This window comes from Panthera tigris, chromosome F3 (genome assembly GCF_018350195.1).
Source record: "Panthera tigris isolate Pti1 chromosome F3, P.tigris_Pti1_mat1.1, whole genome shotgun sequence".
Classification (NCBI taxonomy): Eukaryota; Metazoa; Chordata; class Mammalia; order Carnivora; family Felidae; genus Panthera; species Panthera tigris.
In genome coordinates this window covers 31,979,581-32,051,669 of record NC_056678.1, presented here as the reverse complement: position 1 = coordinate 32,051,669, position 72,089 = coordinate 31,979,581, and the positions used below count along the sequence as shown (strand labels likewise).

Sequence of the window (72,089 nt, the reverse complement as noted above, 5' to 3'; positions counted from 1 at the left end):
AGGCATTTTTCAAACTGCTGCTTCTATGCTGTATCTCCATGGACTATTTTTCGTATTGTCTCTTTAAGGGTGGGGAGTCAGTTTCCTTTTGACTTTCCTGGCTCTCCCAGAGCTGAGCCTGTTGATTCTAAAATCCAGGTTTTAAGTTCTACTGGTTGTAAAAACTCACGAAGTTTGGCCCCTCTGGTTTTCAAAGCCAAATGTTATGGGGATTCATTTTCCTGTGTGGGCTCCTCAGTGTAAGGGTATGTTTCTTTCCTCTTTCCATGCCCACAGTCTCCCTCCCTCCCAGGGATAGTGCTGCAGGTCCATTTAGCTTCCAATCTCCACTCTTCCTACCCTCTCCAATATGGCCTCTTCTCTATATTTAGTTGTGGCATTTGTTCTGCCTTGTCTTCAGGTCATTTTCTGGGTTATTCACTGGTATATTATCTAGTTGTTATCTGTGGAACAAGATGAGCTTAGGGTCCTCCTACTCTGCCATCTTCTTTTTCATTGTTTTTGATTCTAATAAATATTAAGATGTTTAAAGGCCAAGAAGAAGAGGCCAAATGGAAAGGGAGATACTAAAAATACAGAAAAAGTGAAATAGAATAACCTAATGATTAAGATTCCAAGGCTGTGCACATACTGTTCCGCTCTTAACACAGACTCCCTTCCATTTACTCCATCTGGTCATCTACCACTTGTTGTTCAGATCTCAATTCAGAAATCAAGTCCTACAAAAAATCTTACAGAATCCCCACTCTGTGTTTCCAAAGTGACTGAGGCTTATCCTACCGTATTTAATGGCCTTGTCGGCTTGTTAGACTCCCTCACTAAAGACCAAGTCTAGTTAATCCTTGTAACCCCCAACCTTAGTCAGGGGACTTGGTGCACCCAGTAGTAGGTTCTCAAAGTTTGCTGAATACATACTTTAGAGAGAGAGAGAGAGAGAGAGAGAGAGATTTGGCCTTGCAGCCATAAAAACAGGATGGAAACTTGTTTTTCTTGAAGGGAAACACTTCAAACCATCATTTTAGTGGTTTCAACTAAGGTAGGTATACTCATAACTCTGTTATTATATCTGAAGGCTGAAAGAGAAAATATAAAAGGAACTAACTACTCTACAGTTTAAAATAACTAGTAGAGGGGTACCTGGGTGGCCCAGCTGATTGAGTGTTTGACTCTTGGTTTCAGCTCAGGTCATGATCCCAGGGTTGTGGGATCAAGCCCTGCTCCAGGCTCTGCACTGAGTGGAGACTGCTTGGGTTTCTCTCCCTCTCTCTCTCTCTCTCTCTCTCCCTCTGCCCCTGCCCCTTTCCCCTGCCTTTTCTCTCTCTCTCTCAAATAAAAAATAAGTAGGGGTGCCTGGGTAGCTCAGTTCGTTGAATGTCTGACTCTTGATTTTGGCTCAGGTCATGATCTCACAGTTTGTGGGATCAAGCCCTGTGTCAGGCTCTGCACTCACAACTTGGAGCCTACTTGGGATTCTCTCTCTTCCTCACTCTCTGCCCTGCTCACATGTGTGCACATGCTATAAATAAATAAATAAATAAATAAATAAATAAATAAATAAAATGTTTAAAGTAACTAGTTGATTCCAATAGGGGGCGAGTTGTGGAAGGCAACCCATTTCAAATCAAATGTAATCAGAAAATATGTTCTTCTTTATGGCTTTAGATTTACTGTCCCCGAGAATTAATATTTGTTTTTGGACAATATATTATTATTATTATTATTTTATTTGAAAGAGAGAGAGTGTGTGTATGCACGAGTGAGTGAAAGTGGCAGAGGGAGAGAATTTTAAGTAGGTTCCACATTCAGTGCAAAGCCCAGTGTAGGGCTCAATCCCACGACCATGGGATCATGACCTGAGCCGAAATCAAGAGTTGGACATTGAACTGACTGAGCCATCCAGGTGCCCCGAGGGCAATATATTATGAATACAACATTTATTATTTCACAGTTCATGTGGGTCAGGAATCACAAAATGGCTTGGCTGAGTCCTCTGAGCCAGGGTCTCTCACAAGGCTGCAATCAAAATGTTGGATGGGGCTATACATATCTTCCTTGACTTACAATGGGATCACATCCATATAAATCCATCATAAATTGAAAATGCCATTAAGTTGAACATGCATTTAATACAACCAACTTACCAAACATCATAGCTTAGCCTACCTTCATGCTCAGAACACTTACATTATACTACAGCTGGGCAACATCATCTAGCAGGAAGCCTATTTTATAATAGAGTGTTGAATATATCATGTAATTTATTGACTACTGTACTGAAAGTGAAAACCAGCCTGGTTGTTTGGGTACAGAATGGTTGTCCACCCTCATAATTGCCTGACTGACTGGGAGCTACAGCTCACTGCCTCTGCCCAGTGTCATGAAAAAGATCGTACTGTATATTGCCAGCCCCAGAAAAGATTAAAATTCAAAATTTGAAGTATAGTTTCTACTGAGTGTGTGTGTATTGCTTCCATACCATTGTAAAGTGAAAAAATTATAAGTAAGTTGAGGGCTGCCTGCAGTCACCTCAAAGATCAGCTGAAGGAAGAATGTGTTTCCAAGCTCACCCATCTGGTCATTGGCAGGATTTGGCTTCTCCTGGGCTATTGCACTGAAGGCCTCAGTTCTTTGCAGACTGTTGGCCAGAGGCCTCTCTCAGTTCCTTGCCATGTAGGCTTTTCTATAGGGTATCTCACAACATGGCAGCTGGCTTCATCAGAATGAACAAGAGAGAAGAACCTGAGAGAATGTGTGAGCAAGATGGAAGTCACAGTCCTTTCTAACCTAATCTTGGAAGTGACATCTCATCACTTTTGCTGTATTCTATTTGTTAGAACCAAGTCACTGGATCCCACTGACACTCAAGAGGAGGGGATTGTACAAGGGAGTGAATATCAGGATCACAGATCACCAGGAGCCATTTTAGATGGTGACTACCACCACAGTGTATTCATGTTTGTCTCTTCGTGTACAGCAGGAGAGCAACAGTTGTGCAATTTACACTGATAGCTACATCAAAGAAAGGGCCCAACTCACCAGTTCCAACCTATTTTGGACCCATTAGGAGAGCCGGTGTGTCAAATCTCCCCACAGCTGTGCACCAAAGCAAAAAGAAAAAGGGGGGAAAAAAAAGTATCTGTGTGATTTGACATCCCTCACCAGGCTCTGAAACTACAGGGCATCATTTCAGACTAAATGATGCAAATTTACAGAATAGTACAAATAGTACAAATGAGGCAAAAAGTATGAATCCAGGGAGCCACCACCATTCTTGGTTTACCAAAAGGTTGATAAAACTTTCACAGGGAAGAATTAAAAAATGAGGCTGATAAGAAGAAAGGTACTATCTTACCCTAATTCACCAGGAAATAGAGCCTGAAACAACGGCTTAAGTACACATTCTTTATTGAGGAGTGTGAACCAGGAGGCAGGATCAAGGGATGTGGGGGAACAGGGAAGACAAAAAAACACTGCAAAGATGCATTATCAAGTTGGACACTACTGTGGGTGATTTACTGTAGGATCCACTGGGGCTTCCAAGGAGTTGCCTGAGATACATCTCCAGGCTGTTAATTAGAGATAAAACGGGGGTAGTATTTATCAGTTGGATCCCATACCCCACTGCTCAAAGATCCCCCCTCCAAAGCCATGAGTTGCATGGCTCAGTACTCCTGAGTTGCATAAGCATGAGAACCACAATCAGTTTCTACACTGTTCTTCACTATGGAATCATCAGACAAAGCCCAGGGGGAGAGTGAGAAGCAAGCTCCATGGGCCTGATGTGAGATATTGCCAGGTTGCACCTAGAGGAAGCTGAAAGGATATGCAAAGATAAGTGAGGCCAAGACACTCTGAAATGGTTCACAAGAAGTTTCACAAGAGGTATCTGATACAGAAACAAATCTGAAAGCTGCATAGTCAGTGTAGGTGACTCTAGTTATGGGAATCCCTTTCTGAAAAACCTAAGTTGTTCAACATCTTAGTTTGGACTTCTTAAAAAGCAAACTCTTGGGTGCAAGGCTTTGGGTGTAGAAAGTTTATTTGTGAGGTGATTCTAAGAAGCACAGAAGAAGACTTGGGAAAAGTGAGACAGAAAATGGAGAAAAGCCAGCAAGTGTGCTTTATTGAGTGGCGTTAATGAGTGGGTTAGCAATGAGTGGTTTTCCATTGTTAATGAGTAGACAACTAGGACTCAATCCCACAGAGAATTTTCTGAGGAACCAGGTGGGACAGCACAGAATCATCCCTGTGGTGGTGAGGTAGTTGGGGCATTTATTCACCCACCCCAATCCCTATTGGTTGAAGATTGCCCCCAAAGGTGTAACTCCCCCTCCACACTTGTGTGTTGCATACCTGCTGTAGCAGAACAACCTCCCATGGGACTGAAGAGACCCTTCAGGCAAAGGAAAAAGACATGGAGGCTTGAGGTAAGAAACTGTGTGTGTGGAAACCATACTCACAGTGAACTTAAGCCCAGGGGGATATGAGGCAGGATACTGACAGTGTTTGCTACAGATAGTTTTCCTTTGGATTCAGGGAGAAGCCCATTCAGTGCAGAGTTTTGGCCTTTTTTCTTCCACATTGCAAATCCACTTTTAAAATTGGCTCAACGCATCAGTAAAGAGACTCATGTGTATTTGCAGTCTAACTGATGATCCTGGATAAACTGGAGTGGTAGTCTTCCTCAGTCTCATGTCTTCCCTGAAGGATACCCTGTCCTAGATTTCCTCTCAGTGACCAGCAGTACAGAAAACAGTGACACACAGCTGACTAGGTACCTCGAAAAGAAACTGAGTAGGCAGCTTAAGGGCAATGTGAGTCCGAACTTCCCCATGATCTCTACACTGACCTTTGGAAGGGGAGGGAAGGTAGAGGCTTGGACTATAATTTGGTGGCTGAGTGTTAATAGCTTATGGTTGGGGGAGAGGGTTGAAGTCAGAAAAAAAGGTCATCTATTAAAGTGGAGAAGTGAGTAGTACAGATGGAGAAATGAAAACAATGGAGAATATCTGAAATAGCCCTTGTTGAGAATGAGAAAAGGAGTGGACTTTAAACAACAGGATTGTTGGGAGGTATGGCAAGTCATATTGAACTCATGCCAGTCAGTCACCAGACTGGCATTTTGCCCACTGGCTTAATTCTCTTGAGCCAGGCTCAAACCCAGGTACAGATTTATAAAAGTGGGTGTCACCTCAGTGTTTTCTCTTGTACTGGGTTACACCATTCAATATAATCTGCCCAACTGGTTATAGATTTTTGCATCTAGTTCACCTGTTAAGTGGAAAAGCATGGGGCTTTAAGTTCCAGGATTATGTTTTTGATCATTCTCTCTCTCTCTCTCTCTCTCTCTCTCTCTCTCTCTCTCTCTCTCTCTTTCATATGGTTATGAATCCCTAAAAGCAACTGACTATAAATTACTCATCTATGTGTTCCAAATATCTCAAAATTATGATGGGTAAATGTTTATGAAATCCTGATGGAATGAATTTTAAAGACTCTGGGTTTATCAGCTAGTGTCTACAACATCTCTGTTCTTTCAAACTAAGAAACTGTGAAAAAAAAAATAGAAAAAAACTAAGAACCAGGAAAGCCTTTTCTGGTTTATTAATAAAACAGGAAGAAAAAAGGGGCACCTGGGTGGCTCAGTCAGTTGACTGACTTCGGCTCAGGTCATGATCTCACTATTGTGAGTTCGAGCCCTGCATCGGGCTCTGTGCTGACAGCTGAGAGCCTGGAGCCTGCTTGGGATTCTGTGTCTCCCTCTCCCTCTGCCCCTCCCCTGCTCGCTATCTCTCTCTCTCTCTCTCAAAAATAAATAAACATTTTTTAAAAAGGAAGAAAAAGAGAAGACTGAGTTAGTCTGAAAACCCAACAACTTAAGACCTTTCTTAAAACACAGCTTTCATTTTATAAGAGAAATTGTTAAAGATGTAAAACATTTGGTTGGTAAAAACAATGTATGCATATTTATATTCCATTCTATTTCACAAGGATTTTATTTTATTTTTTTTTATTTTTATTTTTTTCCAACGTTTTTTATTTATTTTTGGGACAGAGAGAGACAGAGCATGAACGGGGGAGGGGCAGAGAGAGAGGGAGACACAGAATCGGAAACAGGCTCCAGGCTCCGAGCCGTCAGCCCAGAGCCTGATGCGGGGCTCGAACTCACGGACCGCGAGATCGTGACCTGGCTGAAGTCGGACGCTTAACCGACTGCGCCACCCAGGCGCCCCTCACAAGGATTTTAAATAGCTTTATGTGTGTTTGTAAAAAAAATATACAATCATATAAGACAAATTTTGTGTAAAATAGTATTATTCACAGTGAGGTATTAAACCCCAAAGAGTATTCAGTGGTGGATTGGGAGTTCACAAAACCACAAGATTTTAAATATGATACATCTTTCAGAAACAAGAGTGTTACAATGATTTTTCTTCCTGAAGGAGGGTGGGGAAGGAGTAACCTAAGAGGTAGATTGGGGTCGATTACTATTCTAGGAAAGCAAAGCATAAAAAGGCTGTGATGGTTAATTTTATGTGTCAACTTGACTGGTCCATAGGGTGCCCAGATATTTGGTCAAATATTTTGAGTGTTCCTTTGAAGGTGTTTCTGGGCGAGATTAACATTTAAATCCTTAGACTGAATTAAGCAGGTTGCTCTCTCTAATGTGGGTGAGCCTTGTCCAGTCAGTTGAAAACATAATAAAACAAAAAGGCTGACCCTCCCCTGAGTAAGAGAAGCCTATGTCAGCTAACCACCAACCAATCCAGACACATGAGCAAACGCTGCCAAGAATTAGCCATGACACCCAGCTGAGTCTAGCATAGATCAGCTGACCCTAACCAATATACACCATTGAGTGAAAATAAATGCTTAGTGTTGCATGCCCCTGAGATTTTCTTGTTGTTATAATGCAGAAACAGCTGACTGATACACATTTATGTCTGTCTCTATTGGGTTGACAATATAATCTGTATTGCACTGGGTTATAAAAGGTTTGAAAAGCCACTGGTCTAGTAAAGCACCCCATTTCTCCTTCATTCCTTGCTATTTAATAAGGCTTAAACGAAGTTCCTATCTAGAAGTGGCTTCTTGCAGTAACAGAGAATGAAGGTAAACACAGAGAAAATAGAGCTGAGAGATGAGAAATGAGATGTGTACTTGAGTGTGTGTGTGTGTGTGTGCGTGTGTAGGTGTGAGAGAGAGACACAGAGAGAGAGAGACTTAATAGCAATAAGGGTCCATTGCAAGCCCTGAGAGCCACAAATTTGGCCCATGCTAAATAGAATCACATTATTCTGATAACCAAAAGTAATGAAATCAGATCAAGATGTAGCTAAGAGACCCTGTAACCAGAAGGAAAGGGGGACTAAACATAGTACAGTTGGTAAGTTACTTTTAACAAATCCTGTATATATCCAGTAAATCCAGGTTTCTTCAGGGAACCTGTTTCTTTGTATTGTTACCTCTAGGAATATTGTATTCTAAGTAAAGGAACATTGTATAGATTTGGGGTGCCATTTCCTTGGTCTCTTTCTGAATAAGCTCTTTGATTTTATTTCTAATCTAAACATTTAATAATAATAATTAACATCTGAATATTTGCTATGTGCCAGTTACTGGTGTGTGTGTGTGTGTGTGTGTGTGTGTGTGATTAAGGTCTAAGTGCCAAATTTATAGATCATTCTATACATTACATTTAGATTACTATCTCCAGTCTATAAGAATATACATTAGGAGCCCCCTAATTTCATGAGCAGCATTTTTCTAAAACATTTTCAAGTCACTTTCTAGGGTTATTTCCACAAATGAATTTAATGTTAGTTTGTTTCCATTTCAGAGGTTGCCCTATCTAATCTTATCCCCAAATCTTAATTTTTTGTTAATGCTTATTTTATTTTTAAGAGAGACAGAGACAGAGACAGAGCATGACCTGGGAAGGGCAGAGAGAGAGAGGGAGACACAGAATCCAAAGCAGGCTCCAGGTTCTGAGCTGTCAGCACAGAACCTAAAGCAGGGCCCAGACTTACGAACTATGAGATCATGACCTGAGCCATAGTCAGATGCTTAACCAACTGAGCCACTCAGGTGCCCCTAATCTTATCCCCAAATCTTCAAATTAGCTCAGAATTTGGATCCTAGACTGATTTTAGTGAATATGTTCTTTAAACGCCTTTTTCAATTGAAAACAAATTTTGATTTGTGAATTCTATTTTTTGTAATATGTAAAACTTAGGGAAAGAAGTGTGTAAGGAAAGGATAATATGGATTAGGGGCAGAGTTAAGATATAAACTTTAAACTTGTCAGCGTCTAGTCTTTTCATTTTTTTTAAATTTAGCCAAATAAGTCTTTACCAAATCATATTTGTATGATCTAGAAATTTAGCAAAACTGCTTAAATCACCTTCCCACTTTTAAAAGTCAGGATATGTGTTCAAATATAATTGTCCCAGACACATAAATGTCTATATTATTTTAAAAGGCAGGGAGATTTCATAGTCTCCTTTCATAAACAATTCCAGAATTAAAAAAAAAAAAAAATCTTCAGGAAAATGTACTTTACTTCTAACTGCAGGATTCATTCACAAACAAATATTGAGAATCTACTATGCACAGGACTGTACCCAATGTTGAGAATATAAATTAAGACACTATTTTTAAAAATTTTTTTAAATGTTTATTTATTTTTAAGAGAGCATGAGCTGGGGAGGGACAGAGAAGGAGACACAGAATCCCAAGTAGGCTCCAGGCCCGGAGCTGTCAGCACAGAGCCCGATGAGAGGCTTGAACCCAGGAGGCACAGGATCATGACTCTGAGCGGAAGTTGGCCTCTTAAGCCACCCAGGCCCCCTGACACTATTTCTGTTCTTAAAGAGAAATTCTTTTTTTTTTATTATTTTTTTTTATTTTTATTTATTTTTTATTTTTTTATTTTTTAATATATGAAATTTACTGTCAAATTGGTTTCCATACAACACCCAGTGCTCATCCCAAAAGGTGCCCTCCTCAATACCCATCACCCACCCTGCCCTCCCTCCCACCCCCCATCAACCCTCAGTTTGTTCTCAGTTTTTAACAGTCTCTTATGCTTTGGAAAGAGAAATTCTTTTTATCATAGGTGCAAATGCCCACAGCTAAGTCATATGCTAAGTAGGAAAGTTAGAATTCAAAAAGTTCACAAAAGGTTCACATAAGCTAAAACAACCAGGTGAAATTAAATGACAATACATTTATATTCATTTGCTCAGGAGGGGAAGGAGGGAAAAGGGGAAATGAACCTCCTGGAGTCTAAGAGAGACAAGCTAAACAATAATAGAGATGACTCCAGATTTAGTAACCATGTGCAGTTATTGCCAATAAAGCTTATTTCAGGATGGATTAATTTTAATGTGTCTTTTGTTGTTTTTTAGCGAGAGCGGCCCGCGCTCTCAAGCGGGGGAGGGGCAGAAGGAAAGGGAGAGAATCTCAAGCAGGCTCCACCCCCAGCACAGAGCCAACCAGGAGCTTGATCTCACAACCATGAAATCTTGAAGTGAGCAGAAATAAAATGTCGGATGCTTCACCGACTGAGCCACCTAGCACCCCTGAGATTAATTAATCTTAAAAAGGTGCAAAGGGGCCAACGTATTTCCAATTGATTTTGCACCAATTCGACCTCACATGGGGGGGGGGGGGACGGGGAGGGGAGTGTCTTACTTTAAGTATAAACGAGAGCATTTTAATAAGATAATAAAAAAGCTGTTGGATCTGAAAACAGTATCATTGAAGATTTCTCAAAGAGAATAATGCTGTTTAGTCTGAAAAAGAAGCTGAAGTGGGACATGATTGTTCTTTTCAAATATTTAAGAGACTAGTGTGACAGAGCTTGCTAGTTGGCTTTTAGTACCCATTTCCTCCTTTATCCTCAGCACTAGAACCTTGAGTTTTAGTGGAGCACTTTGACATTTCCTAGCCTCCTTTGAAATTAGTGGGCCACGTGACTTAAGTTCTGAACACCGATATATCAGCATAAATTGTATGCGGTCCTTCTAGAAAATCTCCTTAAAGCTAAGGGGTATGCCCTTCTGCCTTTCTTCCTCCTTCCTGGAGTCTAACAGCCATCTTGGATCACAAGGGAAAAAGTGATACTCTAGGAAAGGTGGAGGGCTGAGATAAAAGGAGCCTGGATCGCTGACACCTTCATTGAAGTTGTCATTTCAGCCCAGGACTGCCTACTTCTGGATATCTTTTATATGAAAAGTAAATTTTCATTTTGTTTAAGACAGTTGTTTGGGGGTTTTCTAGATATAGTTAAACCTTGGGTAAAAAAAAAAAAAAGAAGAAAAGAGAGAAATAAGAGGTTTTCTAAGATTCAAACATCTTAAAAAATGAAATAATCTACTTTGTGTTGCAGTTTACTGTCTCTGTATCTGTTTAAATGGAGTTTGTAGGAGCAGCTTCAGAAATGGTAAGTATTCCCGGCAGTGAAGAAAAAAAAAAAGGGCATTGCCAGACCTCTAAATGTCCTGTCAGCTCTTTAAGATTATATGATCCCACCCCCATCCCACCTTAGGAATCTATGGCTCTCAAAAAACAAAACAAAAACATAAAGCTCCTTCCTGTGGTAAATATGTAAATGTTTGGGCTCTCCCCACCATTGGGCCAATGCTGCACAGCATCATCTCACTCCGTTTTGGCGTTAAACCTATTCTGAGACAGGCAGTTCTAAAGTAATAGTGAAAGAGTACAAAAACCAATAAACTTTCCGGCAAAGTTGGTGTCATAAAGAAAATCATTATAAGCCTTGATAGTATGAATAAAATAGGACATCTGTTGATGTCCTTCCTGTGTGCCTAGTTTAGTTGGTGAATTAAGGTGTAGTCCACAATTACCGCCCTGCTTAATTTTTTTTTCTTTTTGTAAAATGAAGACAACATGTCTATCCTCTTTCCATCTTTCCTCTTCCTTTCTACTTTTCAGCTTCTATTAGGTGGAACTTTACTTTTACATTATTTTAAAAATTATACTTATCTTTGTTTTGTCTATTGATTCTTTAAACATTTATTTCCTCAGAACAGTAATACATATACATGGCAAAAGAGACCAACTGTGAATGGAATATACAAATAATAAAATCCCCCTTCCATCTCAGACTGTGACACCCCTTCCCCAACAGTAAAGTTTCTTTATATATACTTTCAGAAATATTCTCAGCATATAAAGGCAGATATATTTACTTGTGTGTTTATTAGAAAGGAGATACATACTGCTATGGTCTGGATATTAGTTTTGTTCAATTCAGCAAACATTTATTAAGCATCTACTATGTACAGAGACCTAGATAACCTTTATTCTCTCTTTTCCTTAGCATAAAGTTCCAGCTGTGTATATCCCTCTGATAATAGGGAAGAAATAGCATTTGGTACTTCAACTTAAAAAAAATTTTTTAATGTTTATTCATTTTTGAGAGACAGACAGAGACAGAATGTGAGAAGGGGAGGGGCAGAGAGGGAGGGAGACACAGAATCCCAGGCAGGCTCCAGGCTCTGAGCTGTCAGCCAGAGCTCAATGTAGGGCTCGAACCCTGAGATCATGACCTGAGATAAAGTTGGACGCTCAACTAACTGAGCCACCCAGGCATCCCTGGTACTTCAACTTTTGAAATATTACATATATACATACTCTTGCCTATAACTCTATAGCTACTTGGCTTTAAGATGCTAAGTGTATTTCTGTGTTTTTCTTTTCCATAGGAGTACTTTTCTGGAGTAGGACCATATTACTTGTTCCCATTTCCTTAAAGGACCTCTTTACTTCTCAAACCACTGCAGTTTGGTTCTTCTGCTCATGATCCCAGTAAAACTGCTCTCCAAAACCATTCATGTTCTCTTACTTGTTGAAGCATTGTACACACTGTTGCCTTATCTTAACTGACTTCTCTGCTGTCCTGGTGATCCTGTTTCTATTCAGATCTCTCTATACTTTTGCTTTCAGGAAGTTATACTCTCCGAGTTCTCTTATTTCTGTATTTATGCTTAGTCTCTTTTATGGATTTCTTTTCCTCTTTATAGCCCTTCAACATTGGTGCTCATTTGCTTTCATTCTCAGCTCTTTATACTTCTCGTTTTACATCCTCTTCTTGTGAGATCTAGTTAGGTCTCATGACCTCAGTTAGCTACAATCAATTGGTAATAAAACACTTTCTGCACTCCTGATCTTAATTATATATCTAACTGCATGCTGGATATCTCCCCATTGAGAACCCAACATATCTGGAAATGAATTTATTTTCCTTGTCTGTCAAATTGATACACCTTCAGTATCCATCAACTCTGTTGACACAATCCACCCAGACACTGAAGCCAAAATCCTGGCATCAGCTTAGACTCCTCTATCCCCTTTTTATTTCCATATTCAACCAATCCCCAAATTTTGCTAATTTTACTTCCTAAATATTTTCATCAGTCCCCACTTCTATTCATGCTATCACTGCCATAATTTGAAACCTCATAATTTCCTAATTCAACAGCCTAATTGATTTCTTTGCCACATTTAATTTTCACCTAGAATACCAACTGAAGTAAATCACTCTCTTGCTTAGATCCCTCTGATACTTTTCCATGGTCTATAAATTGCTTAACCCTTTGAATACTTTCAAGGGTTTTATGTGGTTCAGTCCTTGCCTCTCTAGGCTCATTCTGAGTTCACTCCATGCTCCAGGAATACAAAATTATTTGTAGTTTCCTGACATAATTCAAGATCCTTTACATTTCCTACACTAAGATTTTTTTAAAGCAATCTCCACACCCAAATGTGGGGCTCAAACTCACAACCCTGAGATTTAGTCATATGCTCTACCAACTGAGCCAGCTAGGCAATCCCCATACTATTTTCTGGAATCCTCAACATTTTCATGTTTTTTTATGTCCTGCTTAGGAAATAATTTGACTACCCAAAGTTATGAAGACAATAACCCATGGTATTTTCTAAAAGCACTATTGTTTCAGGGCGCCTGGGTGGCTCAGTCGGTTGAGCGTCCGACTTCGGCTCAGGTCACGATCTCACGGTCCGTGAGTTCGAGCCCCGCGTCGGGCTCTCTGCTGACAGCTCAGAGCCTGGAGCCTGTTTCAGATTCTGTGTCTCCCTCTCTCTCTGCCCCTCCCCCATTCATCCTGTGTCTCTCTCCGTCTCAAAAATAAATAAACGTTTAAAAAAAAATTTTTTTTTAAAGCACTATTGTTTCACCTTTTATTTTAGGTCCACAATCTATTGAGTTTTGTTTTTTTATTTTAGTATGAGTAGGCATCAAGGTATTTTGTTTTCCACATAGTCAATTGACCTGGCAGCATTGATTAAAGCATCCATTGTTTTCTCCACATTAGTAGGGTCACCTTTGCATAAAATGTTCACGAGTTCTATTTAGTTCCATCCATCTACTTTCTAACACCTGGTAGCATAAATCCTCCAACTTTGTTCTTCCTCCAGATTGTCTTGGCTGTTCTAGATCTTCTGAATTTTCATGTAAGTTTCAACTTGTCAAATGACATACACACAATCTGCTGGGATTCTAATAAGGATCAGACTAAATTTATTGATCAGTTGGAGTGACTGACATTTTTATATTGAGTCTTGCAATCCATGAGCATACTGTATCTAACCAGTTACTTGGGCCTCCTCCAATTTCTCTCAATACTATAATTTTCAGTACATTAAAACCCTGGATTGAGAATAACTTGTTCTGTGAGTGTTCCACAAGGCAAGCAAACATTTCTAATAAATTTTAACTTGATAAACAAGCGACGTCTTGCAATACGAGTAGTAAGAGACACCAAATGTCACATGTTCACAACTGAGCCAATGGTTCTTTTCTCCCTCCCTCTCTCTGCGAGATTGTGGGTGATCATCTCCCATGCTTGGTCACATGAGACGTGGTGTTTGGCAGAAATCAGTGATTTTTCAGAAAGTTGTCACAACTGCCACTAGTGAATTTTTTGTCACTTCAAAGCACCTGTGGATAGTCCTTTGCTTTTCTATATAAGAGTAAGCTAGGAATGCTTTTTTCTAGGTCAGGCTGCCTGCAGATATAGACCCTTTTCTCTGCTGCTTGTCAGTTACATTAAATACAGTAGATGACAAGAGTTTATTAATACTATACTGTAGTCAATATCCGTGCGAGTGTTTACAATGCCCACTCCCCTGCAGAAAAAGGTTCAAAAGAAAGGTGGTAAGAAAGGGATGATTACAGTGGAAGTTAAGAAGGAAATCATTGAGAAATATGAATGAGGTATGCGAATGGCTGAAACTGTAAGATTTTATAAGAAGTCTATGTCTGCATCTCATCTGCAGAGGAGGAGAAAAAGGCAGAAGAATCCCTCACTTCAAATGAGATTAGGGAGATGTGTAAAATGTGTGAAACGGTGCAAAATTTTGTAGAAAAGCACCACCCGAATAAGGCTGTAGCAGTTAGTGATGAATCTGTTTAACGACAATGTGATGTCACATTTCCACGAAATCCTCCAAAGGAGTCAAAAGCAAGTGTCATTGGATAGGTTCTTCATTTTAGCTGCACAAAACAAAGAAGATTCCATTGAGCCAAAAGACAGCAGTGATCCATTAGTGACAGGGAAAGTCGTCCTACACGGTAACCTTCCTCTCTCTTCTCCCTCACACCAGCCATGAAGATTTTCAAAGGTAAGTACAGGTTAATTTTATTTTCCTTTACATTTTGCATTTTCTTTATTTTGTATTAGAGTATTATAATCATTTTAATATGAACATTTTTAGGTTGTGGATTTAATCATCTGAGTTTCCACTATTTCTTATGGGGAAATTCGCTGTTATATACAAGTGCTTTGGATTACAAGCATGTTTCTGGAATGAATTATGCTCGCAAACTAAGGTTTTACTGTATATAGTTCTTATATATTTTTCATTAGGATTTATTCCTTGGTGTCATGGGTTAAATGGTGCCCCCAAAATATCAGGTCCTAATCTGTGGAACCTGTAAATGCTACCTTATTTAGAAGAAGGGTCTCTGCAGATGTGATCAAGTTAAGGCTCCTGATACAAGGAGATGATCCTGGATTATCCAGATGGGTCCTAATGCTATCAGTGTCTTTATGTAATAGAAGAAGAGGAAAATTCACGACACACACAGAAGAGAAAGCAATGTGAAGATAGAGGCAGAGATTGGAGTGATGTGGCTTCAAACCAAGGAATGCCAGCAGAACTCAGAAACTGGAAACGGCAGGGAACAGATTCTCCCTAAAGCCTCTATAGGGAGTGCAGCCTTGCTGACACCTTGATTTCAGACTTCTGGTCTCCAGAAATATGACAGGAGTTTTTTTTAAGCCACTGAGTTTGTGGTAATTTGTTACAGCTGTCATAGGAAGCTAATACACTAGGTATTTGATATCTTTGATGCATTTGTATGTTAACCACTTTTTTAAGATTTCATTTTCTAATTGCTTAGTGCTAGTATTTAAAAATATAATTGATTTATGGGGTCCCTGGGTGGCTCAGTCAGTTAAGCATCTGACTTCGGCTCAGGTCATGATCTCAGGGTTTGAGTTCAAGCCCTGAGTTCAAGCCCTGTGTTGGGCTCTGTGCCAACAGCTCAGGGCCTGCAGCCTACTTCGCATTCTGTCCCTTCCTTTCTCTCTCAAAAATAAATTTAAAAAAACATTAAAAAAATATATATATATAGTTGATTTATATACTGACTGTATCCAGCAATTCACTAAATTTATTATTAATACTAAAGGTTTATAGATTATAACTTTACTTACAGACTATCAAGATTTCTCCAAATAACAGATTTATATATTTCTTTCCTATCTTTATACATTTTTCCCTTGCCTTTTTGCAATTGCTGGATGTCCAGTACAATAGTTAAGTATTTCCTCTTATATCTTTTGTTTTCTTAATGTCTGTTTTTGAGAGAGAGAGAGAGAGAGAGAGACAGAGACAGAGAGAAAAGACAGAGTGCAAGCAGGTGGGGGCAGAGAAAGAGGGACAGAGAATCCCAAGCAGGCTCCAAGCTGTCAGTGCAGAGCCCAACTCAGGGACTGGTCTCAGGAACTGTGAGATCATGACCTGAGCCAAAATTAAGAGTTGGATGCTCAACCAACTGAACCACCCAGCCACCCCTCCTCTTACAATTTTTGGTTTTGGAAGTATGAGAAAGTATCATCTATTCGAAGTTTAAACTACAATGAAAATAGTAAAAAGAAAAAAAAAAAATTTTTAAATAAAAAAGCAGCCAAACAAAATAACTAACATTATTCTAGTTAACGAATCGAGAGGCCTTTTCTTAAACCCTTCTCATGATTCTGCATCATTGGGCCTTATTTATTAATGCTTTCTTAAAGCTTTTTTCTTCCTTGATGATACAGACATCCCCAAGATTTTCTTCTTAGGTTTTTCCTTTTTTTAAAATACTGTTCTTGTTAACTGTTGGGAAATCATTTTAAGGCTTAATATTATTCTTCAGAACCAGGCCAGCTTCAGGTGCTTTCCTTTTCTTCAAGGGCAGAATAGAAAGAAAAGCCCCCATCCCTGAGGTTCTTTTCCTAAGAGTGGAATGCCCTTGTTCTGCCCTCTTTGCTTTACTCAAATAAAGTGTAGAATCTTCTTTAAGGGTTTTACTAATAATTAGAAATAAGTTACAAAAGTCCCCAAATCTTCACCATGTTTTTTCTTTTTAAATTTTTTTTAATGTTTATTCATTTTTGAGAGAGAGAGAGAGAAAGAGCATGAGCAGGGAAGGGGCAGAGAGAGGGAGACACAGAATCTGAAACAGGCTCCAGGCTCTGAGCTGTCAGCACAGAGGCCAACGTGGGGCTCGAACTCATGGACTATGAGATCATGACCTGAGCTGAAGTCAGACACTCAACCAACTGAGCCACCCAAGTGCCCCTCTTCACCATGTTTTAATCCTTGACTGTATGCAGAAATTCCTTTCAGTGCAAAAGAGGTTGGAAGGTGTTGCAAAATTGGGGAGTTAGAAAACATGCTGGCCAAAAGGCCTCAGAGCAGTATTTATCTTTAGTGAATTCACTTAGTTCAGGGTCCAGCCTTTGCATTACTGGACCATACATGCTGAATCATGTTCATTAGAAGCTTGTGTATAAAAATAAAAATACCAATGTATTAATTTACAGTGAAAAATGTAATTGTCATAGGAAATGGCTATTTATTTCATTCGGCCAAGCCGTTCTTTCATTGTAGAAAAACCACATGGAAATTAAAATAATATTCAGACCTGCACTTATTGAGAAAAGTAAAAGAATAATAGGTTTAGTTGTATGACTTAATGGAATCACATAAAACTTTGATAGAGCAAACTACCTCCACTATCAGAACAAGATAGGTTTTGTACCTGCTCAGGAGACTTTCCCTTTAGACAGGGATCTTGCCAAATTATTTACTTCCCAGGCTTTTTTTTGTTTGTTTGTTTCTTGGCTAAATTCCTGATTGAGGCATTCCTGCTTTAGGTATGTTACTGCTTTCAGTGAAGTCTTGGGCTGGCCAGAGAGGCTTATTTCTGCTTTGATCCACTCCGCATTGACCTATAACAGAATTCATACAAGACAATCTTTAAGGGTTTGGAGAAGACCTTATCTATGGATCCCAAATACTGCTTTGCATAGGTTTGCATGCTAGATGTTCACAGGAAGTCCTCAATTCTTACTGCTGAGCAAAAACAGTAAGTAAATGATAAGAGAAGCAAATCATAAATCGCTCCCAATGCCAGACAGCGTGGCACATAGCAGACATCCTCAAATCTAGTAAACGAAATATGCAGTTCCCTATTCCTTCTGGCTAAGCCAATTCAGAAAAGCATTACAGAGCACGTCGCCTGCCAGGCTGGAAACCCTGCCAGAATGCAGCTCTTGCCTCACCTCTACTGGAGGACTCCGCCCTCCCTTAGAGCTCTGCTCCAAGCCCTGACCACGGGTCAGCACGGACTGAGTAAGCACCAACTGGACAAGGCCTCGGTCCTAATTTTATTTCACCACTGACAGCACCCACTTCTAACTGAAAAAACAGCAAGACGAAAAATGGGTAAAAATAAAAAGGTGAGAAGAGAAAACGGGGGAAAGGTTAGAAAAAAAAAAAAACACCCCAAAACACCTTTTAGCAAAATACAGCTGCACTGGTCAGCAGTGGAAACTCATCTCGGCACCCTCGGTCTCTCTAGGGAGTCAGGCCCCAGTTCCGGGATTCAGAAACAATAACTGCAGCGTCCAGATAACCATGACCGCGTCTGCTACTCAGGCCCACTGGGCCTGGAACTCGCAGGGCGCCCCGCTACACAGTCCGACTCCAGGGCGGGCAAGGGCGCGACACCAGCTCGACGGCGGCGGAGAAGCCGCGAAACCGAGCAGCCGCACCGCCACAGTCTCTCAAGGGGCCCAGGCTCCCGCCGAGACCCGCCCGGCCGTCCGGACCCCCAACCCCCTCGGAGAGAGGGGGGCCGCTCCTTTGACTCGGGCGCCTCGGGTCGCGGGCGCCCTTCCTCAGACTGGACGCGTTCCTTCCGCCCTAAGAGGGCAAAGAGTCCCACGCCCTCGCGTTTGAATGCGCCCGCGCGCCAGAGCGCCCCCTAGGAAGGAAGCCCGAGAGGCGGCCGCGCCTCTGCGGCGATTTTATTAGCGCACGGTTGGGGTTGCCCGGGCTGTCGACGAGCCGGGCTTCCCCGCCCCTCCCCCTCTTCCCCTCCGCCCCTCCCCGCCCCGCGGCCGGAACCTCCCTGCGGGGCGGAGTGATACCGGCGGCGGCGTAGAGCGCGGCGCGGCCGACAGGGGCGCCCGGGACTGCGCGGGGCGGGCGGAGGGAGGAGGGGAGAGAGGCGGGGCCGGGGCGGGTTGTTGTGAGGCGACTGCGCTACTGCCGGACCGGGGCGGTTATGGCGGCTCCGTATTAACACCCTCCTCCTCCGCCTCCGCCTCCGCCGCCGCCGCCGCCGTCTCCTCCTTCTCCTCCTCCTCCTCCTCTCCCTCCCGCCCTCACTCGTAAGCCATCTCCCCCTTCACCCTGACGCCTACCCCTTCCCCTCACCTTTCCCCCTCCCCTCTTCTACCATGCCCGGCATGATGGAGAAAGGGCCCGAGTTACTGGGGAAGAACCGATCGGCCAACGGCAGCGCCAAGAGCCCGGCGGGCGGCGGAGGCGGCGGCGGCGGCGCCTCGTCCACCAACGGCGGGCTGCACTACTCGGAGCCCGAGAGCGGCTGCAGCAGCGACGACGAGCACGGTGGTAGCCTCGAACTCCTCCCCGCCAGCCCGCCTGCCCCTCTCCCTCCTCCCCTCCCCCAGCCCCCTCCCCTCGCCGCGCTCCCGCCCTCCCTCCCCTCGGAGCCCGGGCGCTGCGGTAGCCTCGAACTCCCGGTGCAGTGCAGCAGCACCCCCCACGACCCCCGTCCCTCCGCCCTCGACCAATCCTCCGCCCTCGCCACCACCCCCCCGCTCCCCGCCCCCATCCGCTGCCATCTCCCGGAGTGCCCGGAGTTAATATCTTCCCATCCACCCGCCTCTTCTTTCCTCCCTCCAGCAATTTTTATATTTTATTAAGTGTCTCTTCGTTTTTCTTCTTTTCTTTCTTTTCTTTTTCTTTTTCTCTCTCTCTTTTTTTTTCTTTTTGGCATTGCTTTGCAGATGTTGGGATGAGAGTCGGAGCTGAATACCAAGCTCGGATCCCTGAATTTGATCCAGGTAGATATATTTGTTTTAAGCAAAATCCTTTCTCCCCTTTTCTGGGAATGGCTTAGGGTGGAAGGGCGGGCGAGGTAGGGGTCCGGGTGTGCGGTTGGGAGGGGATGCGGGGCTGGGATGGGCAGGCATCTGGCGGGGAGGCTGTCAGGCTTGGCAGGGCTGTGACACAGGGCGTGTGGGCAGATGTGTGCATTGCAAGGTTAACATGGTTCCTTTGGAGGCCACTTGCCCGCTGGTGGCATCGCCTTTCTGCCCCCATGAGCCTGGGGCGAGGTCGGAGAGAGCAGAGGGAGGCGGCCCTCGGCGGATTCGGGGGTCCGGGGCTGGGAAAGGAGCGGCTCCTGGGCCGAGGGCTGGAAGAGAGGGTGTGCGGGCTGCGTGTGGAAGAGCCATGCAAATGTCAATTGCCACACCGCCGGCCCCGGGGAGCGGAGGGCCGCGCTCCGCAAGGGCGGCGGATGCCGGGGGCTGCTGTCATCGGCCGAAGCCGAGGGCGAGCCCTGCCCGACCCGCGCTCACACGGGATTTTCTTTTCTTTCTTTTTTTTTCTTTTTGGCTAGGTGGTGTAGCTTTGGTCGAGACAGCTCTGCGGAGTGTAGGAGCCGCGGAGAGAAAGGGATGGGGGAAGGGGGTGGGGAGAAGCCAGAGGCACACCTCGCCCTCGAGCCAGCCCTGGGAAGTCAGACCACAGGACAGTGGCTGCAGCTGCCAAGGAGACATTTTCTCCCGAGCAGCCAGGTTCCAGCGTCCTCTGCCAACCCAGCTTGCGGGCTCCCTGTCTACTTTTCTCCAAACAGGCTCTCTGGCGGTCACGGGATTTCAGTCTGGACGGGGATTGGGCGAGAGTTCCGCATATGGAGGCGCCCTTGCTGGAGCCTCCCGGAGTGGAGCGGGTTTCCTTCCCCCCACCCCAGACCCTCTTCAGTGCAGGCTTTGGGCAGACTTTGAAGGAGCTCTCTCATTTTTTTGTTTTTCTTTTTTGTTTTTCTTTTTTTTTTTTCTTCCCTTCTCCCTTACAGTTGATCAGTTTTTTGCCCATTGCCCGCTTATAATAACATTGTGTCGAACTCTCGAGTTCTGTATTAGATATTAATTAATATGGCTTACTTGTATTTTGGGGAGGGGGTATAGCTTGTTTGCTTCATTATAGGGTGTAGATGGGTATTATCGTTCTTCCCCTGCCCATTACGGCAATGCGAACTATTTACCAACCATTTGAAGAGTTTTAGATAGCAGCTCCTCCTGTCCCAGGGGAGAGGATAAAATAATGAGTGTTAAAAGGATTGTCAAAGCAGTCTGTTTTTCAGTAGGTAAAAACAATGATACAAGAGCTCTCACTAGATCTGGGTTGCCTTCTAAATGACATAGCTGTTAATAGATTTTATTCAGAAGCTATCAAATGTGTGTGCTGGTGGGCTTAAATAATTTTAAATGTTTTGTGAAATTAATTTTGTTTATTGATGCAACTAGTAGGTGGATGACACTTTCACATTACTATGCTGCCTCAGGTATTGACATTTGGAAAAAGCATGCTTTGGCTTAAGATACATTGATTTCAGTTCCCAGCTGTTTAATTTTTGTGCTCTGAGCAAGCCAGTGGCCTTCCCTGTTCCTTAGTTTCCTAGCTGTAAAATGGAAATAAAAAAACTTCATGGAATTCTTATAAGGAATACATGACTGGGCATGTGGGAGTTATTCAGTAAAGGTTAAATTTCATAATTAGGAAGAATGATTCTGCATACACTTATACCTTTCTGATTTGGGGCTTTCGTTGGTACTCTGCTTTTTGGGGAAATGATAAACTTACTTACAGATTAGAACTCAACAGTCAGAACTGTTCATAAGTTAATAAACATTTATCTTTTTGCTCCATTAGGTAGGTTTATATTTCATAGACAGCTGTACACAGGTAGATTAGGTGGTCTTGTGTGTAAAACCCAGGCTTCTCGCTGGAACCCATTTATACATGCCATGGCATAGACCACTGTAAAGGTTTTTCTTTTGTTTTGTTTTTTGCTTTTTAGTCATATTTTCAATTTACTTAGGTTACAATTGATACTCTTTATTAGAATAAGGATATATGTCCTATTTTAAAACCTCATCTAGACGTTTTCTCCTTAATCATCTGCAGAAGAATACTGAGCCCAAGGACACAACTAAAACCAGTTATCATTTAAACCTAGGTGGACTTTTCTATGGCCATCGTAAGCAAATCTTGTCAAACATGAAGATTATCAGTTGTTAGATACTTTTTACGAGGAAGTATTGAACCTCTACACCTTTCAACATAGTACCATTGTCTATTTTATTCTGAGTGTTGTACTGTTGTGTGAAGTTTCTACTTCATATCAATTCAATGTAATTCACTGAGAAATTAAAACATTTCATTGGAAAAAGGAAAAGAGATCTTCATTAATTAATGATAGAAATTGAGAAATGGTCATTTCCTGTCTCCTTTTCTCTTCTTCAGAACATCATCTTTAGTCTTGTTAACCACTTCATAGAGTTTATTCACCAGTAACCATGCAAGCTATTTGGAAGAAAAATTCCTTAGCTACCAAGATTATTATGATCAGAATATAGGAAAATTAAAAGAGGATTCGGGTGTGTCTGTAGGATATTTTTATTGGGGGAGATGATAGTGATGGTAGAAATCAAACAGAATGACTTACTAAAATGGGTATTTTAAAAAATATGAGAAGAAGTGTGATTTAAGTTGGAATTACTGAATATAGGAGATTAGGAATAGTTTATGTTAATTAACAGATCATTGCTAAAAAGACCTTCATAAAAATTTACTAATTGGATTTGATTATTTTCTTAGGTGCCTTTTTTTTTTTTTTTAGATTTTTCGCTAGGTCTTCCCAACTTTTATTTAGTGCCTCCTGACTATTCATCAATCAAGGAGGAGCAGTTTCCTGTGGTGATTATAGCCTAAAATCGTATTGTATGCCTCTTAGTTAATAGGGCCTAGTGACCTCGATGACCCATCTGATGTATCCAGACCTTTGTTTTCTCATGTGTCAATGGGAGATAATGTTAACTATATCATAAGATTAGGTGAAAATTAATGTCTATAAAGCAGCGGTCTACAGATGTTTTGCTTGTATATCCATAAAAGAATTTTCAAAAAAAATATTTTCTTACATATTTTTGACATCTATCACTTGTTGCTGTGTTTAAATAGTTGAAAAACATTATCTCCAGTGTATTGAAAATATTAACACTTTGAAATAAAGTTGTTATACCTTATTTTAAGTGTATGAGATTAAATTTACTGCAGTAATATGATAATATCTATTTATAAAAAGTATGAAATGGGGCACCTGTGTGGCGCAGTTAATCTTCCAATTGACCTCAGCCCAGATCTAGATCTCTGTGTCATGAGTTCAAGCCCCGCATTAGGCTCTGCACTTGGTGAGGAGCCTACTTTAAAAAAAAAAAAAAAAGAATGAATAGGCTCACAGTCTGAAAGTTTACATTTTTCCTTTTTATCTTTTACATCGTTTCCGTGCATTTTCCCCACAGGATTTTATATTTTTTTGCTTGAAAGTGCTTTATTGATCTCTACCACTGTAATATGTATTCTTGTGAACCTAAGGTTCTAAGTGTTAAGTCTCTTCTGATTTGAATGATTACAATTATTGTGTAATTGATTGAAATTGTAATAGCTATGATGCCTTGAGTAAAGGAGAGCCTTGCAAACACCCTTTGTTTGGCACTATGGAGGTTTAAGATTTTAGGCAGTATACTCTTGTCAGATGTGGGAGGGGGTGAGAGCTGCTTTTTTAAGTGAGAGAAGGTATTTGTGAAGAGGGTCAGAGTAGAATGAGCATACAGCTTAGACTGCAGGTGAGTTCTTAGGCAGATTTTGTGGGAAAGGGAACATAGGGAAGTTAAAGGGAAAATTGATTCCCATAAAATCTATTTATGCTCATGTACTCCTTGGAAAGTCTTTGTTTATCCCAGTTTGAAGGTGGTGAATTAAATCTATAAATTGTAGAATGTTAAAAAATATTTGGTATGGGGGCACCTGGGTGGCTCAGTTGGTTAAGCGTCCGACTTCAGCTCAGGTCATGATCTTGCGGTCCGTGAGTTCGAGCCCGGCGTCGGGCTCTGTGCAGACAGCTCAGAGCCTGGAGCCTGTTTCAGATTCTGTATCTCCCTCTCTCTCTGCCCCTCCCCTGTTCATGCTCTGTCTCTCTCTCTGTCTCAGAAATAAATAAACGTTAAAAAATTTTTAAAAATATATATTTGGTATGTCTTAATATTCTCAGTATTTAAATTCTTAGAGAGAGAATGGGGAGGAGTGGCAAAGGGAGAGAGAGAGGGAGAGAGAGAATCTTTAAAAAAAATTTTTTTTAATGTTTATTTTTGAGGGAGACGGCATGAGCGGGGGAGGGGCAGAGAGAGGGGGAGACACAGAATCTGAAGCAGGCTCCGGGCTCCGAGCTGTCAGCGCAGAGCCTGATGCAGGGCTCAAACCCACAAGCCATTAGATCATGACCTGAGCTGAAGTTGGACACTTAACCAACTGAGCCACCCAGGCACCCCTAAAGAGAGAGAGAGAGAATCTTAAGCAGGCTCCATGCTTAGCATGAAGCCTGATGTGAGGCTCAATCCCACAATCCTGGGGTCATGACCTGAGCTGAAATCAAGAGTTGGATGCTCAATCAACTGAGCCACCCAGGCACCCCAGGATTTAAGTTCTTTATATAGACTATGTATCCCAGGATTTCAGTCAAAATCCTTGTTTTAAATGTCTTAAATCTGAGAAGAAATAGAAGATTTTTATTTTTGTACCTATTTTGAAATTTCCTATAGATGTCGAAATCCTGGCTTATCAGAATTATACCTTTGGTTTTTAGTTGTTGGTTTTTCCCAGTTGGTCTCATAAATGTACTTTATCAACTGCAGTTAAGGATATCTAAAACATTTCAAAAGGATTAAGTTTTTAAGTGTTTCATGCTTTTAAAAACTGTTTAATAATTTTGTTTTCAGAACTGTCTTGCTACTATATAGTTTTTTTACATGATGGTAGCTTGCTGTCTAGGTTTCTATTTGTTTTTTCATCTCTTTAGAAGATAGGATACTTCTAAGACTGGATTATTTTGTGGTGAGTCAAGTTTGATTCTCAGTATTATTTCTGAGTACCAGACAGTTTGGGGATATAATGTTAAATATTAGTACACATAAAAGAAAAATAACCATTGAGTTTATGTCCTTTTAATATTTTTGTTCACCTTTTATAATGGAAAGGATAAAACTTTATGGGATGCAAAGCATCCTGCGGGGTACATTGTTTTTAATAATACAAGTTACTTTCTCCTCTTCTTTTGTAGGAGAGGAGTCAGGTCTGAGTTGCTAGTCACTTCAGCTATCCAATCTCATTTTCAAGGGGTTGGTGAGAGAAGGCATCAGCTGTTTGTGTTCATTTATGTTGTTATCTGATTGATACGGTGACTAGAACCCGTTTCAGAGATAGAAGGGAACTCAAGAAAGAACTGTTTTCAATAAGCATATACTTATGCTTAGAAATGTCCTAGGTAAAGCTTACTAGATGCTGGGTACTTTGCATACATTAATTCGTAAATTTTTTTTAAGTTTATTTTTGAGAGAGAGAGAGAGAGAGAGAACACTAGCAGTGGAGGGGCAGGGAAAGAGAAGGAGAGGTACAGAATCCAAAGTAAGCTCCAGGTTCTGGGCTGTCAGCACAGAGCCCAACATGGGGGCTTGAACCCACAAGCCGTGACATCATGACCTGAGCCAAAGTCAGACGGTTAACTGACTTAGCCACTCAAGTGCCCCATAATTCATTAATGTTTAAATAATACTACGAAGTAGGTACTCTCATCATCGTGGCTTTTTTTTTTTTTTAATGTTTTATTTATTTTTGAGAGAGAGAGAGAGTGCAGGGGGAGGGAGAGGCAGAGAGAGAAGGAGACACAGAATATGAAGCAGGCTCCAGGCTCTGCACTGTCAGCACAGAGCCTGATGTAGGGCTTGAACTCATACCACGGGATAATGATCTGAGCCAATGTCGGACACTTAACTCACTGAGTCACCCAGGCAACCCTCATTATCCATGTTTTTAAAGAAGAGTTTAAACTGAGGCACAGACAGCATAGATAAATTTCCCCAAGATGATAAAGCTAGGAAGTGGCAGAGGTTGCATTCAAACTTGGAGTCTGGCTGTATAATGGTTACACTCTTAACCATTATGCTAAAATACCTCATTTCCTATGAACATCAATCATCTCTTAAGCCTAGTTGACACATACATGATTGAAAATGGTGAAGTCTAGTTCAAGGGTTAGGAAAAGAACATTGTGAAATGCCTAATTAGGCATTCTCTACTACCAGACATGATTACTCTCCCTTATTAGCACCACCCCCCTACCCCCATATTAGAAGAGCTGTTAGTCCTCACAGTTTGGATGTCAGTTTTTGTCAGATCAGGCCCTTAATTACAGTGCTAAGAATTTTTTTGGAAACTTAACTGTTATTCTTCATAGGGAAAAATACAAAAAAAAAAAGTTTATATCTGTGTAAGGAGAGACATTTCAGGAAGATATTTTAATTAAGATTTTCTTTAATGCAAGAATCAAATGCAAGGAAATATGTTTAAATATTAAGCATGATGTGCTCTTAAGACTTGAGACTTATGGAAACCTTTGTTGCATTCCTTATTCTATTAAGTAGGATTTAAATTATCTTATTGTCATAATCCATTGTGAAAAAGGATCAGTGCCATGTTAAAGATTTGAAATTTAGAATACTCACTAGAAATAGCAGTAGATAAAAGGTTTCTAACACTTAGATAGCATGTCTGTTTTATTTCCATCAAGTGGCTGCCTGTTTTGCTTTTGTGTTTGTATTTTATGTGGTTAGAAATTTAATTTAGATCTTACTTTTGAAGTCTTTTTTTTAAAAAACCTGGAATTTGTTTTCATTGAATATGAATTTTTCATAATGTACTTCTAACTTGCATTTTTGTAAATTTTCAGCTTTTATTTTTGTCCTCTTTTATTAAAGATACTCCTGACAGGGATGCCTGGGTGGCTCAGTTGGGTAAGCATCCAACTTTGGCTCATGTCATGATCTCACAGTTCGTGGGATTGAGCCCCGCGTCAGGCTCTGTGCTGACAGCTCGGAGCCTGGAGCCTGCTTTGGATTCTGTGTCTCCCTGTCTCTGTGCTCTTCCCCTGCTTGCACTCTGTGTGTGTGTGTCTCTCTCTCTCAAAAATGAATAAAGATTTTTTAAAAAACCTTTTTTTGAAGACCTTTATAACAAAATGCAGTAGGTTTTGCTTTTCGATTCACTTGTAATTACGGTTTTTCTACTACTTTGGTAGTGTTCCCTCATTTCAGATTTCTCCATCCTTAATTTTTCCTTACAGTAAAACACATATATTTTTTCAACAATTTTAGCTTCATATATATCACATATATCATTCTCTATAATTTGTTGATTGAATATACAGTAGTGATGTGTAATGATTCTCCAAAAATTGAAAACTACTGAACTATATTAAATTATTGTTGGATAGATAACTTCTCTAGTTTGAGATTGTAGTAGTAGTTCTTTACCCCTGGAAGTGAATGTTGTTTATTCCAAATATCTTATAACTTTATGAATGATTACAGTTGAACCTGAGAATTCTGTTAATGTTTTATGTGAACAATTTTGGAATTCTTGCCATTAGTGGTGGTAGCTATCAACACCTCATAAAAGTCAGTAATGACATATTCATACACAAGTCTTCAAGTGAGTAGGTGGCAACAATGCTTCATTTCTTGATGGTTTTAATTAACTTGAATGCACCTAGGAATTAGAAGCCAGAAAAAGACCACCAAGTAATTAAAAGACAGAACCCACGGGCATGTAGTTGGCATTGGGATAGCTGTGTCAGCCTTACATCCATTCTGTGCTTAATTTACATGCAGTTCCAATAGAGCTTGATTTTTCTGACTTTAGATTATAACAGATTAGAAATAAGAAACAGTAATGGCGTGCATCTACGTTAGAGGTAGACTCTCAGGTTACATTTCAACAGCATTATTAACTTTTACAGTTTTTTACTTTGTTTTCCTCTTACACAGAGTACATACTTTTATAAATATAAACTGTAATAAATGAAATTAATGCTGAAAAAGAATAGCTGGCAGATTCACAAGGAATAAGACTAAATAAAAACCTTAAAAAGCAGGCATAAGTATTTTTAAATTATGGTAATCTTGGCCCATTTAGATATGGGGCAAAACAGAAATAAGTTACCACCTGATGTATTCTCTAGTTTTTAAAGTCAGAATTGGGGCACCTGGGTGGCTCAGTCAGTTGAGTGCCCAATTCTTGATTTCAGCTCAGGTCATAATCTTGTGGTTTGCGGGATCCAGCCCCCTGTTGGGCTGTCTGCTGACATTGTGGAGCCTGCTTGGGATACTCTCCCTCTCCCTCTGCCCCTTCCCCGCTCATGCTCTCTCTCTCTCAAAAATAAATAAACTTTAAAAAAAAAGAGTTTTTAATGATCCCTAAGTAATGTACAGAAGATCAAACCAGGTTTATTACCTGCCAAGAATTAGGGCTATATAATGTACTCAAGAAAGTTTTTTTTTTTTTTTAATTTAAAGAGTGTAAACTTTATTGGGGGTAAATTGTAGTGTTTGTGAAATTTTCTTCAATTCCATAAATGAAATATTTAGTATATTTAATGTGAGCCTGTTTTCCTTCTGTTTCCCTGTACTTTCTTTGTCCTTTTGCAGGTACTATACTAAAATAGAGATAAAGCTTGCTTTGTTTATATTTATTTTGAATGTAAATAAAATCCATCATATTTAAAGTAATCAATTTTTTCCCCAGGTGCTACAAAATACACAGATAAAGACAATGGAGGAATGCTTGTATGGTCTCCGTATCACAGTATCCCAGATACCAAATGTAAGTTTTCGGAAATTGAATGTTATGTCCATAGGGATCTATCAACCAATTCAAAATCCAACCTGTATTTGTTTTGGGTTGCTTAGATTCTCGTAAGAAAACGGTTTGCTTTTGTTTTGTTTTGTGTTTTGATGGAGGTTGTTATATTAGAATGTTTTTCCTTTTGAAAGATAGTGGGTTGATCGTTCCAATTTGTGTCAGTCCCAGGAAGACTGAAAATACCTAGGATCTGATGGCATTGCTGCTTAAATCCTCAAGCAGGGGAGGGAGTTACTATGTAGACATCTGCACAGGCTTTTCCTCAGTATATGGAGCTGTAAAGAAATGCCTTCAAACTTCAAAGACCCCACTATCATTACCATTTTAAAGAGGAAAGGGGAAAGAACTGACTTCAGCAGCCATCAATCAGGTCATCTTTGAGCTCTCCATTTCTGGACGGAGACCTTCTGGATCATTGACCATGCACTTCTTGAATCATGGTGTGGCTTTAGACTTCAATGTGATGTAGCGGACCTGATCCTTTGCGGCACATCAGATATAGGAAACGTGCAGGTAACAAAACTAAGATACCCACCCCTCCATTCAGTTATCATTGAATTTGTTAAAACCCAAACAAAAACCACCACACAGTTATTCTTGCAGCTATAAAATAAGCTTGTCTTTTAAAAATATTTGCTAAATCTTAAAGATGTCCCATGATGGTTTATTTAGTCCCATGAAAATTAATGATGTCTTATATATCATGTGCATAAGGCTAAGCATACTTATTGATGCAATAAGAGAACTAAAAATGGAAAATCGAGTATTATGTTGCATACCTGATAATTCCTATTTGAGAGCTTTGGAATACCAACAAAAAGGTCTAGCTGGTAATCTAGGAGTTACATGCCCTTGAGGCATTCTTAACAGAAAACACAAAATTGTACATTTGGCCTGGGACTGTATACTGAGAAACCTGAAGGAGATTATCAGATTTCTCTGGTTCAGTTCTCATTACAAGCAAAGGTTTTCATTCATAAACTGAGCATCAGGGTATCAATGGCTTTTGCTGTCTTAGCAGTGTTTTATACAATGGTGCATTTCTTAGCAAAGTGGAAAACAAAATTCAGAAAGCCACCATATCCTGATTGTGTGGTATCCATGTAGAATGTCCTAGACTGAACATCTAGTGCAGTGGTTTTCAGCCCTGGCTGTGCATTGGAGTCGTTTGGGGGAACTTTTAAAAAACAGTACTGATGTCTAGTCTCTATCTCAAACCAATTAAATCAGAATCTTTAGGGGTGGAGTCTGGACTTACTTTTTAAAAGCTTCCTCACTGATTCTATGCATAGCCCAGGTTGAAAACCACAAGTTAACTGGTATTGGTTAGCCTTCTGTTTATAGAACTGTAAGACATTTTTGTTAAAGTTAATCAGCATGTATTTAGACCTGTCTTGTGTTTTAATGCTATGTGAAGTTCTAAATGAAATATAATATTTGGGTTTTCTGCACCAATATTTGGATCCCTGCACTAGGGAACTATATAGTAGCATCCATAAAAAATAGTTGTTATTCTAACAACATTATTGTTATAATATCTTATTTATATATTAAGCTATATTATATTGACTACTAATAATAGCAAACTCATATAAAGTACCTAAAATTATGTCAGTTGTTATTCTAAGCATTTGACGTATATTAGCTCATTTAATCCTAGGAAGAAGATACTGTTTTAAAGTGAGGAAATTAAGGTACGAAAAGGTCAAGTTAATTGCCTAAAGTCAAAAAGCTAGCAGCAAGGCTGAGAATCAAGCCCTGGTAAACTAGCTGTTCTGGGATCAGAATTCTTAACCTCTGCTTCTCCAAATATGCTAAAGGAGAATTTTATATATTAAAAAATATATAATATACTTAAAAAAGGATCAAACAGGAGTGACTATATGGATTTCACATAAAACCGAGTCCTGCTGAATGTGAAATGGCAGATGTCTCAGCAATGAGGCCTTGAAATACCTAGTATATAATCATTGAAGCTGTGCTTATCTAAGTAATTCTGTTGGCTTGATTACATATGGAAGTTGAATGAAAATGGAATATTTAGACACCTTCTATATGGCCTGCAGGAAGAGCTGAAGAAAATTTAGGGATACTGAAGCACACTTAAATGTGTTGTTATTATGTATAGCTGGCAAAACCATACATAAACTGTCCTTTGTACAGCGATCAGAAAGGGGAAGGTAAAGACTTGGGCCAACTCTTACTACAAGGTGGGATCTGAAACAGCTAAGTCTCTTCAAATAAAGATTGCAACAGAAAATGAAGAAATTATCCAATATTTTACATGTATTAGGCTCTATAGACTACATACCAATTGGTCTTTTTTGTACACAAAAATACTTGTGTAATGTCATTGCATTTAGTACATACGTGCTGTATAATCATAGCTATAAATCATAGTAGGTAAAATTTTAAACCAAGTAAGCTTCTAATCCTGTTCCTAGAAGTAAAAGTCTTTTTTTTTTTTTTGTAATGACTTCATGGAAAATGAATTCAGCTATTTTTTTTTTACTTTGTTAAAAAATGTAGACCTGAGAAAATGAAGTAAAGAATAATTAATTATATAATATTGTTTCATTGCAGTGGATGAATATATTGCAATTGCAAAAGAGAAACATGGCTACAACGTGGAACAGGTGTGTAGAGAAATGTTCTGATATTAAAGCTTGCCTCAATACTTGCTGAATCCAAAGAATATCTCCTGGTTGTTTCTGTCCTAAGAAAGTGTAGTTGAACCAATTTTGTAGATACCACAAAAGTCCTAGCAAAGTCTGACCTTTCAGAATAAAGGATTTTGCTTTTATAAACACTATTTGTCTCAAGGACTTGAACATTTTTCTTTCATTGTTTCTGTCTGTTACTCTACTGTGAGTTCTAAAAGTATCTGAAAGCCTTTAGGATGACTCTGACAAATGTTTACCAAAAAATGGAATTGTTTATTTATTTATTTATTTATTTATTTATTTATTGAGTACAGGTAATTTTCTGTGATCTTTTAATCTAAAAGACCTACAAGGTAAACTTTTTATTGAAAGAAATGTTTAAGACTTTTAAATTTTGAATAAAATAATTCATAAAGAACATTTTTAAAAATCAGATAGCTTTAAAAGGACAGGGCTCCTGGGTACCTCAGTCGATTGAGCGTCTGACTCTTGGTTTTGGCTCAGGTCATGGTCTCACGATCTCACGAGATCTCACGATCTCATGGTCCACACTGACATTTCGAGGCCTGCTTGGGATTATCTCTCCCTCTCTCTCTGCCCCTTTCCTGCTCTCTCTGTCTGTCTGTCTCCCAAAATAAAGAAATAAACTTTAAAGAAAATTTAAAAAAATAAAAGATCTATATAGCAGATGGTTCATTATCTCTAATAATGAGGGAATGAAGAATATGAAAAATTAAAAATGAAATAAGAGATTTTTAAATCTCTTCAGCTAATTGTTGGAATGACCTTTATCAGAATTAATAGTAAAACAAATAAATTATTGATAACCTGTATTATTTGAGAACTAACTTTATAGTCTAACATGGTTAAATACTAAGAAATCATTTCTGTGAAATCGAGATGTTTATCTAAATGTAGTTACCTTTTTTATGAATTTTGAAGCCTTTGATTATATATTTTGTTTTTAATTCTTGACTTTTTGTTTAATGTTTGAGGCATTAATCCTTGAAAATGTGACAGCACATATGTTAATTTTCTTATTCATTTTAAAGGAGTATTACCAAAGTACAAAAATTAATTTTAAAACTCATTATTTAAAAAGTTGCTATATCTCTTCTTAAAAAATGAAATGTGTTAGTACCTTATAGTAAAGGTAAAGGTCTGTGACTTACTTTAATCATAGAAGGGAAAGTTGTGCAATAGTTAGAAATTACCCATTTCATGCTTTCTTATGATTTGGTAAACAAGTCATTGGAGTTATTAATATGCCTCATAAAAATTTTTTGTGTATATTATGATAATGAAGAACTTTAAGAAATATATATGGTAAATAATAAGGTTGCAATTGAGGTACTCCTTGGAACTATTGAGCCGGTGATATACTTTTAAAAGGTTAATACTTAAAACATGACTATGTTTTGACTGAGCACTTCTAGTTTTGTGTTATGATTGATAGTTTCATTCCCGTATTTACTAGATATTTTTCCTTATAGCATGTTTTTCTCTACACATTGACAAATGAGTAAATGTGGGTCAGAGTCTTGATATGAGCCTACAAACCTGCTTTAGTAATTATAGTCACTCTCCTCAGCTCACTGTTTTTCCTAGATTATGCAGCAAATGTGGTATGTAAGAACATTCACTGTTCTGAGGCCCTGTTTTAAAAGAAATAAATAAATGAGGTCTGCTACCTGGGCATCCTTGATTAAAAGCCCCAAACTGTGAGTGTATTTTCAGTTGAAGTATTAGGCTTAAGATTTTAACCTAATTTGTGTTTAACTCTCTTAAGTGTGATGGAACATAAGTCCATTAAAACCAAAGGGGAATGATTTCTCTTCAAAGGCACTTGGCATGTTGTTCTGGCATAAACATAACATTGAGAAGTCCCTTGCTGATCTCCCTAATTTCACTCCCTTTCCGGATGAGTGGACAGTGGAAGATAAAGTCCTGTTTGAACAAGCCTTTAGTTTTCATGGGAAAAGCTTTCACAGGATTCAGCAAATGGTATGGTAATTTTGGTTTTACTGTGTTTCATACCTGAAAGATATCTTATGCTATGATTAAACACTTTCTGATTATTAAATACAAAAAAGTTTTCAGTCTAATTTCCATTTTTAAAAATATCTGACATTTAAAATACCTATATACTTGCTTATGGTCCTATTTTCTACAGCCATTCTAAAGCATGACAGTTAATGTGCTATTTCATTATAAGTCATGTTTTGTTTTGGCTTAAATATATGTGTAATAGAGTTATTAAATGTGCTTGTTCTAGGGAAAAAATCATAATTTCAATTTTATTTTTAAATGTTTCATTTTTTAACATTAGGATTTTATTTTCTAATTTATATTCCTTTGGATATGAAAATCAATTTTTAAAGTTCTGTATTTCAATATTGCACAGGTGCTGTTGCTTTTTTTTAAGGAGAAAAACGCTTTATTTCTATTTTTTAAATTTTTAGTATGGTGTCAAAATAATATAAACCTGAGAAGTTGCTGCATTAATGGATGAATGGATGAAAAATTATATAATGTTTACAAATATATATAAGTGTGTTCCATTAACTGAAGAGAGCCTTTTTGATTGGGAGTGCGTATCCTTGTTTGCTAGGATGACAAATCAGTGCATGATCGTTAGTCATTTTAATACCCAAAGACTTTATTTGGCAGCTAAAGTCTGTTTGTATTATTTATCATCTTAAAACCTGGATTTAAAACAAAATGATTAAAAGAATTCATTGTTAAGAATTGAATAGCTTTTCTTGAAAACATTAATGATAAGTGACAGAAGCCAGATATAAAAGGTCACATATTGTATGATTCCATTTATATGAAAGGTCCAAAATAGGAAAATCCATAGAGACGGGAAGTAGATTACTAGTTGCCAGAGACTGGGATAAGAGAAGACCAAGGAGTAACTGCTAATGGGTATGGGGTTTCTTTTTGAAGTTATGGAAATGTCTGGAATTGAAGAGTGATGGTTGCATAACTTAGCAAATATACTAGAAACCACTGAATTGTAAACTTTAAATGGGTGAATTTCCTGGTATATTAATTATGTATCAATTTAAAAATTCCAATTTATAGAGGAGGGAAAAAGTAACTCTTTAAGGGAAATATGTATGAAATGCTAACATCAGACTGGGTGACATCTAGGTGCATTGTTACCATGTTAGTTTGTGACATTCTTCTCTCCCCTCCCCCCTCAGAACAAATAGGAATAGTCATTCAGAAATGTCAGTGACACAGGTGTGACAGTTTCCTGTGACTGTAACAGCACTTTTTAGTTCTATAATTCATAAAGGTACCCATGAAAATATTTTTCATCTATCACTTTAAGTATCAAAGAATAATATCAGAAATATTATTCATTCTGTTAATCAGTTTATGAATTAAACTTGCTGATATTGACATGATTTTTTTTTCAAGCTTCCAGATAAGACAATTGCTAGCCTTGTAAAATATTACTATTCCTGGAAAAAAACCCGATCTAGGACAAGCTTGATGGATCGCCAGGCTCGTAAACTAGCCAATAGACATAATCAGGGTGACAGGTAGGTTGGATGCTTTTATATAGTTATATTGCTAGGGACGTTGGATTGGATTGCTTACATTTCCCAAGGCAGAAAAATTATCACAACACATTGTAAATACTTTTTAACCTTACATTCATGTTTCTGCTCTGACAGGAAGAGTTGAGTGATCAGAAGTCTTAAGAACAAGAACTTTCTGCAACTCTTTCACTGTTAGTCATAGCCAGTTGCAGCTGAGTTATATTGGAGCTGTGTTTAACTGTACTCATGATGGCTTTCTTTTAGTATTGCTGTATTCAATACATATTTTAGAATACATTAAGAAGTGTATTCTCTAGAACATGGCTTGCCTGAGTACAGTAACCTGAGTAATTGAAATCCACATTATTTCACCACTTTCTGGTGATATAAAATCATTTTGCTTCCTGGTGTTTGTCTTTATCCTCCAGCTGGAGAACTGAAATCATGAGTATTATATCAAATTAATATATGTGTTCTCTTTCCCAATGATACTCTTTCTAAATATTTTTCCTATTGGGTCTCTGCTTTTTAGGTAGAAATGTTTGCTAAAATGATTATATGTGCCCAAAAGGATCAATGTTTCCAAATACTACAGAAATTTAAATTATAGAAGCTCATCTTCCCAAAGACAGCTCACGTTTTGTTGGGGAATATTTAGTGAGATTATTGGCAAGGTGTATTGCAATTTGATAAGAGCCCTGGAATAGAATAAAAATGGAATTAAGTTTACTGATCTTTGTTTCTTCTCAGCGATGATGATGTGGAAGAAACACACCCAATGGATGGAAATGATAGTGATTATGATCCAAAAAAAGAAGCCAAGAAAGAGGTAATGATGATCATTAGAGTGCTTATAGTTGTTCTACAAATCCATGCAAAAAAGAATGAATCGTATTTCATGTTAAGGAAAACATTTTTATATAATGGCATAGGAAGTAGTAAGTTTCAGTGTTAGAGGTTCTTGAAAAAAAAAAAAAGTAATATCTAGAACTCCTAGTTAGCCAATAGTTTAAATAATTGTTGGCAGGGGGGGACACCTTGTGGCTCGGTCAGTTAAGCATGCCACTCTTGGTTTTGGCTCAGGTCATGATCTTGTGGTGGTGAAATCGAGCCCTGCGTCAGGCTCTGTGCTGGCAGCAAGGAGCCTGCTTGGGATTCTCTCTCTCCTGCTCTCTGCCCCTCCTCTGTGCACACTCTCTTACAATAAGTAAATTAAAAAAAAAAAAAATTGCTGGGTTATCTCACCCACTTAGAAGTGTAAAAGCCCTGCCACAATCCCTAGTCTTTAATCCAGAGAAAAGAAAACCACCCTCAGATGATATAATATGAGTATAGTATAGCGTAAAATTACGCTTTCTGGTTTTGTTACACAGTTTTTCTTGAAAATACTTTTTTTGTTCCATGTTATAGCAAATTAGAAATTACAGATCTTTCTCAGTCTATAATGGGGTTACATCCCAATAAACTCATTGTAAGTTGAAAATATTGAAGTCAAAAATGAAATTTAATACACCTGATCTAGCGAACAGTATCCCTTAGCCTAGCCTAACTTAAACATGCTCAGAACATACATTAGCCTACAGTTGGGCAAAATTATCTAGTACAGAGCCTATTTTATAATATAGTGTTGAATATTTCATGTAATTGAATACTGTACCAAAAGGACAAAATAGAATGGCTGTCAGTGAATCAGTTGTTTACCCTCGTGATTGCGTGGGTGGCTGGGAGCTGCAGCTCACTGCCACTGCCCGGCATCACGAGAGAGCATCATACTGCGTATTACTAGCTCGGGAAAAGGAGCACCCGAAGTCCAGTTTTTGTTGAATGCCTGTGGCTTTCACACCATCGTAAAGTTGAAAAATTGTAACTGGAACCATCATAAATTGGGGACTGTCTGTAGTAGTGGTATACTGATAGCAGTGAAAATTAAAAGCGGCCTCAAAGGAAGAGATGGAAGAATCCCCAGCTAGAAAAGCACCCATATTCCTCAAAATGATAATAATGATGACTTAAAGTTACTAAGCAAAGGCTAAATTGTTATACACACTCATTTATAAAAGCAAGGAATTATGTAATGGTACAAAATAGACCCAATATTGAAGGGTAAAAGATTGTGTTATAGACAGTTGTGGAATGGTGAAACTGAAATTGGGAGACAGAATGTGACCTCATCCTGTTTAATGACCCCTATTCCTCTTAAGGAACTCACTGCCGTGGCCTATCCTGGCCCTTGGCCATCATCTTAATTTTTTTTTTTTTTTAACGTTTATTTATTTTTGAGACAGAGAGAGACAGAGCATGAACGGGGGAGGGTCAGAGAGAGAGGGAGACACAGAATCGGAAACAGGCTCCAGGCTCTGAGCCGTCAGCACAGAGCCCGACGCGGGGCTCGAACTCACGGACCGCGAGATCGTGACCTGAGCCGAAGTCAGCCGCTTAACTGACTGAGCCACCCAGGCGCCCCCCTTGGCCATCATCTTAAATTCTCATCAGTGACAACTTAAGGATCCTACTCTTGCCACAATTTGATATGTAACTAATTTTCTTACTACTGCTAAATGTTTTCAAATTACTTGATTCCTTAATTTTTTTCCAAGTCTGCCTTGTTTCCCTGAGCTATAGACCCAAGGATCAACTACTTAAATTGCTCTCTTCCTAGTATCTTTAAGTCCCCATGTCCCTATTTTGCATACCTTCCCTACTAACCCTGTAAACCCACACTGCTTCATCAGTTGCTGTTCTTGGTCTGAGAGGCACAGCAGGAGAACATGGCACAATCATGTAAATTGTTGCTACTTAGAAAAAATAGCTTCAGGTCTCTGTGTAGTCCTTAATGCCTGTTTTTAACCTCTCAGCCTCCAGGTTTTCCATTGGTAAAATTAAAATAAGAATTGTTCTGGGAATCAGAGAGGTAATATGTATAGAATCACTTAGAGTACCCAGGACATAATAAATCCTGAATAAAAGTTGCTGGTTTTCTGTATACATCATCTACCGCTTCTCCCCCGCCCAAAATCTCAGCAGAGAACTTCACCTACTCCACAGAGAAAATATCAAGCAGGAGCTCCCTTACATTCCAGCAAAGTTTTTGAAGTCAGGGACTGAGTTACATTGTGTATCTTGTATCTCCTAGCACGTTACACAGTACTCATTGTCCACTTCTTTGTCAGTATTTGAGGTGATCGGACTTTAAAAAAATGTTACAGATCTGTCAGTATGAAATGATATCAGGAACATTTACTGAATGAATTCTGCCTAAATGCCTGTCTCACACAGTAACAAAGGTCCCTTCCCTTGTGCTATATAATTCCATTGCTTGTTTGATCCCGTCTATCCTTTCATGTCACATCTAGAACTTTTCCCATTAGTTATCCCTCTCTATGCCATATTTTCAGCCTTTTCTCTTTTTTTTTTAAATTTTTTTAATGTTTATTTTTGAGAGAGAGAGCGTGAGTGGAGAAGAGGCAGAGAGAGAGGGAGACACAGAATCTGAAGCAGGCTCCAGGCTCTGAGCTGTCAACACAGAGCCCAATGTGGGGCTCGAACTCACGAGCTGTGAGATCATGACCTGAGCTGAACTCTGATGCTCAACCAACTGAGCCACCCAGATGCCCCTCAGCTTTTTCATTGCAGTTCAAAAGTATATCCAGGTCTTCTGTTTAAAAGCATAACTATCTTGGGGTGCCTGGGTGACTCTGTTGGTTGGTTAAGAATCTGACTCTTGATTTCAGCTCAGGTCACAATTTTGAGGTCATGAGATCGAGCCCCACCACAACCACACCCCACATCAGACTCTGTACTGAGTGTGGAGCCTGCTTTGGATTCTCTCTCTCTCTCTCTCTCTCTCTCTCTCTCTCTCTCCTGCTCTTCTCCCCTGCTTGTGTGCACTCGCTCGCTCGCTCTCACTAAAGTAAAAAATAATAGAAAAGCATAAGTATCTCTCTACTAGTCTAGAAGAAACTCTCCTCCTTAATACTACTTCACTCTTGACTTTGCTTCAGTCAGGCTTCTGTCTTTTCACTTCACTGAAACTATGGACAGAGGTCATCAGTGACCTAACTGCCATATCCAGTGATTGATTGTTCATTGTATTCTACTTGTGCTTTCTTTATCATTTCAAGTAACTCACCCCTCCCTTCTTCCTGAAAATCTGTTCTTTGATTTTTGTAACACGATTCCGCGATTCTTATCTACTTTTTAAACTGTTGTGTCTCAATTTTGGTGACTTTTTTTCTTTTTCAGTTACTATTTTAAACTATACTATTCTATACTTTCTCAATTCTGTTTGTTTTGTCATTGTTTTTAATTTTTTTCTTTCAAGTATAAATTTTGTCCTTTTCTTTATGTTGTATGCCATTGCCTTATTTTCAGGTTTTCATCTCTTTGAATTACTGGAATGTTCTGTCTTCTCTCCTTGCTTCCAGACTCTTCCCACCACCCCTTCCAGTCTGTTCTTTAACCCTATTACTGAAGCAATCTTTTGAAAACCAAATTTACTGCTGGCAACCTTTTCATGGCTTTGTAGGATTAGGATAAAACACAAAGCTCTCCAGTGAGGCATTCCCTACCCCACCCCACATATTTCAAATTACTAGCAGTGTTTTTAGATAAGTTTTTTAGTTCCCTGGCTTTTGTCCTGTGGTTATGTTGGTTCTCTCTTTTTCTGGAATTCTCTTTCTTCCCAAACCTGCCTAGCTCTGCTGATAGCTCAGAGCCTGGAACCTGTTTCAGATTCTGTGTCTCCCTCTCTCTCTGCCCCTCCCCCCCACATGCTCTGTCTCTCTCAAAAAATAAACACTTAAAAAAAATTTTTTTTAAAGCGTTCTTTTGGAACAGAGCTTCTCAGGTTTAGCAGGTTTTAATATTGCAACCATAAGGGGCATGTAGAAATTATGGAGGGTTTTCGCTATTACGATGATTGTAGAGCACTGCCGGTATGTGGTGGGAAAGGCATGCCCACCAGCTCTCCTGCAATGCACAGCACAGATTTTTCCCACCAAAATGCCACCAGTGACTTGACGGAGTAAGTAATACCCTAGCAGTATTTGGAATGGAATTATTCTAGGGTATAACCATGTTCAACTTTACTGGGTAATGGCAAACCATTTTCCACATTTGATGTACAGTCAACCCTTGAACAACATGGGTTTTGAACTCTGTGGGTCCACTTACATGCAGATGTTTTCAATAAATCCAGTACTGTAAGGTTTATTTTCTTCATAACATTTTCTTTTTTCTAGCCAAGTTTATTTTAAGAATGCAGTGTATAACATATACAACATACAAAACATGTGTTAATTGTATTGTCAATAAGGCTCTGGTCAACAGTAGGCTATTAGTAGTAGTTAAGTTTTGGGGGAGTTAAAGGTTACATACAGATTTTCGACTACAAGGAAGGTCAGTGCACCCATCCCCTACATTGTTCAAGTTCAGTTGTATTTCTTTTGGGCCATAGGGTACTTATTAGCCACTTGCCAATATGTGACATAATCACTTATAAAATGTTACAGATATGGTAATATGAAATGGTGTTGTCTTCTCAATTTCATCAGATTACTAATGACGCTGAATATTTTTCTGTCTATTGTGTCTTTTTTAGAAAAAATGCTATTTGTGTTTGTTTTTTATCTTCTTTTCTGTTTGGTTTTTGTCTTTTAAGACAGAATATGAAAGTTTTCTTTCATATTGAATTCTTTATGTATTTTGGATACTAATCCTTTAGTTAAGCATGTTGCAATATCTTTTAGCACTTTGTGGTTTATCTTTTAACTCTCTTTACATGTTTTGGTGAACACCTATTTTGTCAGAAGCGTGTAAATATTCAAATTTCAATGTTCGTTTATATTCTTCAAATTTTAAAGTTTTGCTTTTTACACTTAAGTCCTTGATCTGTTAGTAATTTAGTTTTGTTCATGTTGTGAGGTAGAAATCCATTGTTATTTTTGTTTTCTAATATAGAAGTGAGTTTATCTCTTTTAATTGGTCTGCAGTGTCAGCTTTATCATATATGAGGTTTTGTATATACATGGCTGTCTAGTCTGCTCCTCTTGTCACTTAAATATCCCCCGTCCCACAATGTCTTAATTACTATATCTTTATAATAAGTCTTGTTAGCTGATAGGTTAAGTCCCACTGCTTGGTGTTCAGATCCTCTGTGTTCCTCTCTCTCTTTTTGCCTCTCCCCTGCTTTTGTGCAGGATCTCAATCTCTCTCAAAACTAAATAAAACAAAAAGAGTTAAGTTCTTTGACTTTTGCTCTTGAGGCTTAACAGTTCCTAGAAAAGCCATATTAGATATTCCTTTGAATCTACATATAGAAGTGGAGATATACAAATAGGGAGAGATGAAACTTTTGTGTAATTTATTTGTAGATAAGTTTACATTTCCTACAAAGGTATTTATGTTATCTGAAAATGATAGCAGTTTTATTTCTTTTCAATTCTTACCTACCTTTTAATTTCTTCCCTTATTGAACTGGCTAGGTTCACCATTATTATGTTGAAAAGAACATTATGATAACAAATGTTTTTACCTTATTCCTAATTGTAGAGGGCATGGTTTTTATGTTTCAGCATCGACTAGAGTATAATTGAAGGTTTTCGACTTGCTCACATGACTGGTAGTTGATATGCTAGCTGTCAGCTGGCATTCCTCTCTAGCCTGATGGCCCGTGAGTGATCTGAGCGATCTGGCTTTTTACCATGGGCTTGTTTTCTCCAAAGCATTCATCCCAAAAGCACTAAGTGGAAGCTACCCAGCCATTTCTGGCCTAGCCTTGGAAGTTATTCAGCATCACTTCTGTGGGTTATAAGTGAGTTACTGAAGTTGATCCAGAATCGAGGGGAGAGGATATAGATCCCCACTTCTCAGTGACTGGAATGTTGAGAATTTTGATGACATGTTTTGAAACCTCCAGGTTTAGAATATGGAATTTTCAGAAATGTTTTTCCTTATGTGCTTGAGAAGAATATATACCCTTTTGGTTACAGGATTCTGTCTGTGTCTATTAATTGTAGCTTGTCCGTTCTGTGCTTGAAGTCTATGTTCTCTTACTGCTTGCTTCCTTGCTAGCATGGTTTTTGTTACCTGCTTACTGATCAATTAATTGAGAAGTGATGTTTTTGTGATATTTTATGTTTTGAAGCTCTTATTAGGTGCATAGAAGTCTAGAATTATTTTATCTTGCTGTTGAATTGAGCCTTTTATCAATATGTAATGACCCTTTCATCTCTTGTAATGTGTTCTGCTTTAAAGATTATTTTGCCTGGTATCTTTCATTTATTAAGTATTTACCTGGTATATCTCTATTATTTTCTTTCAGCATTTCAACAGTGTCCTCTGTGAATCACTGATCTATGTGTATTTTTGTTCTTTCTTGTTCTTACCTTTTGTCTTGTTTTTTCTAGTTTTGTTTCTCTTCCTTCATGGCTTGTTTTTTTTTGTTTGGTTTTTTTTTTTTTTTGGCATTAAGACTGCAATTTCTGTTCCATTTTTTTTAGTCTCTGCTAGTTTGGGATGTTTCTATATTTCTATTCTTATTGTGTACCCTGGAAAATTTTCCTGCATGTTTAACTTGGTGGAGGCTTTTTTGGTTTTTGTTTTTTGAAATAGGCTACACACTCAGTGTGAAGCCCAATGCAGGGCTTGAACTCAAGACCCTGAGATCAAGACCTGGGCTGAGACCAAGAGTCAGACGCTTAACTGACTGAGCCACCTAGACACTCTCCTGCATATTTAACTTAAAATCTAAATTAATGACTTTTTGATTAATACAAGGCCCTTAGAATGCTTTGACTTTATTCACTACCCTCCTCATTTATATGCTATTTTTGTCTAATTTAAGTTACATCTTGTTTTTTAAAATCTCATATAGTTGTTCTTTATTTACATTTATACACGTGTTTAAAATTTACTCATTATTCTTTCTTGAATTTTAGACATTTCTTCAAAAATCATTTCCCCTTGTCCTGAAGTGTATGTATCTTCTACAAGTTAAATTTGTGAGAATCTGTTACTTATAAACACAGTTAGTTTTGGTATGTCTACAATGTCTATATCTCTCTTGTTCTTGAAACCCTGGTTTTGCTGGGATTAGACTCCTAGGTTGACAGTTAATTATTTGAATATAATATTCTACTGCTTCTCATTTCTATTGTTCCTGCAGAGAAGTCTGCTGTCAGGCTAATTATCATTCCTTTGGAGGTAATTTGTCTTTTTCTCTGTCTTTATGGTCTCTTCTTTGTCTTTTTTTTTTTTTTTAAGTTTATTTTGAGAGAGAGAGAGAGAACACGGGCACGTGTGTGGTATGGGAGAAGGCAGAGAGAGAAATCCCAAGCAGGCTCCACACCACCAGTACGGAGCCTGATGTGGGGCTCAAACTCACACTGTGAGATCATGACCTGAGCTGAAGTCGGATGCTTAACTGACTGAGCCACACAGGCACACGTCTACTTTGTCTTTAATGGTGTTTCACTTTTTTTTTTTAGTGTTTATTTTTGAGAGAGAGACAGAGTGTGAGCAGGGAGGGTCAGACAGAGAGAGGGAGACATAGATCCAAAGCAGGCTCCAGGCTTTGAGCTGTCAGCACAGAGCTTGACGCGGAGCTCGAACTTGTCAACCGGGTGATCATGACCTGAGTCGAAGTCGGACACTTAACCAACTGAGCCACCCAGGCACCCCAGTGGTGTTTCACTTTAATGTATCTGTGTGGAGCTGGGGTTTTTTGTTGTTGGTGTTTTTGTTGTTTTTTGTTTTGTTTTGTTTTGTTTGTTTTTGTTTTTGTTTTTGTTTTTGTTTGTAAACTTGTTTTGGATTCATTGTATTTCCTGAATCCTATGTCTTAAGTTCTGTAAAATTCTCACTGGTTGCCTCTTTGAATATTATGTCTTCCTCATTCTCCCTATTCTTTCCTTTGGGAATCATTTTAATGGACTTTAACATGTGTCTTAACCATCTCATTTTCCATCTTTTTGTCTTTCCAGATTTCTGTACTGCATTATGGTCATTTTTACATGTGTGCAGTTGCTGCTGTTCTTCTGAGCTCTGTCTAATTTTCTGAGTTTCTAATCACGGAATTTCTAATCTTCTTTATACTATTTTTTTTTTTTTATTTCTAGATGTTCTATTCAGTTCTTTTGCATATCTGCTTAGTCAGTTCTGATAGACTCATAAAAGAATGTTCCATATTTTCAATTCTGTCATTTATTTCTTTACGCACATGTAACACATTGTATTTTCTTTATCCAGTAATTCTAATATCTTCAATCTTTGCAGATCTAATTCTTTTGTTCTGCTGTCTGTCACTCATGGGACTTGTTTGCAGTTTGTGGTTGAGAGCTCATTTTCCTTGGAACATACTTGTGGAAAACTTTTGAGACGTGGGTTTAAAATTCATTCTTCTAAGGGGTACCTGGTTGGCTCAGTTGGTTAAGCATCCGACTCTTGGTTTCAGCTCAGGTCATGATCTCACGGATTTGTGAGTTTAAGCTCCACAGCACGGAGCCCACTTGGGATTCTCTTTCTCTCTCTCTCTGCCCTTCCCCCACATGCACATAGGTGCTCTCTCTCTCAAAATAAATAAACTTTAAGAAAAAATAAATAAAATGCATTCTTCTAGAGACACTTTGCATTTGTTTTTGCTAAATGTCTGAAGGCCCTACCAACCTGAGGCCCTTTCTTTCTTTCTCTCTCTCTTTCTAATTTATTTATTTTTAAGAGAGAGAGAGTGTAAGGGAGGGGCAGAGAGAGAGGGAGACAGAGGATCCAAAGCAGGGTCTGCATCAAGAGCACATAGCCGGATCAGGGCTCAAACTCACAGTGACATCATTACCTGAGCTGAAGTCTGACCCTTAACCAACTGAGCTGCGTAGATGTCCCCCAGTGTGAGACACCTGTTGTCCATTGAAGCATGGGTGTTAGGCAAGTGCCAGCTCCTGCATACTCACTTATCCCCTTGGATTCCTTTTCTAAAGAATTGGAGTATTAAATCTGTTCAGTTGAAATTAGGTGCCATTCAACCTAATGGGCAGTTTCAAATGGATTCCTGTCTCAGAAGCACAGAATAACATTGTATTTTTATGTCACACTTTAAGAATATTGAAAGTAACAATGAAATCCTACTTAACATTTCATGGTCATTATTATTAGGACTGTCTTAACCTCTTCCAAAATACAAATTCACATCATATTTTATTCACAGATAAATAGATTTAGAGTTTAGAAATGTCAAGTTTAAGATAATTCTGTGTTGGGGCACCTGGGTGGCTTAGTCAGTTAAGTGTCCGACTTTGGCTCAGATCATTATCTCACGGTTCTGAGTTCGAGTCCTGCGTTGGGCTCTGTGCTGACAGCTCAGAGCCTGGAGCCTGCTTCGGATTCTGTGTCCCCCTCTCTCTCTCTGCCCCTCCCCCACTTATGCTCACTCGCTCGCTCTCTCAAAAATAAACAAACATTTAAAAAAATAAGAGGGGTGCCTGGGTGGCTCTGTCGGTTAAGCATCCAACTTCGGCTCAGGTCATGATCTCACGGTTCATGGGTTCGAGCCCCGCGTCGAGCTCTGTGCTGACAGCTCAGAGCCTGGAGCCTGCTTTGGATTCTGTGTCTCCCTCTCTCTCTGCTCCTCCCCCACTCATGCTCTGTCTCTCTCTCTCTCTCTCTCTCTCTCTCTCTCAAAAATAAAATAAACATTAAAACAATTTTTTTAAATAAAAAAATAAAAAGATAATTCTGTGTCCTTTTTAATCTTTAGGGGCCTACTTCTCTTTCAACAGCTTTAAAGTGAGAATGAAATGTTATTGGCCACTTGTAATTCCTAATTTGCTTCTTTTTAATTTCTTAAAATACTTTTGCACTTAATAAGTTATAGCTTTTTTGGCCCTTTATTGCTGAGGGAAATGGTATTCTATTTTGAAGCAAACAAGAATAGTTTAGAGTCCAGCTTATTTTTTCATTTGTTCATAGTCCTCTATAGGCCTCTGGGCTGGAAACCAAACATTTTATTGAGTAGATTGGGTCAGGGATGCATTATGTTGTATACTTTTTTTCCCCCCGTTGGTAAGTGCTGCGTGTGTACTCATATGTGATGTAATGGGTTAGAAGTCTTTTTTAGGTGTACTTAGTGCAGCAGATACTGAAATAGACTGTTTTCAGGTTATTTGTGTGTGAAAACAAAATAACCTGTTACTCTACCTTTATCCTTCTAGGGCAATACTGAACAGCCTGTCCAAACCAGCAAGATTGGACTTGGAAGGAGAGAGTATCAGAGTTTACAACACCGCCATCACTCTCAGCGCTCCAAGTGCCGTCCACCTAAGGGCATGTATTTAACCCAGGAGGATGTGGTAGCAGTTTCCTGTAGTCCCAATGCAGCCAACACCATCCTGCGGCAACTGGACATGGAGCTGATCTCTTTAAAACGTCAGGTATTTCATAAAAATCATTTTTAATGATCCTATCCATTTTGTTTATCCCCTTTTGAAACCTCAGTGAACTTCAGCTCTTTGCACGTTTTCTCAGCTACCTGTTTACATAAGTTTCAGTCTTTAAAATTTACTTTGTTTCCAAATTCAAAGATGCTTCTGTCTATTCTAAATTTGAATCCCAGCATCACTACCTGTTAGCTCTGTGATACTGGGAAATAATAGACTCTCTGAGCTTCAATTTTATATCTATGAAATTGGGGGTAATAATCCTACTTCTCTTGCAAGTTGTTGGGAATTGTTTGAGATTTTACATGTAGGTTGTTGAGCAGCGTCTGGAACATTTTGAATGCTCAGTGAGTACTGGCTGCTCTCACCTCCTCATCATTATTACCAGTGGTAGCAGCCGAGGTATTATAAATGTATTCTCATCATAATTAGGTTAATCATGGTTAAGAGTAAGGATATAGGGTCAGTGAACCTAAATTTTAACCCCACCTACATCGTCTACTTCCTGTGTAACCTTAGGGGAGCTGTTTAACTCTTAACTCAGTTTCTTCATCTTGAAATGTGGATAACAACATGATGCTTGGGAAGAATTAAATAAGAAAATACATGAGAATGCTTACAACAGTGCCTCGCACATAGTATGTACTCAGTTAATGGTTGTCATTAGGTCTCTGGCCGTTCTCGGTCACCTTTTCCTCTTTTTATTTGTCTCCGTTGTTTTCCGTGTCTCTTAGATCTAGGTACTCTTCCAAGTCTGTACTTTCTTGGTCTGTATCAACCATACACTACATGCCAGTGACAGCTGAATCTACTTCTCAGGCTATGACTTTTCTCCCAAGCTCTATATTGCTGTATTTCTAGCTACCTGCTAGGCATCTAATCTATCCCCTAAAGATTTCTTTTCTGTTTTCTGTCTTACTGAAACATGAGAATCATCTTTGATTTATCCCTTGCCATTATCACATCCCCCAGTACACACAAACCCAAGTGGTAACCAAGTTGTGTAAGTTTTATCTGAGAAATTTTCTTTAAATCCGTCCCCTCATTTTTAATCCCATCACTACTACCTTTGTTCAGGCCCTTACCACCTCTTATCCAACCCTAACTGTCTTGTTGATTGTCCTCACTATCCACTTCTCTGCAGCTCCAGGTTATACATTGCTGTCAGTGTTAGCTTCTTAAAATACTCGTATGATCAGAATCATTCATCTTAAAGCTCTTCGTTAATTTCTACTTGCCTTCACGTTACAGCACAGGCAGACAGGAATTTATGTTAAGAAATGTAAAATTAATCATGAGTTAGGAAACCACTGAAGGATTTTAAAGAGAAGTGTGACATGATCTTACTTACATTTTTCAACTGTATCTCTTCGCATCTTTTAAGTAGTTGCCCTAGAGATTACAGTATGCATCTTCAACCTACCATAATCGTCCTAGCTTAAGTATTACAATATGCTTCCTTGGAGTTAATATTATACCACTGTATATAAAATGTAAGAATCTTGCAGCAGTATAGTGTGGGAGCAAGATCGTTTTTCTGTGTCCCAAACATTCAGATTTCTCTATCTTTTGACCCTTGTTTTTTCCCCAAACTGCTCTTACATTCCTCTTCTCTTCTCCAACCGACTTCTTGAATAAATATCTACCATATTAGCTTCCTCTGCTTTCTTATCATCACATATTCTCTGACCCATCCCAATCTAATTTCTGCCCCATACACTATCCTAATTCTACCACTGCAAAAGCAATCTCAAGTTTATTTGTTAACAAGTTGCCAGATCTCATGCCCTCTTCTTGCTTCTTATTTCTATTGAATCTATTACTGCTCAATAATATTTGACACTGACAACCACTTCTTCCTTCTTAGACTTCCTTTCCTTTGACTGCTCTGACGCTGGACTCCAATATAGGTAGCATGTTTTTGACTGAATGCTTAGCCTTTAGTTGAACAGTGAATGTATGTAAGACTCCCATCTCCCAAACTACAACACCCCTTCTCCTTAGAGAACTTCTAAAACACTTTGTCTGTAATATTTTTAAAAATGGCTTGAGTGGTCTTAAAGCTGGGGTAGGAGTGGCTGCATCTTTCCAGAAGATGTGGTGGTTCTTGCCTGGGCTGCTTCCTGGCGCTTCTCTTGACTTTGCTTCACGCCCTGGGCACCCCGAGGTTCTTTTGCAACTGCTCTCACCATTGGCAGCCATGATCTCCTTACCGGACACCCAGAGAATTGGAGTGGGATTAACAGGATATGGAGTATTTTTCCTGTTCTTTGGAATGATTCTCTTATTTGACAAAGCACTACTGGCTATTGGAAATGTTTTATTTGTGACTAGCTTGGCTTTTGCAATTGGTTTACAAAGAACATTCACAGTCTTCTTCCAAAAACATAACATGAAAGCTACAAGATTTTTCCTGGGTGGTATATTTGTTGTCCTTGTTGGTTGGCCCTTCGGTAGGCATGATCTTTGAAATTTATTGATTTTTTTCTTGTTTTCAGGGGCTTCTTTCCTATGGTCACTGGCTTTATTAGAAGAGTGCCAGTCCTTGGGTTCCTCTTGAATTTACATGGAATTAGATCATTTGTTGATAAAGTTGGAGAAAGCAACAATATGGTAGAAAGACAAGTGAATTGGGGATTCATTTAAAATATTGTATTATTTATAAAGTCCTTTGAAGAATATTCAGCACAAAATTAAATTACATGAAATAGCTTGTAATGTTTTTTACAGAAGTTTAAAACTTAGATCCCACCAAGTACCAATAGCAGTTAAAAAGCAATGAAAGTAGTCTTCTAATCAAGTGATCTAAGAAGTCAGCAAGGAAACTGAAGGAGTGAAATCTTTGTTACAATACATATTGAAACTCTTGAGGATGATTTTTATTGTTTTTCTGCAGTGTGGGAAATACAGCCATCATTGGAGAACTGTGGTTCTGTTTCTTTTCTTTTTCTTTTGAAGATGCAGGAGCACCCATAGGCATTTGCTTTTTGGAAATATCCACTGGAATGGCAAAAGTATTTCCAGTTGCATTGTGTCTCTGAAAGTGATAACATGAGTTAGATTGGATTATGTCATTTTAATGTATTAAAGCCGAGGAAAACCCAGTTTTGATGTATGAAAGTCGTTCGACTTTTTTTTTGGTAACATGGTTAAAATTTTTAAAAAGTGCTCAAAATTTTTTGTTTTTTTATTTTTTGTTTTATTTTTTTAAGTTTATTTTTATTTAGTTTGAGAGAGAGAGAGAGAGGGAGAGAGAGAATCCCAAGCAGGCTCTGCACGGCCAGCACAGAGCCTGATGTGGACTTGAACCACGAACCATGAGTTCATGACCTGAGCCGAGATCAAGAGGCAGATGCTTAACTGACTGAGCTACCCAGGTGCCCAAGTGCTCAAAATTTTTTTAAATAATGAAGGGATAAAATGTACTCAGTCACATGTATTTATACTTTATCCTTGACACTACTACTTCACTTATAGCTTATATTTATTGATTTTTATGAAGGACCTTCTTTAAAGCTTTAAACTCCTTTGTTGGTTAGTCCTTTGATGTGTGACGTAGTAAAGGTTTGCACTCTTGGGTTTATAAATTCTACTACTTTTATATCCCAGACCCATCTCCTAGTGTCTAAACGGACTTCTCCCTTACCCACTCCAGTTACCTGTTCGTTTTGCATTCCCTGTCTCAGCACCACGCACACTCACTTATTCAGGCCAGTGACTGGAGTTACCCTTGATTACTGAGTCTCCCCTGTCAGCTTTTCCCAAGCACATCTTAATTTTGTTTCCAAGTTATTTATTTTATCCGTCTGTGTGCCACCACCATCGCCCCTTCTTTCCTGCTGTGGTAATTGAAGTCCTCAGTATTTCTTCTCTGGCTTGTTAGATTAATTTTCGTCTTCACTCTATCCCCTTCTCCAAATTACAACTGGAATTATTGCTCTAAAAAGACAAATATGGTTACATTTACTCCCTTGCTTAAAAGTTCTTCAGAAAGTTTCCTTTAGTCTTTAGGCAAGATTCAAATTCTTTGTTCTGGCCCAGCCTAACTGCTTTCTTGTCTTTTCTACCTGCTGTTCTGCCTGGAAGGCATTTCCTGCTCCAACCTTATCTCCCTGCTTAATTCTTGTTAATCCTTTAAAACTAAATTTAGGTGTCATCTCCTTTGGAAAATTTACCCTATTTTCCCCACTACCCACACCCACTAACACATATACAAAACACTTACTCCTTTCTCTCTCTTCCTCCAAGTCTAGGTTGGGTGTTTTAGCATTTACTATACTTTTATATTTGTCTCCCCACTAATCTATGAAATCTTTAAAGACTGAGACTTTTACATTTTATCTTTGTATGTCTAACATGGCTGACCACATTTGAATGATCTCTGAGGAAAAAATTTCCACAAATCACTTTATAAATATTGTCCAAACTAAAAAAAAGAGCAAACCAAGAAAAAATGTAACCAAATGAGCAAAAAAAAAAATCCTAACCCTTAATATTCTAGTAAATGTTAATAATATTTCTAGTAAAATAGTAGTTAAAAACTTGGCATGGTTCAAATTCATGTTCTGCCTCCTAGAGCTGTGGCCTAGGGAAAGTTTCTTGACTTCTCTGTGCCCTACCTTCCTCATCTCTAAAATGGTTACAGTAAAAGTAGAGTCAGTTCTGCTATAAAGCTTGCTTTGAAAACATGAATCTGTTCCAACACAACTGATAACACTAGGAAACAATTTGAGTATAATGTGCATTTTGCATTTGGTTATGTTTGACTTTTGTCAGTGAAAAACTGTACCTTGCTGAGTATGTATCCACACACTTCAGATGTGTACTATCTCCCTCAGTTCACTGCATATTACGAACCACACACATCCACATGTGGTGTTAAAACTTTGCATCTGATTTCAAATAACCTCCTTCTGCCACTTCCCAGTAACTCACAAGCTGCAACTGTTTTGACACTACCTTCTCTAAGCAACCTCAGGTCTTTTCCAAGGTGAAGTACCATCTTTCTTGTAGCATTTGTGAATTTCTTTCTTATTTAGAATGCATAAAACTATTATTTTTATAAGGTTCCTTTTTTTTGTCATCGATGAGGTTTTTCAGTGTTGTGTCCCTAACTCTGTTTCCCCATAAGTCCTGTGGTTTTTTATTGTGCAACTTTGCATAGTGGGCTGATTTTTGAGAATGCGTATGTCAGGTTATAGCAGAACTGATTATACTTACTTCACAAAATAGTTGAGAATTAAATGATTTATTACATGTGAAGCACCAACAGTGATACTTATGATTATTAAAATTATCATTCTTATTGGAATAATAATTTGATCAAAACATTATGGTAATGAGAAATAGTAATGGAATTTAATTCCTTTATATACCATTTTTCTTATGAGGCGATATTGTTAAAAGATACTCAGATACTATGATTTGTAGACTATTAGTTTTTTAGATATATATAAAATTAGTTGATACATATATAGTTGATGTGGGTATTAGTTGAATGGCCCCAAGTGTGATAAAGTATAAGTGTTTGTCCTCCTGAAATAAAATTTAAGCAGGTTTTGGTATATATCCTATATCCTTTTCATTTATTGAATATTCATACATTTACCTAAGTATGTGATCTGATTCATACTTTGGGTTATTTTGTTGAAGGTTCAGAATGCTAAGCAAGTAAACAGTGCACTTAAACAGAAAATGGAAGGTGGAATTGAAGAATTCAAACCTCCTGAGGTATGTTATTGAAGAATATATGTGACTAAGTGTGGTGAAACCTTATTCTCTGAATTATCTATCCAGTATTTACTATTTTGGTCACATGCGTTGTTAATACTTTGAAGATGTCATAATGTGGGTAATTTGTCATGTCTCTATTTTGTCATTTAGATAGTTAGTCTTTTGAGACTTGGCTAATGATTTAAGTGAATTCATTTCTTTCCTGCCCTTAGCAATTCATATCAAGCAAAGTAGGGAAAAACAGTTATACAAATAGGCCCAGTGCACTGAGAGTAGAAGGTAATTGAGAAGCAAGCCAGTACATCTCTGGGTCTACAGCAGTATTTGCTCGAGGTGTGTGACTTGGTAATACAACAGGAAAAAGATTACAAGAAAAGGAGCTCATTTAGCAGTTGTAATTTTTTATTTTAAGGTATTTGTCTTTTGATTCAGATTTTGTGTTAGGATTTTAGTAGGTGGACTTAATTAACATTCTTGTACTCATACCCCTGAAAATGTGAAATCTAAAAACAAGATATAGATTAACCTTTTTCTCAAGCCTTTCTTGTATTTCGTCTGAAATCTAATATATTTTTGATATTTGTGACAATCATAGGAGTATTTAAATGCCCGTAAAGTCCAATCAAATCTTTCTACAGAAGCTTCTATTTTAAATCTTTTCTCCATTCTCTCTTTTTAAGACTCCTATGCTATGCTTCATATCCTGTACTTGCCTTTCTATGTATGTAATAATCAAATAATCTTATTTGGTCCTAATGTGATGCCCCGTACCCCAACCCCCACGCCCCATCACAGGTTGCCTGAAATATCTACAAATGAAATATGTGTGAGGGGCTGGTGGGGGGAGGGCAGAAAAACAGTGCTTCAGAGCTAATGCACCATATTCTGTCTCATTTGAATCTTTTAGAAAGGAAGAATCATTAGGAATAAAATTGTTTTTGTATTTTTGTTTCAAATGGTCTCTTTCAAGAAGGTTAGGTAATGGAAAAGAATAAGATATATATAGACTAATAAAATATCTCATTCCAAAACCACAGGTTATCCGGCAAACATTCTAGTGACATTTCTATTTATCTAGAAATAGTAATACAAAGAATACTACTTTATATTATTGTAACAAAAATTATTTTAAGTTTTACACTGAAATTATTTTAATTTTATATTTATGCCTTTAAATGCATAAAAGCCAAAAACTTTAAATGCCTATAATTTCATAACTTAAAACTTAAATTTAAAACATACAGTAGATAGGGGTGCCTGGGTGGCTCAGTCAGTTGGATGTCTAACTGTTGATCTTGGTTCAGGTCATGATCTCATGGTTTCATGGGTTCCAGCCCTGCTTAGGATTCTCTGTCTTCCTCTCTCTCTGCCCATCCCCTACTTGTGCACATGCTCATGTGCGCTCTCTCTCTCTCTGTCTCTCTGAAAATAAATTAACTTAAAAAAATAGAAGATACTGAAAACATGGGAGTACCTTAAAGAATTTTGTCAATAAATTTGAAAATTTAAATAAAACTTAGAAATTCATAGGAAAATCTATCTCACCAAATTGTTTTAAAAAGAAAACCTGATAAAGGAACAATTAACATTTTTTTCATAAGAAAACACCAGGCCCAGACAGTTTTACAGAAAACATCTACCAGATTTTCAAGGAAACTGATTCTGACCTCAGTATTTCCAGAAAATTGAAGGATAACCTCACTCATGAACATTATATAAAGTAAGACATGAAAATGCAATAGCACTTACAACTTTATGCCATCTCATTTGATGCTCATATCAATCCCAAGAAGTAGATGAAGCAAATACTATTATTTTACACGATAAAACTGGGCCTCAAAGAGGTTAATTGGCTTGATCAAAGCCACACATCTAATAAATAGTCAAACTTTGGCTATATTTCAGAATCTTAGAGTTCAGTTGAAGTCCTAGATTAATATCATGCTCCCTCTTACTTTTGAAAGTTTTCATTTAATAGCAAAATTGTATATTGATTCTCACATTTAAATGCAGTTTTGGGGGGCGCCTGGGTGGCTCAGTCGGTTAAGCGGCCGACTTCAGCTCAGGTCATGATCTCGCGGTCGGTGAGTTCGAGCCCCGCGTCGGGCTCTGTGCTGACAGCTCAGAGCCTGGAGCCTGTTTCAGATTCTGTGTCTCCCTCTCTCTGACTCTCCCCTGTTCATGCTCTGTCTCTCCCTGTCTCAAAAATAAATAAAATGTTTAAAATAAATAAGTAAATAAGTAAATAAATAAATAAATGCAGTTTTGGGGTTAGAAGTTATCAAACATTTATTACATCTTTTGGGGTTTTTTTGTAAAAATAATGATAAAATGAAACTACCAAAATCTTAACATTCTATTATCCATAGAGTGAAGTTTGAATATTACTTTGAGGTTGATTTATTGAACTCAGATGACTTGAAAAAATATGTGTATTTTATTATCTAGAAAATGCCCAGGATATATTTATATTTATCATATAATTTCTGTTGCTTTGCAGGGGAGAATAACCTGAATAGATACATTTCAAAATACTAGATTAACAGTCACCGTAAACACCTTGAAAAATTAATCTATCCCCTTTTCTTTAGGTTAGTTAATAGGATTTCTACCTAATACCTAACAAAAGAATTTCATTAACCATTGGAACAGTAGGCTACTAAATGATGTAACTCAACGGGAAGTAAACAGTTATTAAGATGCTTTACTTACTCATTTGGTTGTATTTGTTGTTTTCATTTAGGAAAATATTTGGTGAAGAAAGTCCATTCACTCCCATAAATATTTGTTGATCACCTATTTCATGTAAGGCACTGTTTTAGGCACTGGGGGAAGTGTGTAAGGGAAAGAGGGGACACATTAAAATGAGGAAGAGATGGATTTTTTCATCTGCTTTAAAAAAAACCAAAAAACACCACCTTACCGTCTAGATGTTATAAGACGAAATGATTGAAGTTGTGTGATAGATTTACAAGTAAAATGCTACAGGAAAACAAGTGGTAATATTCATTCTTGCTAGGATAATCAGGAAAGACTTCCTAATGGGAGATGCTTTAGCTGAAGTTTGAAGGATGAATAGGAGTTTTACACATAAAGAAAGGGCAAGTGGAGGGAATAGTATGAACACTGGCTTGGTGTTGAACAGTACATTCAAACTATGTATAAATCCAGTGGGGAAAAACCAGTCAACAGGTATTCCCTGAGCACTTAGGATGTGCTCATTGTAGTGCTGATTACTATTCAGAATCCAGTGGAAGTGTAAAACATAAAACAGTTTTTTCTCATGAAGCATGTTGTCTACTTACGAAGGCAAAGTTGGATGCAGAGGATGAGTAAACATGGTGTATGAGAGAGATATTAACAAGATTGGGTTTCACAGGGACTTCTTTATGATAGAGAGCAGTGGGCAAGGGCAGGAGTATAAAAGTCTGAGAGCTAGGAAGAGAAGTTTGCCTTTTAAATTAAGTCAAATGGGAAGACCTGTAAGTTCCTCCTATAGGAAGGATGTAATGGGAATTTTTAATTTTAGGAAGATTATCTTGGTAGTATTGCATAGGCTAAGTTGGAATCTTTATAGCTGCTAAAATACTAAGCACGTGAGTGATAAAGTAAATGGTAAAAGGAGTTTTGGGTAGGGTCAGGTATTAATTGCAGGAGTGGCCAGCAAGTGATAAATCCAAAGAACATTGCCAAATAGAAATTAATGTATCTATTTGAAACCGTGTAAGAGTGTTGGGAGGAGTGGTGACATGTGGGGTTATGCTTTGACTTGTTTTAGTTGGAGGTAGGTGCGTGGGGACAAGGAGATTAATGAATCCAGGAAGGAAGAAACTTAAAAAAGTGCTTTTTGAAGCTAGAAATTTCCCCATCTGTGGATGCTTTCATGCATAAGTGGGTGACCTCCTTTCATTACAGATATTGGATGGAGTTTTAAGCATTGGATGAAAGGTTTAACTTGGTGACCTTTCCTAATTCTTTCAAGTCAGAGATAGTATGAATCTGCTACTGACAAAAATGGGAAAGATGTGAAGACTGATTTAACAGGGAAAGGATGCAGTGAAGATTCTGAAAGATCTTCTAAGGATGTCATAGATTCTTCTAGAAGGCTCTTTAGGCCTTTTATTAGTTTCATGACTATTATACATTGGATTATTTTAGTTTAGAGTAATGTGTTATTTTTAAAACAACAGCATTTCAGTTGGGGCTTTGCTGTAGAAGTATGTTCTCTGTGCTACTACCTAGCTAGCCACAATTACTACACAGTTTTAGATTGCTAGATATATTCTAGTTGTCCTTTCCTTAAGTTAAATCTCTACCAAAGTTTCTTGAGTTTAAAAGAGAATAGGAAAATCAATAACTTAAAGAAATCCTGTATATTTAAAAAATTTTGACCCTGTTTCTCCTTGTCTTCCCTTTCTTCCACTGCTTCCCTTCTGTCATACACAGACTTTCTAATTCATGCAGTTTCAATCCCCCTCCCTACATTTTTTAACTGAAGCTGCTGCTTAAAGGCTAACACTGGTGCTAGTGACCGAATTCCACAGCTCTCACTCCTTTCCCTGGCCTTTTTCTGAGCCCTTGACATAGATGACAGCCTCTCCTTCTCCCTTTAACTTCTGAGAGGTGATGTTGTCTTTTATAACTATTATGTTCCCATCTCAGCTGTAATTTCCTTTCTGTACATAAATATAAGCATTCTCCCAAGTTTTTATCCTCATTCATTGCTCTTCTCTTTGGAGACAGCATACAAGCTCATCACTTCAATATATTAAAATTATATCATATGTACATATAAATGACACAAACTCAACCACAGATACTCAGCCAAATGAAAAAGAATGTTTAATAATAGCAAGTAGAGTAATCCTGGCAGTCCTGCCTGGACTCCATTTATCAAGCATCTCCCCCAGAGTGAGCAGTTAGGAGGTGGAACTGTGAATCCACTGTTTCTTGAGTCAGCTTCAGCTTCCATGTGCCTCCTGTGTGAGCAGTTTCCTTGACTTGAAATTCTAGTATTTATGTATGTATTCATGTTGTTCATTCGTTGCTACCCTAAATTTCAACCAAAGGCTTCATCTAGAGATTCACTGAAAAACTAATGGTCCATTTCAGTGCTGAAGGAATACCTGGCCATGTGGACTGACTGAGAGATTGTGTGCCTGTCTCCATTACCACCTTTAAGAATATTTCAAGAGTAATTTGGAATTAAAAGCAAAAATCTTTCTTTAATTCATGGGCTGATTCTAGAACCTTCATCTAAGTAAGCTATGGCTCCATTGTTTTCCCTCAAACTTTTTCCATACCCTTAAAAACTGTGTTTACATGGATGAACCTGTTTTAGCCTCAAGTGGATCCTGAGCTCCACCTGAATGGACGTGGCTTAATTACCTCATTGTCAGTGAATCCCCAGTTACTGTCACCATCTTAGCCTTGCCTTCCCACACCTCCCCAGTCAGCAATTCAGAACTTCTTAGGTCCTTAACAGCACCACCCTTCTCCCAGCTGTGTGGGCTTAAAGTCTTATTCTGCTTAGAATCCTCTTTCTCTCCCCTTGTTCCCTCTCCCCCAAGAAACTATTGCTTATTAAATTTAGTGTGAGCTCATTAACCTTGATATTTACTGCCCTTCCATAAATGATCCTTACCATATTTTAGTTTAGTTAAATATCACCAACTTTCTAGGATTATTTATTAGTTCTTCCTAATTGTTGATCTGTTGTTGCCTATACGTGATATGCCTTCTCCTCATCTTTGCCTTTCGGAAACTTACCCTGTTCTTAAACCCACCTCAATGTCCAGCCCTTCCAACTTTCCTTCTTTTTTGTTCTAGTCATTGTGACTTTTCCCTCTCAGCTTTAAATTCCCCATATACTCTGAACTTTTAATTTTATTAATAGCTATTTGTGTTTTTCCTGTGTCCTGATTTGCTTATAAGCTGAAAATAAGTTTTCATAGTGCGTGTTACTGCTCTTTTATTTTTTGTTCCCTTTTCATTAATGGTACCTTTTCTCCCAGTTTCTGCCTTTCAGGTTTAACAAATATCAGTTAATCAACTTCAACTTCAGTTGGCTCAGGCATTGTGCTAGAGGTTTTTAACATATGTTCTAAACATAGCTTTACAAAAATTTTACATTTATCCTAAATTTAATCTTCAGAACACTTGTAATGTAGTATTACAGGAGATCTTCAGTATCCAGTGTTCATTAATCTGAAGGATTCATGGATAAGCAAATTTGCCAAACAAGAGAATATTCACTGATGAACTAAGCACTTCTAAAATTAGGCTCTGCTCACCAGCTATCCCTCATTAACTCTGGCTGTTATCTTTCCCATCCATCACATCAGCATCCTTCTCTATTACTTCCTTGCTAATCTAATGCAAATACAGCACAAACCAAAATGAAATTATAAACCTTGCAAAAGATGCAAAACTTCATAAAGTCTATGAAAGTACAAGAGAATGGCTTTAATCACTTGCAAAATTGTTAACAGATGGGTATTTAGCAGAGTTAACAATTGAAAAAAGGTTGATGACTCATACGCATTTCAAAGAACAATTTGAGTAGCAAAGAATTAAGGGAGGCCCTTGAAAAAATTGTTGGAAGTTTTCAAAACAGAATTACCTATTATATGCTCATGTTACAAATTTCAAAGCTGGTGAATGTTATGCCATTATACTATTATATGCCAAAAATAAAAAAATAAATAAAAGCATATGAGTGAAACCATTAACTATTTAAAAAATAATTTTCATAAGTTTTAGTTTCATATTTCAGATTAAGTTGTAGTCAACCCTTTATTTTTTTTTACACCATTTATTCTGAAATGCCTGGACCTTTTAAAAAGGTTCTAGAACAATTATCCTTGGGTACCAAGGACCTCTTTTATCTACCTTTCATAGCCCAGGTGGCATCAGATTGCCACCTCAAATATTAGCTCCTATTCCATTCTTGTTAGCCCTCTTTTGGGGGAACATATGTTTAAAATTTTGAATTTTTCTTTTGTTGTCTCCTTTTGCTTTTCCATTCCTTCCTTCTTTCGTTTTCACACTTTTAAAGTTTGGTTCACTCTTTTCTTATTACTGCTTCTTTATGCTATAGCCCCCGCTTTTTCTTGACCTTTTTGCTGTTCTTTTATTTCATTGCCAGTATCCTAACCTTGAGGCTTATCCACTGTCTGTCTGGCCTTGCCTTGCTATCTCTTTTAATCTCATCACCTGGTATTCAGTGTTCTCTGGTTTAGGTTTGTCCCTCCTTTATTCAGTCTTTTTTTAAACTTTTTTCCTTTCTTCTCTAATAATTTTTTTCTAATTTAAATTTTTTCTTTTAGTCTTTCTTCTGAATGCTTGCTTTTTATACACCTTCCTCATGGTGAGAAAGTAGATGTACCCAGAACCTCTTTGTACTGTAGAAACTCTTATTGCTAAGACCTTGAGTGAGATAAGACCTAAACACTTGTTCTCAAAGAAAGCATTTCTTTCTGTTTTGCTATCCATCCATGTATCACAGCCTATCCATCCATGTATTACACCAGGACAATTTATCTGGTAGTGTCTTCTGCAAACCTCTGTAGACTGGTGTACTTATTTCTGTCCCTCCTTCTTCTGCCAGAAGTCCTTGTACTAATCAGTGAGTATACACTAATGAAATTTGATTAGGTGTTTAATATTGTAATTTTGTCATAATAAAAATCCTGAACTTGGATTTTTTTTTAAACAAAAATATTGGGAGAAATGTGGGGAGGTCTTGGGGGAAAAATCTGTTCTTATAGTGCGTCACTCTCTGCTTCAGAAAGTAAAAGAAATATTTTAGGAGTTAGGCCTCGTCTCTAGTTCTATATTCATTTGTAACACTGGTTTTGGTGGAGCAAGGTTAGGTTTATTCTAAATATGAAGAGAAAAAATTTTAAAGAGAGTCACAGATCTTCTCTAAAGAAGATTAATTCTCTTAAATGTTTAAAACCAAGCTAAAATTAACACTTGCCATGTGTGGTAGGAACATTGTAGTTGGAAAATGGGTGACTAATAGATTTTCTCAGTTTTAATGCCTCTGACTAGAGTATAAATGTGAATGTTGTTCATGCTCCCAAATTGGTACATTTCACTTTCATTATCTTTTTGTGTGGGTAAAAGGTAACTCAGAATATATTTTTTTAATCCTTATAAAAACAGAATCTACGTAAATCAGAGTTTTAGTAATCTCATGTCTGTGATTTGGTGAAAAGTTAAAAAAAAATAAGCACTTTGGAAAAATGTCTGTCTTCATATCCTCATTAGGAAACTTCTCTTTAATTTTGTAGTCAAATCAGAAAATTAATGCCCGTTGGACCACAGAGGAGCAGCTTCTAGCAGTGCAAGGTATATTAAAGATAAGCAGTTATTGTTGTTAACTATTTAACCTGTCATGAAAGGTGACGACCATAGTTCTTCCCTTTCTTTAGAAATGGATCAAGAAAGAGCTCTTGTGTTTACCACAAACACAAAAATTCCTGATAATCAGGAATTCTGTTTTGTTCTTGTGGATGTGACTTACTGAGCCTATATGCATTTTGGGTCCTGTATAGCATGTAACACATTCTCAGCCTTAACCATGGCGGTGATGACAAGCTCAAACAAGTCATATGGTTTCTCTGTGCCTTTGCTTCTGTGTTCCTGCAGTTGGGTTCATTCTTTATATTAGTCATTGATAATTCATCATTAAGAGCATAAACTATTATGTTTCTGGTTTTTCTAATTACTCTGTATAATAGTGTTTCTCTATTTGATAAATGTCAGGTACTGAAAATATTAGTGATACACTTTCAACGTATTGTAACTTGAGATATGTGACACTGAATGATTAGAAACCCAATTTTAAAAATATATATATATATGTAAAACAAAAGAGAGAGTTAAGAGATGCTTTTAAAAATATACATAAAGCATTTTTAAATGCACTATTTATAAGAATGCTTTGTTGAATTATATGACAGAACACTTTTTGTATTATGAATGCCTGTCGGCAAATTGGAAGCATTATAAACTTGGATTTTCCCATGTTTGAATTAAGGAAGGGCAAACTGTATATTTTTTATTCAGTGTTGTAGCTGTGTTTTGTTTTGCTTTTTTTCTTTTCCCTTCAAGATAAACTGTCTGCAGGACTGATTGTATAATTGTAAGTTTGGTCTATAATTTGGTTTTCCTGGCTGAGCCCTCTTTGTGTTGAGCGCTAATAGTTGCTAGGTCGGTAGCTACTAGCAATTTTTTTTTTTTTTATCTAAGAAAGTTGGGCCCTCGTGAAACATATAAGTACTTTAAAAAATATTTCTAGGTATTCAAGCATAGAGAACATATTTAACTCAAAAATGATCTGCAGGTATCATTTGGATATGAGAATAATGTAATTAAAAACTGATTAATAGACAACTCTGCAGTTTGGATTAGAGTGAGTAAGAATTACCTGGCCACTGTGATTAGAAACTGTCACAGGACGGTGCCAACACGGTGATGTCATCCTTCTCTTTGGCCTATACAGCACAAAATAGTCATTTCATAAACAGAATGCTTGATCCTACGGAGGCAGGGTACTGGACGTGCATTGAGCACATCTATAATTGTGGAACTAAGTTTCTGAATGAGTCAGAACAAAGCTTAATTAGTTTATAATGTTCAGTAGTAGCCAGTTTTAAATTAGAAACTATTTAAAATTCAGATTAAAAAATTAGCAGGAGCACCTGGCTAGCCCATTTGGTAGGTTATGTGACTCTTGATCTCACAGTCATGAGTTCAAACCCCATGTTAGGCATAGAGCTTACTTTTAAAAAAATTTTTTTTTTCCCCAGAGGCTGCTTCATACTGATTTGGATCTGTGACTTAATAGCTCTAACATAGTTATTTGAGGAGGCATTGCTTTTATTGATGTAAAGCCTGTGTTCTCTGTCCATCCTTGTGTGTGTGTGTGTGTGTGTGTGTGTGTGTGTGTGTGCGCGCGCGCGTGTGCATGTGTGTATAAAGCCTGGAGAATTTAACCCTGATTTCCAGTATTTCAGTTGCTTAAAGGTTAGTATATTAATCCTGTACTCTAGTATAAGAAAATTATCCCAGTAAAGGATTTTCTGAAGAGACTTACTTGGGAAATCTGGGCTGATGTTTCCAAAGCATTCAGGATTTGATACTGTTCTGCAGCACTGTTTTTAAGTGGTAGAGACCATTGAGTCTTATGGCTGGGCTGGATGTGATGCAGAGCTGCATTCAAGGAAAGGGATAATGGCAAGGTTTACATTTATAGTTTAAGCTATATATTTATGTGGACATATCTCAGCTTATATATATTAAAAGAATAGTTATGAATATAATCAAACATTTCCCCTCTGCTGAGATATATTCAGTATTGTATTCTTATGCCCATTTGAAAAGTAATCCTTAAATAAATCATACTGATGTAGCAATTTGTACAGAAATATGCATGTCTTAGGATTTTGAAGGTACTCTCTTAATATGTTAATGTCATCGTTTTATTTATTTTAACTCTGTATGTGGAATTTTTGTTTCTCTTTGGGTTTGTTAAGGGTTTTTTTGTTTTTGTTTTTTTTCATTTTGGGTGGTTTTTGTTTCATAAAATAAAATAATATAGAGCTATTTGTGTCCAAAATAGTTATTTTAGGGAAAATTAAAAAGTGCCTTTTTTGCTAATGAGTCCACACGTTTATAAAATTCTTAGACGTATGTCTTATAAACAGTGTAATCACATAGTAATGTCACCTGAACCTGAGTCTCAGTGTAGGTAAGGTACATAACTGCAGGTTTTTTTTTAACTTTAGAGTTTGCTATTCAGAAGTACCTGTCTTAGCGGGCAGTTGTTTGGGGTTTTTTTTCTCTTTAATCTTTATTTTGTGATAAACCTTTAGATGATATTATTCTTATGACTGTTTCAGTTTCACAAAGTAAATCATTTATATTTTGATATTAATAGTTTATAAGCACTTTATTTTTAAGACATTCTGTGTGTATATTCTGATTGATTACTCATTTGTTAAATGCTTTTTTAAATCTTGCTCATAGTTGACTATTAGAGTGACTTGGAAAGAGAAATTTGTAAATTCTAGTGTCATTTAGTGAGATTTATAATTCTATTAAATAAACTTATTTGTTGTAACTCTTTTAAAACCACATAAATATATTAAGATCATTTCCTAGGGCTTAAACATATATTTCCCACTTTTTTCTTTTTACCATATACTCATATTGTTGTTAACTAAATACTACCATTTAAATAATAAATATTTAAATAAATAATAAACTATTTTTCCTTCTTTCTCCCTTATTTGGAAGGGGGGAAGTCATGCTCAGACCAAACAAGAATATCTGGTTTATACTTGTGTAATCTATCACTTTACTAAATGTTAATTTTAGTTCTAGCTATGTTAAAACTTGAGTAACATTCTTCAAGAGTCCACAGGTAGGATATTATAAACACCAACTAATTTAAACCTCTAAAAGTACTTGCTTAGAATGGTATTTCTACATTTTCTGTAATCTGTTCCAGCCTTATGTGTCTGTGTTTTCTTACTATAACAAATTAGTTAACAGTGAAATTAATTATAGTCTTCACAGTTTGTGTTAATGGAAATATCTCTGTTTATGGCTTGTGTCATCTACATATAAATATTTTTTCTAATCTATAGTGCTTTTAGAATTATCCTAAAATCAGTCTTGATACTCATATGATAAACATTTCTTAACAAGAATTAAGAAAGGAATTAGATTCTCGGTGTATTTTTTTTCATGTAAAATGGAACAATTATTAGCTGTTTTCAAAAAATAATACGTTTAAATGATAGTACAAACCATTGACTCTTTAAAGTGTGTAGAGGCAGAGCATGGTATTCAATATTTATTTTAGACCTTCTCTTAACTGTGTTAATCATTAGTGCTAAAAAATAATACATCCCCCACCTAAAATATTAGCGCTATTTTAAGGTAAACGACAATAAATTTTTCCAGTTTTATCAAGATGTCAACTTCAATTTTTAGTGTTTTTTTTCCATATTGCCTGCCTTCTCTTCTAAAACAGGAAACGACAAAACTGTTCTGGTCAGTTATGCTTTTACACTTAAATGTTACCTTCTCTTCCTGTAGTTTGTATGTTTCATTTGTTTTTAGGAGAAATTAAGTAGCAAGTCTAGAAATTGTCTTTCTAATTTTATCTCATACGTTTTTAAAAAGCTAGAATGGTTCCTAAAGGAGGGGAAAACAGATTTGGCACTTGATTAAAACATAGGGATTGTAACCCAGTACATGAATGATCAAAAGGAAATGGAAATAGGTGATTCATATTTTTCCATCTAAAAAACACCTGTTTGCTTTAGAGAGTTTCTTCTATCATAAGGTATCATAAGAATGGAGACCCAAAAGTATCAGCCCTCTGATGCATGCACTTCAAATAATTGATTCAAAATCTCCAGCATTTTTGTGATAGAATTTAACTTATAACAGGGAAGATTGGAACACAAGACTCAGAAGAGAAAGGGTAGACATTAGAAAGAGAATATATGATTTTGACTTTTAGCCCTCACCTACATGACACCATTCACTGTCCTACTGCTATTTGATATCTTTTTTTTTTTCACCTTAATATGAATTCTTGAAGAGATTTGCAGGAAGTACAAAGAAGTGCATGTTCCCAAATGGTTTGAGTTTAAAATTAATCTTTTTTTGATAGGAAAGAGCTGTATCCCTGAAGTTTCTGGATGTCACTATGTTCTTATTTCAAAATGGATTTCCTGGTTATACTAAGTATATGCTCACTTTAAGAAATTTTGTTACAAGAAGCAGGAAACAATATTCTGCCTCCCCCAAATTTTACTACCCAGAAGCAGCTTGCCACTGTAATGTTTTGATTTATTTTTTGTAGTCCAAAATCAGATTTTAAAAAATAACTTTTTAAACGTACCAAATACGGTCTCGGGATATCCCTTCTGTCTCAGGAAGAAAAAAAAGTCTGTAATTTCATGTCGAAAGCTGGGAAACACCATGCTACAAATGCTTCTGAAGTTACAATCTTACTAGCCAAATTAAAAAATATATACGAATATGGTTTTTGGGGGGTGGAATGAAGAATACTGTTTGGAAAATGTGGGCTTTTATAAAATGTAATATCAGTCATATTTTTATATTAATTCCCAAACAGAACTTTAAAAGTGTATGTTAAAGATTCTAAAGTATCATTTGCCAGCATAGGAAGCCAAGTTGTTCACTGTAACTTTCAAATGAACTTTCGAAATTTGACTGAAAATGCTTTTCTTTGTCTTCCTGGGAAATTTACAATTTACATCTTCCAGGATTTTCTAAAATTTCATTCTACTAACCTTTAAAAACTGACTTTTTGCCCTAAAGGTGAGAAGTTTAATTTAAAACCATGGTTCAGATGGACCTAATAAGCCTTTTTCATCTATAGAAAGAGAGAGATTTAATCATTGTGTTTAATTCCCTTGCTGATAAATCAATCAGATGGCCTTGCCTATTACAAATTATGAGAAAAGAATGGACCACCCTTCTTCAAGGTACAAATCGGCACAACAGTAGCTCTGATGTCCTGTGTTGTTAAAGTTAGTTCCTCTGCTTTGACTGCCCCTGCTAGGTTTTCCTCCAGAAGGCTAGCTGGGGATTCTTCTGAAGGAGCTGCCCCATTAAGTCTTCAGCTGGTGTTTCACTAGAGTTTACCTAGTTAATCAGCTACGGTATAAACTTAAGAATTCCACCTTCTAACCAAAATAGGCTGTTGAGCCAGCATCATGGGGAGTGTAAAGGTGATGAAGTTAGCTATATGTGACTCTTGTTTGGGGAAGAAAAAATCAATTCTATTTCCTGAACACTTTCTGTGTACTTAGCATTATATTTCATTGGACAGTACTTCCTAACCTTTCTCACATCATGGCATACAAAAAAAAATACAAAATTTGTCACAACACACTGGGGAAAACAGATGAGACTACTGTTGTCCAGAAAAGACTGCCAAAGAGCTCTGGCTGTTCCAGAACCTGCCCAGCTGTCCTGCAGGCTGAGGGGATTAATATCCCTGAAGGCCCACTTGTTCTCCGGACATGAGTGGGATCCTCAACCAGACTCCAGAGGTCTGATCTGAGCCTTAAAATTTTGCAAAGTAGTTTATATAAGACTGGCATCCATGAGTTAATAATAAACATACCTGGGTGACTCAGAACCTAGGTGACTTGGAAAAGGTCCTTGATATCCAGAGTATCTGGGAAAACTAAGGCTCCTATAGGAAGTAGTTTTGCTTTGAGGGGTCTGTAACTCTGGAAGTGCAACAATGTTGGTGACATGGTAAAGTCCATTGAGCAAGAGAAAATGGGAAATCAAAAAAGGGGACAGCTATAAAATGGAATCAGACATGGGGACAACTTACTGGTAGATTTTGGAATATATTTTGCTAAAGAAATAGGTGTTCTGAGCATTATAATATCTTCATACTTGGACTCAGTTAATTTTAATGTGACTTCTTGCTAGAATACAGAAGAACTAATCTTAGATTTATTTGAAGTTTTCATTTCTAATCTCATGTATTCAGTAGATTTGGTCATTTCTAAAATGTAAACTAAATATCCCTTGAAAATTAGTACATCGATAGAACACTGTGTCTGATTTCTAAAGAGTAGTTATTTTCAAGTGCAGCAATCTCAAATAATTTGTTATTTTCAAAGTATAAGTAATAGAGAAGTACTTGAATATATAGAAGTAATTTCTAATATTAAATAACCTTGGATTTCTATTGCCAAATATGCCCTCAATGGAACCTAGTCACCATTAGAATTTATACTTAACTACAGAGTTTAAAGTGGACATTAGCTCATGGATTTAAAGAGAATTTATATTGCTAAATGCTGTAAAGAACATCAAGTGTCATAATTTATTATCATGCATGTCTTTGCCTTTGAGAACAGAGGAAATGAGCATAGTTTATAAACCCAGAACTCTATATTAAAAATCACTATAGCTTAATAATCTCAAACTTCTTGCCCAGAATGGCCTTTAAGATAAAGGAACACCCCATGGAGTCAAGCCTAGCTAGTTGAATGTAAGCAGGAGATACTCATTCCCAAGTTCTCCATATAAAAGAAGGGCAGAAATTAAAAGCAAGAATTTTGTCATATCATGATGCTGCTTTAAGAAGATAATTGGGGAGATGATACCAATAGGTACCACTAAGAACGTGTCTAGCGTTTTTCCTGGGGTGTTAACATATCCTCATATTATTCTCTCATCTGTGATTGTGTACATGTTGAATTTATTTAAAGCCCCATGATTCTGGTTGCTTAGGTTAAATTACGCACTTTAATATCATAAGTATCATTTTTTCCTCCTTTCTCATGTCTAATTAATGAGTTACTGTTTCTGTATTTTAAACAGTAGTTATCAAATTGTAAAATCAAAATTTTTGACAGCTTTTATCTTTTGAGCTAAGTGCATCTCTTTCTAGAATGAGTCAGTGAACCTCCTTTTACAGTTCCCTTAAGAGCAATTTATTACCCATCTGATTACAGAAAGTCATTTCAAATTCTGTAGTATAATTGACTATCTCAAATTCACAAATCAAATGTAATCTTTTGTTATAATAAAACTTCCATAGTGAAAAGTTAAGTTCTCAAATAACTGAATGTGCAGTCCTTCTTAAATTTACAGCAGTGACGATAAGCCCAACAAGCCCTCTCTGCAGTACCGCTGGGACTCCTCCACATGCACAGCCTTTGCAACTGTTAGGGGAGTTGAAATCCAGCTACCTCCAAAGAATAGCTTCCCTTGTTTTTGTCCGTCACACTGTGATGATTCTTTTTTGTGTGTGTTTAAATTCTTATTTCTCTACGTTGGTACCCTGGTGAGATTAGGCAAGTAATCATAGTGAAGCCGATATTAAAGCCAAATTATAACGCTTTTCTTAATGGGGGAACTCTAAGACTACTCACTCAGTCCATTGAGGGGATAAAAGAGATGGCTTATTCCCATCCAGTTTTGTTTACAAACGGTGTTGCTCAAATTTAGGTGACTGGCTACTAGGGAAATAAATGAATGTGGAATTGAGGATGGAACAAAGAATTCAATGCTTTACAATAAATGGACTGTATTTGAGAGTTCAAGAAAGGATTGGAGAAAATAACTGAGTATGTAAAAAATGGTAAGTTCCTGATTGTTCAGTTGAAGGCAAGTGGCTGGCTCGATGAAATGACGTAATTGATAGTTTTCATCTGTGACCCTGATATCTTAGTCTCTATCTCAGAATTGAGAAATGAGCAGAGTTTATGAGAAAGGATTTTCATTGCTGGTATCTTTTGTGTGTGCATGATGTGTAGTACACACAGCTCTCCTTATTGATCCTTCACAGGTGTATTATTTACTTTGCCTTCCAGGTGTCCGCAAATATGGTAAAGATTTTCAAGCTATTGCAGATGTAATTGGCAACAAGACTGTTGGCCAAGTGAAGAACTTCTTTGTAAACTACAGGCGTCGGTTTAACTTAGAGGAGGTATTGCAGGAGTGGGAAGCAGAACAAGGAACCCAGGCTTCTAATGGTGATGCTTCTGCTTTAGGGGAGGAGACAAAAAGTGCTTCTAATGTGCCATCAGGGAAGAGCACTGATGAAGAAGAGGAGGTGTGTTTGTGTATGGAATTTGAGCTCATATGAGTTGAGGAATCATTTTGTGTGGTGTTCTGTAAGGTTAATTTGTCAGAGGACTAGCTAAATGAGCATGAAAGGTTGACAATACACTTACTCAGTGGTGCCTCTATCGTGACTCTTAAGTCCTAATGACATGCTAAGTTCTGATCCCAGAAGAATGGAGAGTGTATTGTTCTTTCATAGTCTTATTTTTATTTCCAGTGTTAAGCTGTTTACTAATAAAGATGCCTGTTTGGTAGCTTCGTTGCTTTTTCGGTTTTTGGTTTTTGTTTTGTTTTGTTTAAAATAAAAGAAGCTTGTGCTTCCAAAAAACACTGGTGTTACGTTTTTGTTTTGTTTTGATTTGTTTTGTTTTTCCTGTGACAGCCCGAACTATGTTGTACTAAGTTCATTAGGAACTATCATCTCATACATGTATTTTTGTTTCCTCACCTCTAGGCACAGACCCCACAGGCTCCTCGGACTCTGGGTCCATCACCTCCTGCCCCATCATCCACTCCAACACCAACAGCCCCCATTGCCACTCTGAACCAGCCTCCACCACTTCTTCGTCCAACACTGCCTGCTGCCCCTGCTCTTCACCGGCAGCCTCCTCCACTCCAGCAGCAGGCTCGGTTCATCCAGCCCCGGCCAACTTTAAATCAGCCTCCACCACCTCTCATTCGCCCTGCTAATTCTATGCCACCCCGTCTAAACCCAAGACCAGTGTTGTCCACGGTTGGTGGTCAACAGCCACCGTCACTTATCGGAATTCAGACAGATTCACAGTCCTCACTGCACTAAAGTTAAATTGGACAGAGCTACAGTAACTTTTCACCCTACCGTTATACCAGTGCTCATCAGACTGATGCAAAAGAGGACAGGATAATCCTTCCTAGATACTGAGGCTGCGAACTAGTTCTGTGGCAGTGGGCTAGCATAAGTGGATGTCTAAGAAATTTTTTAGTTCATGCAACTGAACTAAATGTTATACGATAAAAAGCCTACGTACGGTTAGCCTCCTTTGTAGAGTATACGTTCAGTGACATGATCTCATTAAAAGAAAAAAAAGATTAAGTATTCTATATACCAAGGTTTTCTTGTTTTATTTTTACTGTATTTATTTTATTGAGATTCTTTATATTTCTGCCTCTTCATAGTCAAGGCTCTTAGTACAGGAATATTGACTTAGGAATTGTGAAAACTCCTTAAGTTTCTTAAGGATGTTTGACTTTTTTCTTTCTTCCTTAATTTAATTTTTAACAACATTTTCCTATGTTAGGAGTGCAAGAATAAATAGCCTGCATTTCAGATTTTGACATATGTTCATTTAATGCATATTTAAGAAATTATAGTGCATATCCCTTTTTTCAAAAAATCTTGCTTTTTTTTCCAAAGGAATTTTAATATATTCCTTTAAAAGAAAGCAATTTAATCAATTGCAAAGCAATTATATGAAACCACAAAGAATGTACTGAACCTACTAACCCTTTAACATACACTTCAGGGTCCTAGTACAAAGTCCTTGCTTAAAGGTCATTGACCCGTCATCTATCAGTAATAAGAGGATCGGAATAATAATTTTACGTACAAATGAGGACTTAATTTGTTGAAGTACAGTGTCTTTAAGTTCCTTGAAGATGGAGTTAATTTTGACTTTTTTTTTTTTTTTTTTTAATGTTTCTAAATGCTATCTGCTTTTAACTAGTTGCCTATATTCGGGGACGTTAGAAGAGAATTATATTTTGTCAGTAACGTGGAGATAGTGGTTATGGAAGCATTTATTTACAGTACCCTTTTTGTGTTTAGGTTCCGACTTAAAATTGCCCTCATACTTATTAATATGGTCTGCATTTAATATAAAGGATGTTTTCTTGATAAATCTCTATTGTACTATTTGGATACATTTGTGTATTCCTTGCAGCCGACCTGTGCTTGTGGGTTTGGTTTAGGGTTAAATCATCAACATTATTTCATAAAATAAATTTAAGAATTTGTTCTGTGTCATCTAAAGATGTATCAGTATATTGTCACAATTGTGCTGTTAACTTAAAATGCTGAGGCCCCTTTTTATAAAGAAGCAAAAACGTTTCAAGTCTTAATTGAACTCATAAATCATTAAGTACCTACAAAGAATATTTTGCAAGTAATAGTATTTCAACAATGTGTTACTAATATTTTTGATACAGTGATTTCATATTGGAATCATGACTTGTGCAAAGGGACAGATCACTTAGATTACTATCCTAGTGAAAACATAAGGCTAAATGTTTGCACATTTACATTCTCATATTTAGAACTACTTTACAACATCTAAGGCCCTAATTTGTTTTGAGAAGTCATATATTCTCAATATTGGAAAAATAATCCTTACATTGGCTCTAAAGCCTTAAAAGAGCTGTAGATTTAAATTCATTGTTTAGTTTCAATTTTGAAGTTTTAGACCACTCTTCTTCAGAAGGACCTTAAGTTCTGGCACAAACTTTTTCCAGGATGTGTCTTTTCTTTCTCATTGGATCATTTTAAATAGTTCCTGCCCCTGGATTATAACTAGATAAAAATCTGATTTAAAACCCTTAATATTCAAGAATTTATACTTATTTTTACTTTAAAAGCCACGAGGGGAGGGGGGGAAGTTATATATCTTAAAAGAAAATATCTAAAGCATTTTTCTAAAGATTGTCTTGCATACGTGCATATTATACAGCTCTTATTGTCTTGTCTCTCGTCAGTAGACCTTCAGTATACAGTGTGTGGGACATGTCAGTCACGTTGGTCAGCACCAGCATCTGTCTGGCTGTTAAGTATATTATGATTCATTTAAAAATCTGTTCTATCCCACCCGTGGGCCAAGATGCTGTATCTGAGGGATGTGCTGTGATTTTATTTACGTACACTAGAGCACACAGTAGAAGAATCTGAGCTTCATTAGTAATATGACACATGTATATAGTGAGATGTCTTATTGTGTGCTTTGCATATTTTGTAAATATTTTGCACGCCATTAATTTTCTTTTTTGTTTAAGCAGTGTTTGGCCTGGAAGAGTGATATGCTTGCTGCTTAATCAAAGGATTAAAGAGTTAAAGGTGTCTATGTCTTCTATTTTTATATAATTTCATGCTGTATGAGGAATTTAGGACCTCTTCACTGTGAAATTCTATTGATTTTTATAAAAAAGCAAAATCTAGAAATATTTTAATGACCATTTCATAATGTCAAGGTTATCATTTTTGAAAAATCTACACCCAAGTATTTTTTTTCATTACATAACTAAAAATAAATCACACTATTGATATGCCTGGTAATATTAATGAAAAAATATTTTTTATATATTCTTTAATTCCAGTGTAATATGGATGGAGGTAAAGGTAAGTTTTGATCATAACTTTTCCTTAA

At 37.6% G+C, this 72,089-nt stretch overlaps 2 protein-coding genes and 1 long non-coding RNA gene across 7 annotated transcripts; 2 read left to right on the top strand and 1 right to left on the bottom strand.

Annotated features, from left to right (window-relative positions):
- Nucleotides 1-14,393: 14,393 nt before the first annotated feature.
- LOC122236016 lies at nucleotides 14,394-18,484 on the bottom strand. 2 transcript variants are annotated; one of them, XR_006214217.1, is made up of 3 exons: nucleotides 18,115-18,484; nucleotides 17,360-17,549; nucleotides 14,394-14,542 (listed from the first exon to the last, which is right to left on the bottom strand). It is a non-coding gene; the product is annotated as an uncharacterized LOC122236016 (long non-coding RNA). The 2 variants fall into 2 exon arrangements; XR_006214216.1 differs by lacking the exon at nucleotides 14,394-14,542 and having other exon boundaries at nucleotides 17,231-17,549.
- Nucleotides 18,485-18,848: 364 nt separating this feature from the next.
- RCOR3 (REST corepressor 3) lies at nucleotides 18,849-70,828 on the top strand. 4 transcript variants are annotated; one of them, XM_042975492.1, is made up of 12 exons: nucleotides 18,851-19,236; nucleotides 19,638-19,694; nucleotides 28,555-28,632; nucleotides 31,255-31,307; nucleotides 33,177-33,338; nucleotides 34,764-34,888; nucleotides 35,639-35,717; nucleotides 46,090-46,308; nucleotides 51,967-52,044; nucleotides 60,345-60,402; nucleotides 68,445-68,686; nucleotides 69,152-70,828. In XM_042975492.1, exons 1-12 carry the CDS (start codon nucleotides 19,065-19,067, stop codon nucleotides 69,494-69,496), a joined length of 1,668 nt encoding a protein of 555 aa, XP_042831426.1. In that variant the 5' UTR covers nucleotides 18,851-19,064; the 3' UTR covers nucleotides 69,497-70,828. The 4 variants fall into 4 exon arrangements, with proteins under 4 accessions (XP_042831427.1, XP_042831426.1, XP_042831425.1 ...); XM_042975491.1 differs by having other exon boundaries at nucleotides 18,851-19,239; XM_042975493.1 differs by lacking the exon at nucleotides 68,445-68,686 and having other exon boundaries at nucleotides 18,849-19,236; nucleotides 69,152-69,489.
- Nucleotides 46,366-49,468, top strand: LOC122235732 (vesicle transport protein GOT1B-like). The gene is given in 3 exon segments (XM_042975495.1): nucleotides 46,366-48,766; nucleotides 48,768-48,791; nucleotides 48,793-49,468. Coding segments are annotated over 3 exon segments (549 nt in total). The 5' UTR covers nucleotides 46,366-48,409; the 3' UTR covers nucleotides 48,961-49,468.
- Nucleotides 70,829-72,089: the final 1,261 nt, after the last annotated feature.

What these genes read in the sequence shown, in the direction of transcription:
- RCOR3 (XM_042975491.1), top strand. Translation starts at nt 19,065, where the DNA reads ATGCCCGGCATGATGGAGAAAGGGCCCGAGTTACTGGGGAAGAACCGA. An exon ending in GATCCCTGAATTTGATCCAG is followed by an intron (nt 19,695 to 28,554) that starts GTAGATATATTT and finishes TTTTTTCCCCAG; the next exon opens with GTGCTACAAAATACACAGAT. An exon ending in TGATCTCTTTAAAACGTCAG is followed by an intron (nt 46,309 to 51,966) that starts GTATTTCATAAA and finishes ATTTTGTTGAAG; the next exon opens with GTTCAGAATGCTAAGCAAGT.